The 71,806-nt window shown below is 47.4% G+C and overlaps 2 protein-coding genes and 1 non-coding gene across 3 annotated transcripts in view; 2 read left to right on the top strand and 1 right to left on the bottom strand.

The window, feature by feature from the left end:
* LOC122541252 (cytochrome P450 2K1-like) overlaps positions 1-12,517 on the bottom strand; it is a 28,535-nt gene extending 16,018 nt beyond the window's left edge. The window contains exons 1-4 of the mRNA XM_087979475.1: positions 12,273-12,517; positions 7,546-7,708; positions 5,401-5,550; positions 2,086-2,246 (exon numbers count right to left, since the gene is read on the bottom strand). Of these exons, the coding sequence (XP_087835601.1) occupies positions 2,086-2,246; positions 5,401-5,550; positions 7,546-7,708; positions 12,273-12,464 (666 nt within the window). The 5' untranslated portion in view covers positions 12,465-12,517. The remainder of the gene's footprint in view (positions 1-2,085; positions 2,247-5,400; positions 5,551-7,545; positions 7,709-12,272) is intronic.
* Positions 12,518-20,702: 8,185 nt separating this feature from the next.
* LOC148140618 (cytochrome P450 2K1-like) lies at positions 20,703-47,775 on the top strand. The gene is made up of 9 exons (XM_087979478.1): positions 20,703-21,342; positions 26,641-26,803; positions 28,943-29,092; positions 34,903-35,063; positions 35,827-36,000; positions 37,374-37,515; positions 40,405-40,592; positions 42,787-42,928; positions 47,313-47,775. The coding sequence occupies exons 1-9, from the start codon at positions 21,151-21,153 to the stop codon at positions 47,489-47,491; spliced, it is 1,491 nt and encodes a 496-aa protein (XP_087835604.1). The 5' UTR covers positions 20,703-21,150; the 3' UTR covers positions 47,492-47,775.
* Positions 47,776-60,450: 12,675 nt separating this feature from the next.
* LOC122545119 (U1 spliceosomal RNA) lies at positions 60,451-60,614 on the top strand. Its single transcript, XR_006310497.2, has one exon. It is a non-coding gene; the product is annotated as a U1 spliceosomal RNA (small nuclear RNA).
* Positions 60,615-71,806: the final 11,192 nt, after the last annotated feature.

Here is a 71,806-nt window from a genome sequence, read left to right as displayed (position 1 = left end):
CAATAAGTTCAGGCCTTGAGTTGATAAGTGACTGTCCGTCTGTAGTCGATGAGTTGGCCAAGTAACTTATGGTGACATAAAACAAAGAGCTGCTGGAAATCTGAAACAAAAGCAGGAATTGCTGGAGAAACTCAGTGCGTCTGGCTGCATCTGTGGGAAGAAAGCAGAGTTAACATTGTGAGTCTGGTGACTCTTCACTAGAACTGAAACTGACAGTGACTCTACATGGGAGACAGCAGACTGACCAGCCCCTCCCTCACTCTGTGTAATTCCTTTTCATTTGGGATGCTCTTAGATTTTAGCAATAATCTACAACGAATGATCCGATAAGGCCCAATTTTAAGCGAATATCAAACATCAGAAGGGTTGAAAGTGGGAATCAAACCCATGACATTGCCATCTGAACTCTTGGTATCAAGCGTTCGGAGTCTTCATACATTTTTCTCAGCTTCGCTTTTGACATCTTCCAAAGGCCTGTTCTGCTATCGAAGTCTTCCCTTTTTATGTTGTTGTGTCCCCAGCACCCTGTTCTCGCACCAGATCCTGTCTCTGGAGGCGTTATCCCTCACTGCCACCATGTATTTTAAACCAGCATCATGACCTGTACTTTGAGATACCCGTCAGAAGTACTTTTGGCTGCGAGAGGCCTGTATATAACACAATCCCTGAGGCTGCCCCCGACTTATTCTTTACGTATGGCTTAGAGTAGTGAACTCGGCCTGGGCAATCACAAAGGCCAACCTCCCATCTATCGGATCCATCTGCCAGGCCCGCTGTCAAGGAAAGGCCGCCGGCATTCTCAAAGGTCCATCCCACCCTGGCAATGCTTTTCTACAACCTCTACCATCGGGGAGAAGGTACAGAGGCCTGAACACACCCACCAGCCAGTTTTGCAACAGTTTCTACCCTCCTGTTGTTAGAATACTGAATGGACTCACTAACTCTGAGCATTCCCCTGTACCTGTGTTTTTGTTTTTGCCACTGTTTACCTGTTATTTACTTATCTATGCTACTTAACTCTGTGATCTGCCTGTACTGCTCACAAGATTAAGCTTTTTACTGTGCCTCGGTACACGTGACAATAAATTCAATTCAATGTACTGTAATAATCCATTGTGTACATCTGTACATAGGGTCTCAAATACAGCTAGTGTGGTGTCTAAGACCTCTCTATTCACATAGTCATTCTAGACTGGTGTCTTCTCTCTCATTGATGTCAGAGTCAAGTAATCGGTTACATGATCATGATTTACATAAATCTTATTTTTCCAGCTTTTCCACGTGAATTTACTCCATAATAGGGCTCCTCACATGTTAATATAAATTACTGAAACGTTAAAAACACTCTGAACATATGGTATGTCTGGTTTATCTCTTCATGTGGGTGTTCCTGGCTGGCGCAGCATTTATTGCCCGTCCCTAGTTGCCCCTTGACAAGGTGGGGTGAGCAGCCATCTTGAACCACTGCAGTCCTTGTGCTGTAGGTAGACCCACAATGCCCTTAAGAAGGGAACTCCAGGATTTTGACCCAGTGACAGTGAAGGAACGGGGATATATTTCCAAATCAGGATGGTGAGTGGCTTGAAGGGGAACTTTAAGGTGATGGTGTTCCCATGTATCTGCTGCCCTTGTCCTTCTAGATGGATTGGGTCATGGGTTTGGAAGGTGTTGTCTGAAGCTCTTTGGTGAATTTCTGCAGTGCATCTTGTAGATGGTGCACATTGCTGCTATTAAGTGTCAATGGTGGAGGGAGTGGAGTTTTGTGGATGTGGTGCGAGTCAAGTGGGTTGCTTTGTCCTGGACGGTGTCGAGCTTCTTAATTGTTGTTGGAGCTGCCCCCATCCAGGCAAGTGGGGACTATTCCACCAACCTCCTGACTTGTGATCAATGGTCACTCCGAGGATGTTGTTTATGAAGAATTCAGAGATGGTAACACCATTGAAAGTCAATGGGTGGTGGTTAGACTGTCTCTCATTGGAAATGGCCATTGCTTGGCACTTGTGTGATAAGGGAATCGTTACGCATGCCAAATTGCAAGTGATTTAAATAATCGTCCCAAATACAGTAATGCAGAAAGATAATTACTTGTATTGAAGCTGCTCCAGCCAATCTTGCGGTCTCGTTATTCATGCTTATGAGGGAGTTAAATATTTTGTCGTCATAATCAAAGCGATCTCCAAATAGAATGGAACAGATAATATTGCTCACGGCCGAATTCAAAATCCGTGCTGTTTCAAAAGGCTGACCTGTGAACAAACATAGTATTTCAGAGAAAAACTGAAGCTGGAAATACCACAAACACTTCCAGTATTGTTGTCTTTTAAAAAGCTCAAGTTAGATAAGATGCAGTTTGCTGATACAAGATTCTATCTGTGATGGAATCCCTCACGACATATTGTACACACTTTGTGCTGGGAGCCAGCATTTTATTTGAATCCAGGGTCAGGATTAGGGTGATTTCAAAGTGACAAATTGTGCGCGTGTGTGTGTGTTTTGTGAGACTGTGTGGGTCTGTCTGTGTGTATGTGTGTTTGTGTCTGTGTGTGTGTCTGTCTGTCTGTGTGTGTGCATTTTGTGAGACTGCGTGTCCGTGTGTGTTTGTCTCTGTGTCTCTGTGTGTCTGTGTGTGTTTTGTGAGACTGTGTGTGTGTCTGTGTGTATGTGTGTTTGTGTGTTTGTGTGTGTGTGTGTGTGTGTGTGTTCAGAGTGCCTACAGTTTCCTGGGAATGCAGATACATGACACAGGCTCTGTGTAAGTGAAAGCGAGGACTGCAGATGCTGGAGATCAGAGTCTAGACTAGAGTGGTGCTGGACATTCCGAATGCTGCCTGACCTGCTGTGCTTTTCCAGCACCACTCTAACCTAAACTCTGTACAGCTGACTCAGTGAGCAGTCAAAAACGATTGGCTGGTGCTGTGCAGTGAAAACTCCCAAGGAAGTTCTCAGCATTTGTAGCCAACCAAATGTTGGAGAGAGGACCCAAAAGAGGTCCTGGTGAATGGAGAAAGTGGCAAGGTCCCTGACTCTATTCTGGGGCATCAGTAGCCGTGTGCCACTCATACAGTTGAGAATGGCTGAGAGTGGACGGAGAAAAGTTCCCAAGCAGGATACAACGGTGCAAGCTCAGAGCACGGGACAGAGGTCAGGGACAGCTTTAGCTCAGGGAGGCTCGCAATTGGTGAACAGTGAGTGAGTCAGCACTGGAGAGCAGTTTTGGAGGTCAGGGGATTGTAGATCCAGAAAACGTATACAATTGACCAGAACAGGAGCAGTCATGGAGGTAATCCATGATGGAGTGACTCGAAAGAGGGAGAATCAAGACCAGATCAGCAAAGTGAAGATTAAGATGCCTAACGTGATTAGTTATCAATAATAGCTCAGGACAGTTGCTGAGAAATCTATGGGATCTGTTTTTGGGAGGGAGGGAGCAAGAGGGAACAAAAGATTGATGCAAAGGAGTTGGCATCAGTTGTGGAGATACCTAAGTGTTAAACCAGGTTTAAGTTCTCTAACATCTGCTAGGCATCAGTCCAAAAGTCTCTGACTCACGTTCAGAATTAGAGACCTTCCCTGAGGCCCCTGGGTATTGTATTGTTCTATAATTGAATTAAGCAGAACTGTTTAGGATCTTAAAGAGGACATTTGTATCTTCCTCAGTCTCCTGATAGTCTTTAGGCAGGTTTGGGAAGGTACAGCAAGAAAACTCATTGGGATTGGGGAGAGGAACCCTCAATGAGTCTTAGCAAAAACAACACTTGGCCGAATTCTGGTAACGTCAGCCTAACATCGATCTGACAAGTATAAATTGGAGCTGTTTGCCATCATTTAATAAACGACATCTTATCTAAGACATGAGTCTCTTCTCAATGGACAGTAAGTAATTTCCTTCTAGCTCACGAGACCATACAAGCCCCAACCTAAAAGGAAGAAGGTGATTGGAAATCTACCTGTTGTCTATTTCGCCAAGTGACCTGACTGAAAATCCATCAAATGGATCACTGGGGAAGTGGGACAATTGCTCACTGAAAGTTTAAACTTCCTCAGGTATCAGGAGTCGGCAGGGCCTGAAATGAACGTTCATTCCACACCGATTCTCCGACTATGTGGAGACCAGAGGAGTTAGCCCACAGTGAGTTTTCATCAGGATAGGAACCTGTGTGGGGGCGGCACGGTGATTCAGTGGTTAGCACTGCTGCCTCACAGCACCAGGGTCCCAGGTTCAATTCCAGTCTTGGACGACTATGTGGAGTTTGCACATTCGCCCCGGGTCTGCAAGGGTTTCCTCCGGTTGCTCCGGTTTCCTCCCACAGGACGTGTAGGTCAGGTGAATTTGCCGTGCTAAATTGCCCATGGTGCTAGGTGCATTAGTCAGATGGAAATGGGTCTGGGTGGGTTACTCTTCAGAGGGTCGGTGTGGACAAGTTGGGCTGAAGGGCCTGTTTCCACACTGTAGGGGATCTAATCTAATCTAAAATGTGATCTTGGAGCAGACACTGGTTTCAGACAATACCCATTCTTTGTTTGAATGATTCCAATTGGGAATTGAGAAGTGAAGTAGGAATCGAGCTGAGAGACAGAACGGTCCGGTGAGCTGATTCTGTTTGTCATACAGCAGGCGATAATCCTGAAAATCTTACCCTGATGGAATTTAATGGGATTGAAGGAGGTCACTTCTCCCACTGCACCTATTCCGACACTCCGAAAGAACTATTCACATCACTCTTGTTCTGATCTGTTTCCATTTGAGAGTCAGCTTCTCTATTTTCAACAGAATATTCAACGTCTTTAACATTCACTTTTCCGTCAAGTTCATAAATTGACACTCTTCTCACCAACTCATGAGTCATGTTATATTCCCAGTTCATTTTGCAGAAGAGCTTTTGGCCAGGAATTTAATGACCTCGACTCGTTCCCACCTTTAGATTAGATTACTTACAGTGTGAAAACGGGCCCTTTGGCCCAACAAGTCCACACCGACCCACCGAAGCGCAACCCACCCATTCTCCTACATTTCACGCATTCATCTAACGCTACGGGCATTTTAGCATGGTCAATTCGCCACCTACTTTGTTCAGCAAAGCAGACGACAGATGTTTCTAATCTCACCTTACTGAAAGGGTCCAAACTGGTCTTTGGCTTTGTGAATGCAAATCATTGTGCAGGGACTATTTACTCTTGGTGTGATGAAACTGATGATTCGGTTCAGAACTGCAAAAACATCTGTGGAATTAAAGTCTGTCAAAGGCCAGTGTCTCTGGTGAGCCGCTAACATTTGACTGCCCCAATAGTATTAATGCAACTGAAGGAATCTCACTTTTACTCAAGTGAAAATCTTTTCTGCAGGTGCCAATTTCAAGGGAACCATGAATCCCAGCATGTCATGACCCACCAAGCACTCACCCTTGTGACTCTCAAACACATTGACAAGAAAGCTGGCCTCTTCACTGATCCTGTCTTCAATGGATTTCTTGCCCATGCCAAAGCCTCGGAGAGCTGAGATCACAAACTTTCGGTTCTCCTGCCACAACTTCCCATCACTGAGCACAACACCTGAAAGTGACACACGAAAAGCTGATCAAATATTGTACACGGGTTCTGCTGTGAGTGCTAGGAGAAAGTGAGGACTGCAGATGTGAGAGAATCAGAGGGGTGACCTTACAGAGGTTTGTAAAATCATGAGGGTCATGGATAGGATGAATCACCAAGGTCTTTTTCCCAGGGTAGGCAGTCTAAAACCGGAAGGTTTAAGGTGAGAGGGGAAAGATTTAAAAGGGACCTGAGGATCAACTTGTTCAAGCAGAGGGTGGTGCGTGTATGGAGTGAGCTGCCAGAGGAAGTGGTGGAGGTTGGTACAATTACAGCATTTAAAAGGCATCTGGATGGGTACATGAATAGGAAGGGTTTAGAGGGATATGGGCCAAGTGCTGGCAAATGACTTATGCCCGAAACACCGACTCTTCTGCTCCTCAAATGCTGCCTGACCTGCTGTGGTTTTCCAGTGCCACACTTTTAGACTCTGCTGATCTCTAAGAAACGTTCCTTTCCTGAGGATTAGAACATCTTACAACCAAGAGTGCTCTTTTGAGCTGCCCAGTTGGGAGTTGACCTCAAGTCTCTGGAGCATTAGTGTGGGGGTCCAGGATTTACAAGTACAGGAATGTTGCCACTATGTTCCCAAGCTCTGAAGGTTATAAAAATCACAACAGGAAAATGCTGAGCAACCAATCCAGTATTACTCAGTGTTAACACGAAAATTGCCTCCTCAATCAACACAGTCCTCCCCATTTCCAAGTTAATTATGCTCTCCAATTTTATTTTCATGTGTTAAGGAAAGCTCACTAGTTAGTATGGAAAAGCACATGATTCATCTTCAGTCTGAAGTCAATGTCCCCAGACAGATGGATGAGAGGACATTGACCTCTCTAATTGTTTTCCAGAGATAATAGTCACAGGTTTGACCATTACCTTTGTAGCAGATTGGCTTAACAGATGGCACAAATATTTAATATCTGCATTGTTTAAACCTCTTTCTCAGGAGCAGTAGAGAGGAGAGTTGAGGGAATGGGTGGGTTATCTATTTCAACCTTTGCAACTGAAACTAATGTGTACAATTATTGAGAGGCAAGACCTATGAGGAGATCAATAACGTAACTGCATAATAGAGTCATCAAGATATACAGCATGGAAAGAGACCCTTCTGTCTAATTTTGCCCATGCTGGCAAGATATCCTAACTTAATCTGCCAGCACTTGGCCCATAACCCTCAAAACCCTTCCTATTTATGTCTCCTTCCAGATGACTTTTAAATGCTGTAATTGTACCAGCCTCAACCACTTCCTCTGGCAGCTCATTCTATGCACACACCACCCTCTGTGTGAAAAGATTGACCCTCAGGTCCCTTTTAAATCTTTCCCCTCTCACCGTTAACCTATGCCATGTGATTTCCGACTCCCTTCAAGGAAAAGACCTTGAATGTTCACCCAATCCATGTCCCTCATGATTTTATAAACCTCCATAAGGTCATTCCTCAGCCTCGGATGCTCCAGGGAAAACAGCTCCAGCCTATTTCTGAAGAGGAATTGAACAAGCACTTGAAGAGAGAAAGAATTTTCAGGGCTACAGTGAAAGGGCATGGGGAATGGGACTGACTAATTCATTGGCCAATGTTGACCTAACTCTGAATTATTGATGATGAGAAACTTGGGGAATAACAAATCGAGAGAGTATATACCAAAACTCGGTTCTGAAGTATTTTTTCCCATTTTTATTTTTTTTCTTTATTCATTCACAAGATGATGGCATCACTGGCCAGGCCAGTGTTTATTACCCATCCCTAATTGCCCAGAGGGTAGTTAATAGTCAACCACATTGTTGTGGGTCTGGAGTCACATGTACGCCAGACCAGGTAAGTAGGTAAGATTCCTTTGTTAAAGAACATTAGTGAACCAGATGGGTTTTTCCAACAATCGACAATCTATCCCTGTGATGCATCAAGTTGAGAGAAATGAGGAGGAGACCGAAGAAAACGACGAAGTGTCAACTTACCAGTTCGGAATGAAAACTCGTCAAATATCGGGATGGGTGGCCTCCCACTGAATTGATCAGCGTGATTCACAAGAGCGTCTTTCACTGCGTCATAACCAGTCAACACCACTGCCTTCAGCGGCCCAAGCTCCACTGAAAATACATTTCCATATTTCTCTGCGAGCTAAAAAAAGAGAGAATTGTTTCATTAAGGTTTCGTTCCTGGTCAGCTGTAAGAGGGAGAAAACAGATGAGAGAAAAATGGACAATTCCTTCAGCTTTAAATCCGAGCTCCCCAATCCGGTCCAGGGTCACGTCTGTTCTGTTGTCGATTCCAGCAAAGTGACCCACAATTTGCATTCCATCTGCTTGACCCTCTGAAAACCACAAATCCATTCCATTTTCCACTACAATCCATGTAAACGGATTGAAATTAGTCTTTTTTTAAAAAAATGCTTGATCAGTAAACAAGCGAACTTGACAATTTGTCTGGGATCCCTCGCCGATAGCAAATGTGAGCAGAGTTTATGAAAATCAAACACTCGCAACGTTGTGAAATAATTATAAGTGGCTTCGAGGAGGAAATGTGAGCAGATTGAGTGAACAGCAAGTTTTTAAAAACATACGTTATCCCCACGCTCAGTGGGACTAACCTACAGAAGCTGTTACTCTTTGGATGTTTCTGTTAAGAAACCCTTTTCCATCCTTGATGCATTTTGCTTTATCTCTTCAGAGCATGACCTTGGGAGCTCAGCCGACTGGAACCATTTGAGAACTTGTGTTCCATTCTTCCCTGGAATGTGGATGTCCATGGCGAGACCAGCTCTTCGCTGCTCATCCTCACTGACCTTGAGGAGGGGAGCTGCCTTCTTGAGCCATTGCAGTTTTCACAGTGCAATGAGACCAGTAACGCTATTAGAATGGGAAGTCAAGTCAATGGGTTCTTAGTTCATAGAGCATAGAACAGTACAGCACAGTACAGGCCTTTGGGCCTACAACGTTGTGCTGATGTTTTTATCCTACTCTAAGATCAAACTAACCTACATACCCTTCATTTTACTATCATCCATGTGCCTATCCAAGAGTCGCTTAAATGGCCCTATTGTCTCTGACTCAACCCCCATTGCTGGCAGTGCATTCCATGCACCACTCTCTGAGTAAAGAACCTGCCTCTGACATCTGCCCTGAACCTTTCTCCAATCACCTCAAAATTATGCCCCCTCATGATAGACATTTCTCCCCTGGGAAAAAGTCTCTGGCTATCCACTCTATCTATGCCTCTCAAAACCTATATAACTCTGTCAAGTCACGTCTCATCCTTCTTCACTCCAATAAGAAAAGCCCTAGCTCCCTCAGCCTTTCTTCATAAGACATGTCCTGCAGTCCAGGCAGCATCCTGGTAAATCTCCTCTGCACTCTCTCTAAAGCTTCCACATCCTTCCTATAATGAGGTGACCAGAACTGAACACAATATTCCAAGTGTGGTCTAACCAGGGATGAATAGAGCTGCAGCATAACCTCTCAACTCTTAAACTCAATCCCCTTGCAAATGAAAGCCAACGCACTTCTTAACAGCCCTATCAACTTGGGGGGCAACTTTGAGGGATCTATGGATGTGGCTCCCAAGATTCCTCTGTTCCTCCACATTGCCAAGAATCCTGCCTTTAACCCTATAATCTGCATTCAAATTCTATCTTTTAAAGTGAATCACATCACACTTTTCCAGGTTGAACTTGACCTGGCTCTGTATCCTGACAATGTCCTGTTGTAACCTACAGAAGTTTTAGGATTTTGAACTTGCAACAGTGAAAGAAGAGTGATATAGTTCCAGGGAAATGGGAAACCTCATGATGGGGATGTGGCTTTGTACATGCTCCCCTTACCTTTCCAGGTCAGAGATTTGGAAGGTCTTGTTGAAGAAGCCTTGGCGAGTTGCTGAAGTACACCTCGAGAAAGGTACCAATGCTGCTGCATTAGTGCTAAGCAGAGCAAGTGTTGAAGGTGGTGAATGGTTTGCAAGGCCAAGCTGCTTTATCCTGGATGCAGTTGAGACTCCTGAGTGGTGTTGGAGCTATATCCATCCAAGCAAGTGGGAAGTATTCCATCATACTCTGGCTTTGTGCCTCATAGTCGCTGGGCAGGCTTTGGGGGAGTCAGGAGGTAAGTTACCCCTTGCAGAATTCCTAACATCTAACCTGTTCTTGTAGCCACAGTCATTCTGTACATGTGACAAATTGCTGCCATTAAGTCATATTGAAACAAATCCTTTGGCACATTGCATCCAAATTTGTCTCTGATTGTTTCAGTGGGAGAAATATTGATGCTTGGAAGTTGAACACAAAACGTTCTCATTGCCCTGTTATAGGAAGGATATCAGTAAACTGGACAGGGTTCAGAAAAGATTTACCAGTGTGTTGCCAGGAATGGAGGGTTTGGTTGTGACTTTTTTCACGAGCGAGTAGAAGGTTGAGGGGTGACCTCATGGAGATTTATAAAATTATGGTCAGCATAGATAAGGTGAATGTCATTTATATAAGTGATTTAGATGAGAATATAGCAGGCATGGTTAGTGGGCGGCATGGTGGCACAGTGGTTAGCACTGCTGCCTCACAGCGCCAGAGACCCGGGTTCAATTCCCGCCTCAGGCGACTGACTGTGTGGAGTTTGCACGTTCTCCCCGTGTCTGCGTGGGTTTCCTCCGGGTGCTCCGGTTTCCTCCCACAGTCCAAAGATGTGCAGGTCAGGTGAATTGGCCATGCTAGATTGCCCGTAGTGTTAGGTAAGGGGTACATGTAGGGGTATGGGTGGGTTGCGCTTCGGCGGGTCGGTGTGGACTTGTTGGGCCGAAGGGCCTGTTTCCACACTGTAAGTAATCTAAGTAATCTAAATTTGTGGACGATATGAATGTTGGTGGTACAGCAGACAGTGGAGAAGGATATCTAAGATTACAAAGGGATCTGGACCAATTGGGTCACTAGCTGAGGAGTGGCAGGTGGAGTTTAATTTGGATAAATACGAGGTTTTATAATTTGGTAAAACAAACAAAGACAAGATTTATGCAATGAAAAGTAGGGCCTTGGGTAATGTTGGAGAACAGAGAGACCTAGGGATTCAGGACATAATTCTTTGAAGTTTACATCACATATGAGATAGGGTGGTTAAGAAGGTGTTTAGCCCGCTTGCCTTCACTGCTTTGACGTTGAGTATACGAGTTAGGACATCATGCTAAGGTTACACAGGACTTTGGTGAGGCCTCTTCTGGAGTACTGTGCCCAGTCTGGTCTCCCTGTTACAGGAAGGATATTATTAAGCTGGAGAATGTTCAGAGGAGATTCATTGGGATGTTGCTGGAAATGGAGAGATTGCGTTATAAGGAGAGGCTGGACATTCTGGGACCTTTTTCACTGGAGCATAGAAGGTTGAGGGGTGAACTTATAGAAGTTTGTAAAATAAAGAGAGGGATAGATAAGGTGAATGGCAGGTCGCCTTAAAACTAGGGGACAGTTTTAAGGCGAGAGGACAAAGATTTTAAAAAGATCTGAGGGGCAATTTTTTTACAGAGAGTGATTTGTGTGTGGATTGAGCTTTCAGACAAAATGGTTGGTGCAGATATCATTACAAAGTTTAAACAACATTTGAAAAGTATGTGAATAAGAAAGGAGGGATATGGGCCGGGAGCAGGTGGGTGGGACTAGTTTAGTTTGGGATTATGGTTAGCATGGCCTGATTGGGCCGAAACTCTGTGACTCGATGACAAAAACCTACATAACCTTCTCCAATCCTCCTCCATTCCCTCCTTGTCTTTCCCTGCTATCCACAAATATTTGATACCCAGTCATGATTTTAGATTCAGTTGTCCCTCATTACCATGAGATCATATTCACTCACACACATACAGACACTCTCTCACAGACACCCATAACGTCCCCCCAATACCCACACACCCACACACCCACGTACACATATAAGTTTGTCGGGTGAATCTGTATTTGCAGAATTACATTTTACTTTACTCAAAAACTGCATGAATCCATGTAAGATTCTGTAAACCCGTTTTTTAGATTAGAATCAGTCTGACCATTGTGGCACAGACAGTCTCACGGAAGGAAGCTCACACCTTTCATACATGATCTGGGCTAACGTGACACCAATTGTTAAGGTTCACTTGAGAGTGTAACTTTTAAAAATGTTTTGCGATTTACATATGAAAGAACTGAAACCAACATGGTAATTCTAACAGATGAGAGACTGAACAAACTATCCAGGTCTTTTTCAATATAAAATTTCAGTGACATCACACTGTATACCTTTGCTATAAATTCTGTGTGTCTTACAATCTTATACTCCACAACCACCTGATGAAGGAGCAGTGCTCCGAAAGCTAGTGCTTCCAAATAAACTTGTTGGACTATAACCTGGTGTTGTGTGATTTTTAACTTTGTCCACCCCAGTCCAACACCGGCGTCTCCAAATTAAAAATAGTCAACTAAATCAAATAGTTACTTTTCCTCTTAGGCTGCATGATTCGTTGTGAGGTGATAAAACTCTGCAATTTATTTTTTCTGTTTAATCAAAGTGTGAGCAAAGTTCAGCGATCGTAGGCCCAGGGCTAACAGATTCCTCGGTCAGGGATTACGGATCTGCTTCGGTTTGTGTCTCTCTCGGTCTCTGTGAGCTTCACCTTGGGAGCTGTTCCCTCACACCGCCCCATCCCTCAGACAGTCCCCCAGTGAAGGATTCTCACTTACCCCCATGAGAGACCAGTCCAGCTTCTTGAGGTCCAGTTGGTGCAGGTTTCCGATCAGAGGAAGCGGAGTCGGTCCAGGAGGGAAATTCCTGGGAACTCTCCGCCGGATTACAGACACGACCAGGAAGAGAAAGAGGGCCAGCAGCGATAGGGCCGTGGTGTAGTCTGTGGGGAAGAGCTTGAGGAGAGCCATTGTGCTCAAGTGCCCACACACTAAGTGGAGCCACTGGTGTCCTGATGTTATAATGTGGGCCGTCCGTCACTCCAACCCTCCACTTAATAGTTCCCAAAGAACCGCCTCATTTTGCTTCATCGCCTGTGTCTCTTTAACCCCTACCTTGCTGTATGCTGGGCTATTAAATTAAACAGGTCAATGTACATTCCCGGAGCTTCAGTTTGAAGTATAGGACAGCTTCTGATAAAGGGCACAGAAAATGGTGGTGCCCTCACCTGGAGTCCCTGGGGGGAGTGATGTTCAGGCACAGCAAGATTCCACTCAGAAGAAGTGCTGCAAACATTCACAGCTACTCTGGCTGAGCTTGTTAACAGGTTAACCTGACGTGATTTTATGGTAAGATTCTCATTCCCGGGATACGGGTTTTGATGAGAATTAAGGATATCTAGTCACCTCACACACATGTAGCAAAGCAGAGAGTTATATCTCTGCAGGTTTGCTGTTCCAAATCACACCTTAAAGATTATTGACATCCATGTGGTCAATCATTGCTTGGTAGAACAGGTCTTGAGTATTCCCAATAAAAGAGACATTCTACTGAGGACTTGCATCTGGTACAGGTCATAGAGTCATACAACATGGAAACAGACCCTTCGGTCCAACCAGTCCATGATGAACATAATCCCAAACTAAACTCATCCAACCTGCCTGCACTTGGCCCATATCTCTCTAAACATTTCTTTTTCATGTACTTATCTATACGTCTTTTAAACATTGTCTACTACTTCCCCGGAAGTCCATTCCACACACGAACCCACGGGCGGCACGGTGGCACTGTGGTGAGCACTACTGCCTCACAGCGCTAGAGACCCGGGTTCAATTCCCGCCTCAGGCGACTGACTGTGTGGAGTTTGCACGTTCTCCCCGTGTCTGCGTAGGTTTCCTCCGGGCGCTCTGGTTTCCTCCCACAGTCCAAAGATGTGCAGGTCAAGTGAATTGGCCGTGCTAAATTGCCCGTAGTGTTAGGTAAGGGGTAAATGTAGGGGTATGGGTGGGTTGCGCTTCGGCGGGTCGGTGTGGACTTGTTGGGCTGAAGGGCCTGTTTCCACACTGTAATGTAATGTAATGTAATCTAAAAACCCCTCTCTATGCAAAAAAGTTGGCCCACAGGTCTTTTTTAAAATCTTTCTCCTCTCACCTTAAAAACTATGCCCCCAGACTTAGGGAAGGGACACTGCCATTCACGATTTTATAAATCTCTACAAGTTCATCCCTCAACCTCCTGCACTCCAGTGAGAAACATCCCAGCTTATCCAGCCTCTCCTGATAACTCATACCCTCCATTCCAGGCAAAGTCCTGGTAAATCTCTTCTGAGCTCTCTCCAGTTAAATACTAACCTTGCTATAACGGGACGACCAGAACTGAACACGGGACCCCAGAAAAGGCCTCACCAACATCCTGTTCAACCTCAACATGAGGTTCCCAACTCCTTTTGTCCAAAGGTCTGAGTAATGAAGGCAAGCATGTTAAATGCTTTCTTCACCATCCTGTCTACATATGATACATGTCAAGCAATTATGTCTATGATCTCTTCTGTTGTCCGGTCTCAGGGAACAACAGGTTGTGCTACACGTGAAGAGGTTGCTCATTCATGGGAAAACAGGGTCTGACTGGTTGAGATGATTCCATCGATAATGCACCAGAGACGTATTTCTTGCCGAGCATTTGGTTAAATTCAGATCAGGCTGACTCTGACTGACCAGACATTGCCATGAGGAATACATGTTTTGCTGAGACAGCTCCACAGAGGTTTTTATCTTGTCACTGAGTCACCCTTTATTGACACATGAATGGCCCTTGACTTTAGATTAGATTACTTAGATTAGATTAGATTACTTACGGTGTGGAAACAGGCTCTTCGGCCCCACAAGTCCACACCGACCCGCCGAAGCGTAACCCACCCAGACCCATTCCCCTACATTTACCCCTTCACCTAACACTACGGACAATTTAGCATGGCCAATTCACCTAACCTGCATGTTTTTGGATTGTGGGAGAAAACCGGAGCACCCGGAGGAAACCCACGCAGACACGGGGAGAATGTGCAAACTCCACACAGAGAGTTGCCTGAGGCGGGAATTGAACCCGGGTCTCTGGCGCTGCGAGGCAGCAGTGCTAACCAGTGTGCCACCATGCCGCCCATGCCGCCTCAGTCAGAGACAGGTACTATAGTGTCAGCATCTCATTGTCATTCTCAGTGTCTGGCCTATTCTCTTTCAATGTTCCTATTGACCCTGCTTCCACAACCCCCTCAGGTACTGCATTATAGATGGGGATGAGAGGCACTAAATGAAATCTTACCCTCTCTTCTGATTTGCTGTTAACCAATGATCCTCCCAATTCCATTGTTTGTCCATTCATCCGGTTCACTAATGTCCTTTCAGGAAGGAAATCTACCATCCTTACCTGATCTGGCCATCATGCGACTCCAGAGCCACAGAAATGTAGTTGACTCTCAACTGCCCTCCGAACTGGCCTAGCGAGCCACTCAGTTGTATCGATCGCTAGAAAGTCACAACAGAGACCCACAGCCAGTGTACTGCAGTGATTCTAGAAGGCAGCTCACCACCACCTTCTCAATAGGGATGGGCTGTCCATGCTGGCCAAGTCCCACAAATGAATTTAAAAAAAAATTGAGATGGTCCCATGCTAAAACAAGTCAATCCAGTCAGGAGTTATGTTTGTTGACCAAACATTGACCAGCTCGAACATTTCATGCGAAGGTTAATGTTCTGGCGCTTGAGCAATGTTTATGGAGTTAGAATTGTTGACGCACGGGGAGGTTTGGTTGATAAAGCCCACAGAAAGTCTGGATGATTTCCAGGACTATTCCTTGTGCCAGGAATTCAATGATGAGAATTATCTAGAGCCACGTGGGAAAGGAGTGCAGTACCTTGAGTCAGCAGGACATTGGCAATCAGCCAATCTCAACAGCAAATAAAAAGTAGGAAGGTAACTGGGTTTGATTGTCAACCCAGCAGCTTAACCAAGGGAGGGATCAGCTCGGGATCCGATCACTGGAATTTAAATGACAAGAGGAAGCTCAATCACATTCGGGGTTTGGACAAGGTGGTGATACTTTTGTAGCACTTTAGCCTCTGGGTCACAAGGTTCTGGGTTCATTTTCACTCTCAGCCTGAGCACAAAAATCAGTGCTTGTGCTCCTGTAGATTACAGGTTGAGTATTGCATTGTTGAGCTGCTGTGTATTATTTGAGACAAAGTCCCAAACTGTCTGTTTGGGAGGATATAAACAATCATCACGACACGGTTTTGGGATGTTATTCCCAGTCACCATCCCAGAAATCAGATTGCATGGTCATTGTCACATTGCTGTCTGTTGGAGCTCGCGATGTGCAAATTGCCTGTCAGAAATAACGTGAGAAAATGTGAAATTGTCAATTTTGACAGGAAAAATAAAAGAAACCATATTTTTGAAATGCTGAAAGATTACACAGCCCTGTGGTGCAGAGGGATTGTGGGGCATGAAGCACAAAAGGTTAGTGTGCAGCTGCAGCAAGTAATTAGGAAAGCGAGTCGAATGTGGTCATTTATCACACGAATAACTGAACATGAAAATGTAGGCAGGTTATGCTTCAGTTATACATGGCACAACTGAGATCACATCTGAATTATTGCCGACAATGTTGTCACTTTATTTAAAGAAGGACGGAAAGACATTTGGAAGCAGTTCAGAGAAAGTTTCCCAGAATTATACCTCGAACATGTTAGTTTTCTGATAAGGGAAGGTTGGACAGGCTTGGCTTGTATTATAGAGGAGTGAAAGGGGATTTGATTTCACACATAAGGCCCTGACTGGTCAATGGCAGGTCATGAGATGAGATATTGTTAATCAATACAATTTTGCTGTTTCTGCTGACCCTGGATACCCAGGCGTGAGATGGCGTGTCTGAATGGAGTCTATCTTATTTAGCTCGTCGGTAATGGAACACGATATGATGGATGTTATCGTCAGCATGAAGACAGGGCTTTGTTTCTGATCGGCTGTGAGGTGGTCACATGTCCCAATGCTGTCATGGCCAGATGCATCGGCACAATGGACAGTGATGAAGATTAGGCTTATCGCTCATATTGGTTCCCTCAATCCGGCCTCAGCCACCTTGACTAGTATGGGATGCTGCCAATGCACTCATGGTGATCAACATTGAAGGTCACCATGCAAAGCACATCCTCTAGCCTTACCAACATTCCAAATGATGCCCAGCATGGAGGTGAACTGATACATTGGCTGACTATTGCTTTACCTGTCTGTGGAACAGCTTTCCCAATTTGGTCTAGCTCTCTAGGTATGGGTGCTGGGTCACTGCACAGAGAGTGCCTTTATTGTTTCCAGTAACTGCACTGGTACTGGGTGATCCATCCAGTTTGATTCATATTTCACTCCTGTGTTCAGCTGATGCAATGGGTTGGTGGTTCATTTCAGAGGGCATTTAAGTGTCAAGCATGTGGCTGTGGGTCCAGGGTCACATGTAGCCTATTACCTCACTGTATTTGATGTAAACATACCAATTGTACAACAAGTGTTGGTGAGATATTAATTCCTTATGTAGAGATAATTGAAGAGTTCACTGGGTGAAGCACATGGGACCTGGGCTGTATTCAGAGTAATGGGACTAACTACATCACAGCTCGATGGGAGGGATTGGCAGCAGTTTGAGAAAAACACCCTGACAGGTACATGCACGTCATAGACCAGACTGGGTGGAGAGAGCAGATTGCCTCTCCTGAAGAACATTAATGGGTTTTTACAATCATCTAACATTTTTGTGATGATCACTCGGCAGACGAGGTTTTTTTTGAGATTTATGAACTAATTTATTTCAAACTTTCCAAGCTGCCTCGTTGGGATTTGAACTCACATCTCTGGAGCATTAGTGTAGATTTATGAGCACAAGAATATGGCCACTATATTCCCATGCTCTGACATGACAAAGTACGATGAACAACTGACCCGATATCACTCAGCATTAACACTAAAATTACCTCCTCGATCAACACAGTCCTCCCCATTTCCTAGTTAATTCCTCACCAATTTTCTTTTAAGGAAAATACATGATTTATCTTCAGGCTGAAGTCAATGCCCCCAAACTGATAGATGAGAGAACACTGACCTCTCCCGTTGTTTTCCAGAAATAATACTCACAGGCTTGACCATGACCTTTGCAGGAGGTTAGCTTACCAGATTGTCTGAATATTTAATATTTGCACTGCTTAAACCTCTTCTCTCAGAAGCAGTAGAGAGGAGAGTTGAGGGAATGGGTGGGTTATCCATTTCAACTTTCATGAAGGAAACGACGGTGGATGATCAGTGAGAGGTTAGACCATTGCAGAGCTCAACAATGCAACTGCCTAATGTACAAAATCACAGTCAAATTCATCAGAGGGCAAACACCGGTCAAACGGCAGTGACTTATTACTGATTCAGGCCAATGTGGGAGGGACGAAGGTCCCAGGAGTATCCCAGAAACAGCAAATGGATCATTGCTATTCAGAAACCGAGCCGAGCTTTCTGATATCAGATATTTGTCGCAGATATATATTTCATAAAGATACCGAGGAGCATCTTAGTTCAACACCATCCGAGCAAACGGGCAAATGGGTTCACCATCTTATCTCAGACACCCTCTTCAAGAATGTGGCACACCTATCCAATCATCTAAGACAGTCTCTTCAAGAATGTGGCACACCTATCCAATCATGTCACACAATAAACGGGGCAAATCTGGCAAGAGTCAGGTTAATAAGAGCAATGAGGTGAGGTGAGGTGAGGCTCTTTTCGGTCATGGCTGACTATGAATTGCATCCTTGTTGTTGTCGCTGCCTGCTTCCCTGAAGCAACGTCGCTTGTGACTGAAGAGACCGATACTGGAGTGACAATCCCGGTCACAGAGGTCACATCTATATGTGGTCATTGATCTGCTAGAGCTGCTGCACTCCTTCCTGCGTGCCCACTTGTCTGCTGCAGCGCTCACATCAATAGGGACCAATAGCAGTGAGAGGCAGACGGAACATGGAACATTTTACACAGGAGGGCTGATTGTGATAATGCAATTGATGTGGATCCAGGGACTTCCAAAAGACATTGGACAAATTGCCACATAACAGGCTTGTTGCCAGAGGAAACGTCCCATGGAGTAAAGGAGACAATGACAATGTGGAGTTTGACTGTGTGGGAAATTAGATACTGCTGCAAAATGATGTTTTGATTTTGATTGCAGGAAGGTTTCTAGTGGGAGTTGTTCACGGGTTGGTACTGGGAGCAATGCTTTTCTTGATGTAATTGAATGACTTATACTTAAAGGAGAGGACACAACTTAAATATATGAAGATGAATCCAAAGTTGGGAAGTATCCCGAACAGCGATGATGATAACACCAACTTCAAGAGGAGATGTAAAATGAATGAAAGGATGCAATTCTGAGGGGAGTGCAAGTACAGAGAGACTGGGAGAACTGGGGTTAGGAACTGAAAACAACAAATGCTGGAGATCACAGCGGGTCAGATGGCATCCATGTGGAGAGAGCAAAGTAATGTTTCAAGTCTAGATGACTCTTCATCAGAGCTGACATGAAGTGGGGGGGGGGGGGGAGGGGGCAGCATTTATGCTATAGTTAGGTTGGGGGAGAGGGTGTGGGGCTGGTGGGGTGTAGAGTGCTGGTGGAGAAAAGATGTTGATTAATGTTCGGAAGGAGAGAATGGCAGAACAATGGTGTGTCTAACTACCAGATGGGAAAGGACAGGCTGTCCCACTGGGGTGGGGGGAGGGAACGAGAGGACATGGTGACAGAGGATGCAACAAATAAAGCTATAAAGGAATAACTTGGAGAAGGTAACAAATAAAGATAAAAGAAAAGGAAGAAATAGGAGGTGGTTCACAATTTCAAGATGTTGAACTCAAAAAGGAGTTGTGGGCCGGGGCCAGTGTGGGACTGGAACAAGGATTGTTCCACATCCCCCAAAAAGAGGCAGGTATAACTGGAACCCATGCAGGTGCCCATGGCCACTCCTTTGACTTGGCAGAAGTGAGATGAATTAAAGGAGAAATTGGTCAGTGAGAGAACAAGTTCAGTCAGGGGGAGGAGGGTGGCGCTTAAACTAACAGGCATTTTTTCACAGTTACATCAGTAATCCCACACACCAGTCAGTCTCTCATCATCTCATTAAGGGTCATAGGATCATAGGGATGTACAGCATGGAAACAGACCCTTTGGTCCAACTCGCCCATGCTGATCAGATATCCAAAATGAATCTAGTCCCATTTGTCAGCACTTGGCCCATATCCCTCTAAACCCTTCTTATTCACAGACCCATCCAGATGCCTTTTAAATGCTGTAATTGTACCAGCCTCCACCACTTCCTCTGGCAGCTTATTCCATGCACGTACAGCCATCTGTGTGAAAACAATTGCCCCTGAGGGCCCTTTTGAATTTTTCCCCTCTCACCCGAAACCTATGCCCTCTAGTTCTGGACTCCCCCACCCCAGGGAAAATACTTTGTCTATTTATCTTATCCATGCCCCTCATGATTTTATAAATCTCTATAAGGTCACCCTGCATCCTCTGACGCTCCAGGAAAAACAGCCCCAGCCTGTTCAGCCTCTCCCTATAGCTCAAATCCTCCGACCCCAGCAACGTCCTTGTAAATCTTTTCTGAACCCTTTCAAGTTTCACAACATCCTTCTGATGGGAGGGAGACCAGAACTGCACATAACATTCCAAAAGTGGCCTGGCCAATGTCCTGCTGTACAGCAGCAACATGACCTCCCAACTCCGATACTCAATGATCTGACCAATAAAGGAAAACATACCAAATGCGTTAAAATAGATTCACATGCTCCTGTCAGTCAGCTTAACCGAGTCAAATTCCTGTTATCATTCCCTAGGAATTGCTGAGTAATAGTCACAGCACCACAGAGTGAGAGGACGCTTGGTGCTGTAATAATCCTCAACCATACCAATCAATTCTTGAAAAGTTTGAAACATCCAATATGGCCACTGCAGCTAATTTACACTCCCCCAAGTTCCCACACACAGCAACGTGGGAAAGATAAGATTATTTGTATTTTTTGCTTGCAATTTGGGTTGTGAAATAAATATTGGCTGTGACACTGGGCAGGTTTCCTGTGTGTTTTTTTTTTTCGCTATTGCTAACTCTGGGCTGTACCGGGTCCAGACCCACTGGGTGGTGTTCTATCAGGCGTTTGATACCATAAAGGGGAGAATGAGCTCAGGAACTGAGTGACCCTGGCATGACCCAAACTGGGCAGCATCAGTGAGCAGCCGATTATGAACGGCGTGTGACTTGTTAGCATTGTTGGTGGCACTTTCCACCTCTTTGCAGTTATCCTGGGATCCCGACCGAAGCCAAGAAACCACCTCAGGCACATCCACCTCATGAGACAAGACAAAACAAGCTGGAAAGGGGTGTGGGAATTGGCACAGCTTCCATGTAGAACTACAAGAGAGGGCAGCACCACTTCTGTGTCAAGAGGCTGTCCTATACTGAAGCTTAAAAGCACTCAGTGAGACAAATCAGGAAAAGGAGGCTGTTGTTTGCCAGTGGGGGACTGGACTGAAGGACATAACACACTCTAACATCACTGGTGTCTGAGCACTCTGACACAATGGCTCTCCTCAAGCTCTTCCCCACAGACTACACCACGGCCCTATCGCTGCTGGCCCTCTTTCTCTTCCTGGTCGTGTCTGTAATCCGGCGGAGAGTTCCCAGGAATTTCCCTCCTGGACCGACCCCGCTTCCTCTGATCGGAAACCTGCACCAACTGGACCTCAAGAGGCTGGACTGGTCTCTCATGGGGGTAAGTGAGAATCCTTCACTGGGGGAACTGTCTGAGGGATGGGGCGGTGTGAGGGAACAGCTCCCAAGGAGAAGCTCACAGAGACCGAGAGAGACACAAACCGAAGCAGATCCCTAATCCCTGACCGAGGAATCTGTTAGCCCTGGGGGCTGTGTTCTGAGAGTCTCTGATCTCTGGTCGGACTTTAATTCTAAACACAACGGGAGGCAGAAAAAAAACAAAGCAATTGCAAAGTTATGGCACCTCAGAGAGTGACCAATCTGGGAACTGTTCAGTTTAATTAACATGTGACAGTAAAGCGAGAGCGACGCCGGACGATGGACCGAATGGCCTCTGACTGTGCCGGATTTGGTCTGAATCCTGAAGCCTATTTGAGAGCTTATCAGATCCTTACAACCAGATATTTAAAGCAGAGAGGGGATCGATATAAAACGATGGAAGAAGATTTGGGAGTCTCGAAAATCCCTGGATGTTTTATTTCAGGCCATTATAACCAGATATTGACATTGTGAAAGTTCAGGAAAACACCTGAATTCATGTCCTGATCAAAACCCGAAGTGAGGTCAGTGCAAAGGGAAGGGACTGATCTGTGAGGGGGGGGGGGGGGTCCTTTGAGGAATATCCCAGAGCCAAGTGCCCATCAAATACGTGTCACAAGGGAAAGAAAAAACATCTTAAAATTCAGTCCGTTCATCGTGAACAAAATGAGGACTGATTTTTCACTTTTTATCAAATAAAATTACCACTTCCCAACGCAATTTCAATTCCATCGGTCCATACCACCAGAGGGGGGGCCCCAAGGTTGGGAGTGGGGTGGAGCAGGGTTACAGGGGGAGGGTTGGGACAGCAACAGCTCTATGGAATTTGGGACTTGGGAGATAAGGCATGATTTGGAGGAGCCGGTGTTGGATTGGGGTGGACAAAGTTAAAACTCACACAACACCAGCCAATAGGGCTGCTTCTGCATCAGGTGGTTGTGGAGCAGATTCATAAAACACAGGATTTATAGCAACAGGATTGCAGTGTCTTGGAGTGTCAAATTAAACAAATAAAGATCCAGTCTTTCATCTTTTTTCAGTTCTTCATATGTAAATGCCAGAACTTTTCAAAATTTACATTCTCAAGATATCTTTAACAATAGGTGCCATCTCAGCTCAGATAATGCATTGAAGGTGTGAGGTTAAAATCTGTCGGTGTCCCAGTGTACAGAACCTGACATGGATTCAATCAATTTTTGACCAAAATAAAATGTAACTCTCCAAGTACAAATTCACCCCACAAACGTATATGTGTGTGTATGCAGGGGAGACTGTGTGTGTGTGTGCATGTGGGGGTGTGAATATCTGTGAGAGAGTGTAATGGGTGTTTGAAACAAAGCTCATTCACTTCAATAATTTCAGTCCGAGACAAGATCTGAATCAGTAGTGTCATTTATTTCACTCTTGCAGGAGGGTGTGGTGTCCACTGTCCACAAGGCAGGGACACACACACACACTGAATTCAACTAGTACACAACACTTATGTAATTTGGTTCCTATTCTCTCCTCCCATTGCTCCTCCCCTGTTTACATCTCCCACTTCTCTAAGACCGGCACCCATTACTCTTGTTCATTTCTTGCCTTATCCGGCCTTGTCTGTGACAAAATGCTTATTCTGGCCTCACAAGGCTGTTTGACCACATCCTGCTGTGGTCCATTGTTAGGTCTATCCTCCTTCACTACCATCTATTTCCCTCACTTGTCATGATCTTATGAGCTCATGACTTCTTTATTGTGGTTTGTCCTTGTTTTTGCAGAAGCGGGAAACAGATGCTTATAACTACTGTTTGCACAGGCATATCGAGCTTAAGCCCCTCCCCTCACAGCACCTTAACTATTTGTCTGTAACATCTACCATTGTTTGCAGGCACATTTTAACCAATACAAAAACAATTATGTATTTCCTTCATATAGTTTTCATTCTCGTTGACTCAGCTCTTGGCTGAAACAATTATACACTGGTGTGAGTTCATTTACCTTGCATAAGTAATTATGATTGCAGAAGTAACACTACTTATATCCCACATGGGGTATAAGTCTGTGAGTGGGTGTGAGTGTAGGGGTTGTATGTGTGAACATATGAGATAGAGCTTGTGTATGAGAGAGGGTCTGTGTGAATGTGTGGATCTGTAGGAGGGACTGATCCTATTTTTAAAGTGGCACTTACAGAATCTTACATGGATTTTGCCATGTATGAGCAAAATAAAATGGAACACTGCAAGTACAAACTCACCCCACAAACTTATATGTGTGTGCATGCAGGTGAGACCGAGAGTGCGTGTGCATGTGGGGGTGTGAGTATCTGGGAGAGAGTGTAATGGGGTATAAGTCTGTGAGAGGATGCGTATATGTGTGAGCGTATGCTCTTGCCTCACCATGCTCACTTTGTCCTACCTCGACTCCAGCCTCTCCCCCTTGGTTCAGACATTTCCCACCGACATCTGCGACACTAACCACACCCTCCATCTCTTCAGCAACGTCCAGTTCCCTGGCCGCCAGCACTTGATCTTCTCTCTGAATGTGCTGTCCTTATTTACATCCATACTCCACAAGGATGGTCTCCAGGCCCTCCTCCTCTTCCTGTCCAACAGACCCCATCCAGTCCCCCCTCCACCAATACCCTCCTCCACCTTGCTGAACTGGTCCTCACCCTCAAAAACTTTTCCTTTAACTCCTCCCATTTCCTCCAAATCAAGGAGGCGTCCATGGGCACCCGGATGGGCCACAGCTACACCTGTCTCTTTGTCGGCTATATCGAACAGTCCCTCTTCAGTACTTATACAGGCACTGTGCCATAACTCTTCCGCCATTACATCGATGACTGCATCGGCGCAGCGTCCTGCTTTCAGGCTGAACTGGAGCTGTTTGTTGACTTAACCCACAACTTCAACCCCGCCCTCAAATTCATTTGGCCCATCTTGGACAGATCCCTCCCCTTTCTTGACCTCAACATTTCTATCTCCAGCGACAGTCTCCAGACGGATGTTTACTACAAACTCACAGACTCCCATAAATACCTGGACTATACCTCCTCCCACCCAGTATCCTGCCAGAACTCCATCCCATTCTCCCAATTCCTCTGCCTCTGCCGCATTTGCTCGGACAAGGAGACATTCCTCTCCCAAGCATTCCAGATGTCCAACTATTTTGAATAACGAGCTATTCCTCCCTCCATCATCCAGAGAGCCCTCTGCTGCACCACCTCCATTCCCCACTCCACTGCTCTAAACCCCCAATCTGAGTCTCCCTTGTCCTCACCTACCATCCCACCAGTCTCTGTATCCAATGCATCATTCATAAACACTTCCGCCAACTCCAACTAGACCCCACCACCCAGAATATCTCCCCCTGCCCACCCCTCTCTGCCTTCTGCAAGGACAGTTCCCTTCGACAGTCCTTTGTTTGCACCACTCTCCCCACCAACACCCCCGAACCCCCAGGTATCTTCCCCTGCAACCAGAAATGATTCAAAACTTGCCAGTCCACCACCTCCCTCACCTCCATCCAGGGTCCCAAACAGTCCTTCCGGGTGAGACAGAGATTCACCTGCCTCTCCTCCAACCTAGTTTACTGCATCAGATGCTCCCGGTGTGGTCTTCTCTATATCAGGAAAACAGAACGTAAATGTAGGGAAGGGTTCACCGAGCATCTCAGCCGGGCCCGCAGGGCCTGACCGGACCTCCCAGTCACCAGGTGTTTTAATTCCCCTACCCACCCCTTTTCGACATGACCATCCTTGGCCTCCTATATTGCCACAGGAACCCAACCACAAATTGGAGGAACAGCACCTCATCTTCCGCCTGGGCAACCTACAGCCCGGAGTACTCAACATTGAGTTCTCCAATTTCAAATAACCTCTCTCCCCATCCCGTGACCCCCCTCCCAGCCCGTTCCCCCATCCCTTCCAATGCTCCCTGCCACAAACGGGATCCATTCCTCCCAATGACCAACCGGGTCGTACCCTCTACCTGTCTTTACCTATCCCCACTTCACCACCCTGCCCCAGCCTCCCATTTTACCTACAGCTCCCCCGATACCTACCCCAGTCCTGAAAAAGGATTTCACCCGAAACGTCAACCTCTCCACTGCCTGGCTTAATGTGTTCTTCCAGCCACCTCCTGCTTGTTCATGGTAGAAACTCAAAGACAGCAATTTCCAGATTACCCACAGTGCCACACACTGGTCAGGAAACAAAATGGAGGATATGGTGCTTGGGGGGGAAGAGTTGCGGGGGTGCGGATGGGGGAATTAGACTCCTCAGAGGTCAGTAACAATTCTGGAGCAGGTGAGACTTGGTTTACGCCCGAATAGGCGAGACCAGCATCCTGATGGGACAGTATATTAATGTTATTGAGGAGGGTTCAGATTAATTTTTGGGGTGGGGGGGTGGGGAAATGGGAATGAGGAGATAACACTAGAGAGGAAAAGCCAGGAATTGGAAGAGGCAGCTAGCAAGAGAGTGAAAAAGGTTACTTACATTCTGAGTAAGAGGAACGGCAGTAAGGTCTAAATGATCCTCACTGGGCCTGCCTGTGAATGCATGGAGTGTGGTCAATGATACTGGTGAGTCGCCGATGCAGATAGCCAGCCACATGGGAACATGACCACATGGAAATAAGTTAGACCTGAATCTACAAGGGGAAAGTATTGCTTTCGGTTGGACCAAAGGATCTGTTTCCATGCTGTACAGCTCTGTGACTCTATGATTGTATTATTAACAGGAAAAGAGTGGATAAAGATAAACTACTTGCAATGTTTGGAGATTCTCAAACCAAGGGACACAGTCTGGGCCAGACCGTTCGGGAGGGGGATGTTAGAAAGGGTGGTAGAGGTTTTGAACTCTCTTCCACAAATGGCAGTGGGTGTGGGATCAGTTATTAGTTTTAAACCTGAGGTAGATACATTTTTATGAAGCAAAGCCATGAGGGGATATGGGCCAAAGGCAGGAACATGGAGTTCAGCCAAAGATCATTCATGATGTCATTGAGTTGTGGAGGGAGCTTGAGGGGCTGAATGGCCTCCTTCTGTTTCTATGTTCAACATTCTGGAATTCCTTTCCCAACACCATTGAAGGTTTACCCACCTGCGCTGCAGTGGGTCAGGAAGGCAGCTCACCACCACCTTCTGAAGGGAAAATACAGATGGGCATCAAATTCTTAGGAATTGGGGAATAATATTCTTTCCTTCATTTTTTAGCCCCTTTCTTGTGCTACAGCTGACTAGAAATGAAACCTTAATGAAATAAATCTCTCTTTGTTAGCTTGCAGAGAAATATGGAAGTGTATTTTCAGTGGAGCTTGGCCCACTGAAGACAGTGGTGTTGACTGGTTACGATGCAGTGAAAGACGCTCTTGTGAATCACGCTGATCAATTCACTGGGAGGCCACACTTACCGATATATGACGCAGTTTCATTCCGAAGTGGTAATTTCCCTCTTTCATCTCTGGGTTACTCTTTGGTCATTTCCATCTTCAACTCAGCTCACCCGATCATGCTGGTTAAAGTGACACAAAATGTTCTGGAATTAAACTGTAGCCTTTAGCCACTATTTCCCTCAATTTATAAATACCTAAGCTTCTCATTCCCAATACTCCTGGGTTAGGCCAATGTTTATCAGCGATTACAACTGAACTGGTCCTGCTCCCCTACCTTTTCCCTGCACCCCTGAAAAGTCTTTCCCTCGTCAGGCACTTATTCAAATCTTTTTTGAAAACTTCCATTGAATTTCCATTGATCAGGCACTTCAGATCATCACCATTGAATATGTCTTTCCAAAAACCCTCTTTGTTTCTTTTGCCAATGCTATGAGCTCTGTGCCATCTGATTCTCAGTCCTCTAGCCAATGGGAAACAGTGTCACTTCATCTACTCTGACTAGATCCCTTATGATCTTGGATATCTCCATCCAAAACCTCACACAACCTTGTCTTTTCCAAGGTGAACCACACCACCTTTGACAAGCGATCATCTATTATTCATCTGATGGCGACCCTCGCTCAAGTATTTACCAACAATGTGGCGCTCAGAATTGAATAAAATGCTCCACTTGAAGCCAAACAGGCATTTTATTAAATTTCAACATAACCTCTTTAGTTTTGCTGAAGACATACACATTCTGTCAATCTGTTACCTTGCATTTTGCAAGAAAATACCAAAGTATTGTCAACCAAAATTTGTGCTGCATGAGAGGAGGCCTCCTGTCAATTAAAATCATTGCATTTTTACATACACATAAATACATTGTGCAACTTTGACATCTCATCCAAAACCCCAATTCGCTCGAGCTTCCTGCTGTCATATTAAATGGCAGCGATCAGATCCCGAGCTGCTAACAGACCTCACACCCCTCCCTTGGTTAAGCTGCTGGGTTGGCAGTCAGACCCTGTTACCTTCCTACTTTTTATTTCCTGCCAATTGGCCACTTGCCAATACCCTGCTGTCTCAAGGTACTGCATTTCTTCCTCACCTCCCTCAATATAATGGGAGTCATTGAATACCTGGGACAATCCCCTTCATCAACAATTTGTCTCACTCCATAAATGTTGCTCAAGCTACAGAACATTAATCTTCACGTGATATATTCGAGTTGTTCAATATTAATTCAACAAATAAAAAGGGCACATTTTACTGTGGGACAACCTTAAATATGAACTAAGAAACACTGAAATTGGGAGTCATAGATCATAGAGTCATAAAACACTGAAACAGACCCTTCGGCCTAACCAGTCCATGCTGAACCCAATCCCAAACTAAACTTATCCCACTTGGCTGCGCTTGGTCCACATTCCTCCAAACATTTCTTATTCATGTACTTATCCAAATGTCTTTTAAACATTATAACTATATCCACTTCTACCACTTCCACTGGAAGTTCATTCCACACACAAACCGCACTCTGTATAAAACAACTGCCCCCATGTCTTTTTTAAAACCTTTCTACTCACATCTAAAGAATATGCCCCTTGACTTGAAATTTTCCATCTGGGGGAAAAGACACCTACCATTCACCTTATCCATGTCCCTCATGATTTTGTAAACCTCTACAAGGTCACCCCTCAACCCCCCACACTCCAGTGAGAAACGTTGCAGCTTAGATAGCCTCTCCCCATACCTCAAACTCTTTAATCCTGGTAACATCCTGGTGAATCTCTTCTTAACCCCGTCCACTTTAATAATCTCCTCCCTGCAACAGGGAGACCAAAATTGGACAGACGACACCAAAAGAGGCCGCTTGGTTACAAAAACCAATCAGAGGGAAGATGGGATTTGGTTTTGCGGCTCTCATTATCATCTGGGATGCAGTACCTGGGATGGTTCAAGAAGCAGGGTCAACAGGAACATCCAAAGGGGAATTGAGAATGACAACATCAAGAGGAATCTTTTGAAGTCAGACCAATGGGCTCACTCCCCCAAAGAGCACTCATGGATACAATGACCTTCCTCTTGGTTGTAGAATGGTGTAATTCTCAGGAAAGGAAAGGGTGTTAGAAACCTGGGGTTTGGCAGCACTCACAGCAGAACCCATGTACAATATTTGATCAGCTTTTCGTGTGTCACTTTCAGGTGTGATATTCAGTGACGGGAATTTGTGGCGGGAGAACCGAAAGTTTGTGATCTCAGCTCTCCGAGGCTTTGGCATGGGCAAGAAATCCATTGAAGACAGGATCAGTGAAGAGGCCAGCTTTCTTGTCAATGTGTTTGAGAGTCATAAGGGTGAGTGCTTGGTGGGTCATGACATGCTGGGATTCATGGTTCCCTCGAAATTGACATCTACAGAAAAGATTTTCACTTGAATAAAAGATTCCAACGCCAACTTCAAGAGAATGTTCCAGGGCAGCATCCACATACCAATGCTGCTGCTGATGTGAAGATTCAGGACTATGCTTCCCCTCAGTTTAACTCGGTCCTGCCTGATCAGCAGAGACTCTGCCACTTTGGCCCTTTGGCCATCGTCTCCACGTGTTGGTGACAAAGACTCTCGTGTATACGGCAGAGATGTGGGTGTCGAGGTACCTAGACTTGCTGAGCTATGGCGGTGGTGAGACTCCCAGGTCAGTCACTGTTGGGGTGGCCCATTGGGGGCCCTCAGGTTCCAGGTCCCAATACAACTTGGAGACAATACAAAGCCTCCTTGTGGGATTTCTTATTATAAAATGTGGGCTGGTCCGTGCACACCGATTCCCACAGGACACAACACGGTGTGACACTGGTGCAGTGGTAAGGGAGTTTGAAGGTAATTTGAGTCCAGACTCTGGTGTGTAAGCACGGACACAACATGGTCTGTGTCTGGTTGTCTGCTCCTGCACAAAGCTTACTGAATTACTTCCATTCCTTCAGTGCGGATGGTGGTTGCTAAAAGTTAGGTGCGATGGTGCATTAACAGCCTTTCTCATGCTCTTCCCAACTCTCGGGTCAATTTAGGCATTTGTTTGTTCAAGCCATTGGTCCATTTCACCCCTAAGATCTGTTTGTTCCTCCTCGACTTGGTCTGACATAATTGACAGGTGAAATCACCGTCCCTCTCTCTCACTGAGTAGACATGACTGGTACTGAGTTTAACCTTAAACATGTCTCAAGTGAGGGGTGAGACTGAAAAGGTGGGACCTTTATAGCAATCACAGCCAGTGTGAGAATTGAGACGATGCTATATGTTCAAAACTTTACGCATGGCATGCACTGCTGACTGCCAGCAACATTTTGCCCGTGTCTAGTTGCCTCTTGAGAAGGAGATGGTGAGCTGTCTACCTGAACAATTCCAGTTCACATGCTGTAGGTTGACCCACAATGTCCTAATGGAGGGAATTCCAGGAGTTTGATTCAGTGATGTTAAATAATGATACATTTCTTCCTCCCACACTCCAGTCTCTTCAGAGATGTAGGTTTGAGTCCCACCGCTGCCAAGTCATTTTAAGCTGAAGGATTCTGTGTAACCTGAGGTGGAGGACGGGAAAAAATTGTGGCTGTAACAGCTGCTCAATATTGGAGATATTTCAGTGTTGGAGATGATTTCCTCGAATCTTTGGAACAGTAATTACTATTTTATAAGCTGTTGCTTTGTTTGTTTTGAAAAGAAATCAAAACAACAATGGTTTAAAAAACTGATGAAGCGAGACAAAGCAGATACCACATGGGAGGTTAGAAATGGAGACATCAAACCGAAACAGTTAAGCAACCCAGGAATGACCCTGGACAGCTGTGTGACCCAGAAGTGACCCTGTACAGCTGTGACCCAGCAGTGACCCTGTACAGCTGTGTGACCCAGCAATGACCCTGTACAGCTGCGTGACCCAGCAATGACCCTGTACAGCTGTGTGACCCAGCAGTGACCCTGTACAGCTGTGTGACCCAGCAATGACCCTGTACAGCTGTGTGAGACAGCAATGACCCTGTCCAGCTGTGTAACCCAGCAATGACCCTGTACAGCTGAGTGACCCAGCAATGATCCTGTACAGCTGTGTGACCCAGCAATGACACTGTACAGCTGCATGACCCAGCAATGACCCTGTACAGCTGCATGACCCAGCAATGATCCTGTACAGCTGTGTGACCCAGCAATGACACTGTACAGCTGCATGACCCAGCAATGACCCTGTACAGCTGTGTGACCCAGGAATGACCCTGGACAGCTGTGTGACCCAGCAGTGACCCTGTACAGCTGTGTGACCCAGCAATGATCCTGTACAGCTGTGTGACCCAGCAGTGACCCTGTACAGCTATGTGACCCAGCAATGACCCTGTACAGCTGTGTGACCCAGCAATGACCCTGTACAGCTGTGTGAGACAGCAATGACCCTGTCCAGCTGTGTAACCCCGCAATGACCCTGTACAGCTGTGTGACCCAGCAATGACCCTGTACAGCTGTGTGACCCAGGAATGACCCTGGACAGCTGTGTGACCCAGCAATGACCCTGTACAGCTGTGTGACCCAGCAATGACACTGTACAGCTGCACGACCCAGCAATGACCCTGTACAGCTGCATGACCCAGCAATGATCCTGTACAGCTGTGTGACCCAGCAATGACACTGTACAGCTGCATGACCCAGCAATGACCCTGTACAGCTGTGTGACCCAGGAATGACCCTGGACAGCTGTGTGACCCAGCAGTGACCCTGTACAGCTGTGTGACCCAGCAATGATCCTGTACAGCTGTGTGACCCAGCAATGACCCTGTACAGCTGTGTGACCCAGCAATGACACTGTACAGATGCATGACCCAGCAATGACCCTGTACAGCTGTGTGACCCAGCAATGACCCTGTCCAGCTGCGTGACCCAGCATGAATGTGCGCAACTGAGTTACACAGCAATGACCCTGCACAGCTGAACAACCCAGGAATGACCCGGTACAGCTGTGTGACCCAGCAATGACCCTGTATAGCTTTGTGACCCAGCAGTGACCCTGTGCAGCTGTGTGACTCAGCAGTGACCCTGTACAGCTGTGTGACCCAGCAATGACCCTGTACAGCTGTGTGACCCAGCAATGACACTGTACAGCTGTGTGACCCAGCAGTGACCCTGGACAGCTGTGTGACCCAGCAGTGACCCTGTTCAGCTGTGTGACCCAGCAATGACACTGTGCAGCTGTGTGACCCAGCAGTGACCCTGTACAGCTGTGTGACCCAGCAATGACCCTGTTCAGCTGTGTGACCCAGCAGTGACCCTGGACAGCTGTGTGACCCAGCAATGACCCTGTTCAGCTGTGTGACCCAGCAGTGACCCTGTACAGCTGTGTGACCCAGCAGTGACCCTGGACAGCTGTGTGACCCTGCAATGACCCTGTACAGCTGTGTGACCCAGCAATGACCCTGCATAGCTGTCTGACCCAGCAGTGACCCTGCAGAGCTGTATGGTTTTGCTGTTTAGTAACAAATGTATCTGGACATTGGAGTTCATTCTGAAAAAAATGCACAAACCGTAAAATTCGAAGCTGACCTTTGAGAAACCATGTGGGGATCTCACCACAGGGGAGCAGTGAAGTGGCTAGCTTTAAAGTGTAACCTTACTGTGGTTTTTGGTAAATCTACAACAGTGAGTACAATGGGTACTTTTTGATTATATATTTTTATTGAGATCTCTCGCTTCATTAAACCTTAAAGATATAAAACATAGCTACTGAATTATCTTTTTTGAGCGGTAGGACTGGGCTATTTTCTGTATCTATCAATTATTAAGGTGTAAAGATAGCCTTTAGTAGAGTGATGGGCTCTTCCTGTTGGATGTGGGAGATTGGGGAGAGTTTCCAAGTTACAGATGATTATGTCTGCAGGAAGTGTGTTTGTGAATTCTATCAGATTGCATGGATTGGTGAGAGTTGAAAAATTTGGTGCTGGAAAAACACAGCAGGCCAGGCTGCATCCGAGGAGCAGGAGAATCGACGTTTCGGGCATAGGTCCTTCAGGACGTCGATTCTCCTGCTCCTCAGATGCTGCCTGGCCTGCTGTGTTTTTCCAGCACCACATTTTTCAACTCTGGTACTCCAGTATCTGCAGTCCTCACTTTCTCCTGGATTGGTGAGAGTGGCAGGTTGAGGAAATGAGGAACTTACAGGAGCGAGGGGTGCGGTGGATGGCAGTTTCAGGAAGGGAGAAAAACTGCAGAGACAGTCCGGTAGATGGGTTAACTCCAGGAAAGATAGGCAGGTAGTGCAGGAGTCTCCTGTGGCTATTCCCATTTCAAACAAGTATGTTGTTTTGGAAAATGTAGGAGGTGGTGGGCTCTCAGGGAAATGTAGCCCCAAGTTTTTAGTAGCGAGATTGGCTCTAATGTAACAAGGCAGTATGTCTCCTTCAAAGTGATTGCTTGTAACTAAGAGGATTGATGTGGGCAGAGTGGTGGATGTGATCCAAATGGACTTCAGTAAGGCATTCAACAAGGTTCCGCATTGTAGACTGGTTTGCAAGGTTAGATCACATGGAATACAGAGAGAACTAGCCATTTGGATATAGAACTGGCTCAAAGGTAGAAGACAGAAGGTGGTGGTGGAGGGTTGCTTTTCAGACTGGAGGCCTGTGACCAGTGGAGTGCCACAAGGATCAGTGCCTGGGTTCATTGATTTTTATCATTTATATAAATGGTTTGGATGTGAACACAGGAAGTATTGTTGGCATGTTTGCAGATGACATCAAAATTGTAGGTGTTGCAGACAGCAAAGAAGGTTATCTCAGAGTACTACAGGATCTTGGCGAGATGGGCCAGTGGACGAAGAGTGGCAAATAGAGGTTAATTTAAATAATGCGAGGTGCTGTATTTTAGAAAGGCAAATCAGGCAGGAATTATGCACTTAATAGTAAGGTCTAGGGAGTGTTGCTGAACAAAGAGACCTTGGAGTGCAGGTTCACAGTTCCTTGAAAGTGGAGTTGCAGGCAGTTAGGAGAGTGAAGAAGGCATTTAATATGCTTTTCTTTATTGGTAAGAGCATTGAGTATAGGAGTTGGGAAGTCATGTTGGACAGGACATTGGCTAGGCCACGTTTGGAAGATTTTGTGCAATTCACGTATCCCTCCTTGAGGAAGGATGTTGTGAAATGTGAAATGGTGTAGAAAAGATTCACAAGGATGTTGCCAGGGTTGGAGGGTTTGAGTTATAGGGAGAGGCTGAATAGGCTAGGGCTGTTTTCCCTGGAGTATCGGATGCTGAGGGGTGACCTCATAGAGGTTTATAAAATCATGAGAGGCATGGATTAAGGTAAATAGACCAGGTCTTTTCCCTGGGGTGGGGGAGCCCACAACTAGAGAGCATAAATTTAAGTTGAGTGGGGAAAGATATAATAGATACCTAAAGGGGCAACATTTTCATGCAAAGGGTGGTACATGTATGGAATGTGCTGCCAGAGGAAGAGGTGGCAGTTGGTATGGTTCAATATTTAAAATTAATCTGGATATGTATATGAATAGGAAGGGTTTAAAGGGATACGGGCCAAGTGCTGGCAAAAGGCACTAGATTAATTTAGAATATCTGGTTGCCATAGATGAATTGGATCGAATGGTCTATTTCCATGCTGTTCACCTCTATGACGATGACTCATCTAAAAGCTGCAATTTTGACTTCCTGCTTCCTGATTAATCTTAAGTCTTCCCAATTCTGAGAAAACCCAGCAGGTCGGGCCGTATCTGTGGGAGAGAAAACAGCGTTAACCTTTTGAGTCCCCTTCTTCAGAACAGGAACATTGAATAGGGAACTGGTCAGATTCCTGAAGAGGCAGGGAATAGAGGGATATGGAGCGTGTGGAGACAGAAGGGTTTTAGTTCAGAAAGGTTTCATGCATCGGTACGGGCTCGATGGGCCGAAGGGTCTGTTCCAGTAATATACTGTTGTTTGTTAAAACACTAACTCTGCTTTCTCTCCAGGAATGCTGCCAGATGTGCTGAGTTTCTCCAGCAATTTCTGTTGTCGCTTCAGATTTGCAGCCTCCGCGGTTCTTTGTTTTATACGAGTAACTTGTGCTTTGTAAAAGAGGACAATGACTGAAGTATTATTACTGTTTAGAGGCCTTTTTGTAATGGAATTCTGTGTTTATTCACAGGTCAGCCTTTTGAAACTGCACAGATTATGTATTTGGCTGTGAGCAATATCATCTGTTCCATCATATTTGGAGACCGTTTTGATTATAACAATGAAGTATTTCTCCATCTAACAAACATGGTTAATGAGAACACGAGACTGTTGGGAACAGCCCCAATACATGTAATTGTCGTTTTGTGGTATTGTACTCAGGCTGAGTGTTGAGATCATTTGCAATTTGGTGTGTGTGACTATTTCCGCACCTGACTTGTTACAGGTTGAAGACTCTTGCTAACATTGTGTCTCAGTCATAAATGCTGATATGTGCGACAGGCTTACGTGGGCTAAACTGGAAAACTTTTGGTGAGAAAATAAACGTGGAAAACTATTTTAAAATAAAGCAAAGAACAGTGGGGGTGCTGGCAATCAGAAAATGGTTGGGAAGTTGCTGGAAAGACCCAGGAGATCTGGTAGCCTCTGTGGAGAGAAAGTTTCAGGTCCAATGGCCATCCTTCAGCACTGACAAAATTAACCTGGCCTGGCACTGAACATGATCCTACTGTTTCAATTCGATTTAACAATACAAATTTGGATTTAAAAGTATAATGATGAATATAATTGGCAAGAAAAGCCCAGCTGGTCTACTAATTTGGAGGATATCTGCTGGCCTGACCTGCATCTGATTTTTGGAATCCATGTATAGTAGGTGATTGCGGATAGGCCACCCTGGACGATAACCAAAGCACTCAAATAAAAACATAAAATTTGGAGGGTTTGTGGGTTGGGGTGGGGGCACTGAGGAGAGGAGAGGAAATGTGGTGTTGCCATGACAATCTCCTATCTCCCATGGAGCATCACTGAAGGCAAGTAGTTGCTGCACTGACCATGGAGGAGCAATCACTGGATCCTACAAAGGCCTGATCCTTATGTTCTTGTTCCAATCCAGCTGTACAACGCTTACCCATCTCTGGGATTTCTGATTCCGAGCCGCAGGAAGATTATTCAAAATCAAGTGAAGATGCATGAAATCTTTGAAGGTTTCTTCAAAGCTGCCAAAGAGACGTTGAGTGAGAACAGCATCCAGACACTCAGCGAGGCCTTAATTCTGAGGCATCAGCAGGTACAGAGACACACCTCTTCAGCAGTAAGGGGAATCTCCCCAGATTTCAGACTCCATACCAGGACTTTGTGGGTTGTGATGGAGGAAGATTCTGTGTTAAACATCTGTTAATATGTCGCTCAGTGCTGCCCCTAGTCTCTGGATGGAACTACAAATGTGTAGCTTCAAGCGCTCACTGTATCTGATTATTTATCTTATCGTCGTGCTCATGACATCATGTGGATGCTCAATGTGTCCAGAATATAGCATTGATGGTGTGTGAGCTTCAATCTTGCAAAAGTCATCAGGGAAAGTTTCATGAGTAATATAACTGAGGAGAGGTCTTTCCTTATTTTACACATTATTTTCCCCAAACACTGCTCTTGAAATTACACCTGGATCTGTTGTTCAGTGCTTTGGAGCTGCACTCTTCTCATTTTGACTGGAAAATCAATCTCTTTAATGAATTTAAACCCCACATTCATTAAGTCCTGCCCCTTCATCTCTGCTGTGCTGCCAGAGTGGATTGAAGCCTGATGGTGAACTCAGACAGGAGAGGCAACTTTCCTTCAGAGAATTGTAGGGTGATACAGCAGAGGGGAAGGTCGCTCGGCCCATCATATCGATGGCTGCTTCCTGGTAGAGCTATCCCACTCCCCTATTCTTTCTCCACTGCCCTGTCACTTATTTCCCTTCAAGTATATCCCCGACTCTCGTGTGAACGTGGCTTTGTGTCTGTGTCAGGAATTCCAGTCACTCAGCATCACATTGCACTAGAGTGTTCCTTGTTGCCTGTCTGACTGCACTTGTCCCTGACCCACCCTGCTCCTGCAATCAGTCTCTCCTTACTTATCCAGTCAAACCCATTCATGATTTCCAACGGCTCTATCGAATCTCCCCTTGATCTTCTCCCCTTCAGTAAATCTGTCCTGCACCCACGTGTTCCCCCCCCCCCCTAGCATTGACATTTTCCCGAAAGTGTGACACCACAACTGGATGCAATATTCCAGCTGAGGCCTCACCAGATTTTTGTATATATTTGTGTATAAAACAGAACGGTGTGGGTTAACTTCCTGATGTATGTACTCTGACCTACAAAAGCTATAAAGTTACTTTAAAGGACTTCTCGACCTGTCCCTCCACCTTCAAATTCGTGAAGTCTATTGCCTCCCCAAAGCCTGACCATGAGTGAGTGTATTTCTCCTCCCTCCACTTCCCATTTCCCTGCATTGTATTCCATCTGCCAAGTCTGTCATTGTCATCGTGACGTTCATGACCAGAGGCTGGAAGGATCACTATCCTCGGGAACACAGACCCCTGTCCAGACATTGACGGAGCTGGATATTTTCCTGAAGGAGGCGACACACTCTCCTTTGTTTCATTTTATCTTGAAGGAGCTGGGAGGTGAAGATTTAGAGAGTAAGAAAAAGGATATCGTGGTTACAATCACTGACCTGTTTGGTGCTGGCACAGGAACCACCTCCACTACCATCTGCTGGGGACTTCTTCTGATGGTAAACTACCCAGAAATCCAGAGTAAGGAATCCTTCACTCTGTGTTTGTTAGTTTGGTGGTTGTGTCTCAGTTGGCATCTGATTCTAATCTAATATTATTACTTGTATAGTTGTATATTGTTGCTTGTAATGTATATAAATGGTTGGGAGGGGAATTCAGACATGGCCTGATGGATAGGTTTGTGGATGACACAAAGTTCAGGGGAGCTGTGGATAGCGAGGAGGATTGTCAGAGGATTCAGCAGGATAGAGATTGGCTGGAGAGATGGGTGGAGAAATGGCAGATGGAATTTAATCCAGACAAATGGAAGGTGATGCATTTCGGGAGATCTAATGCCGGAGGGAAGTACTGCACACAGTAAATGGCAGAAACCTTCGTAGCACCAACAGACCGAGGCATTTGGTGTGCAGGGCCACAGTTCCCTGAAAGTGACAACACAAGTTGATACGGAGGTCAAGAAGACATCTGGGCGTGCTTGCCTTCATTGGGCAGGGATGGAGGATGAAAAATTAGCAACTCATGTGGCAGTGGTGTGGTACTTTAGTGAGGCCACATTTAAAATATTGTGTACAATTCTGGTCGCCACACTAACAGAAGGACGGGGAGGCTTTGGAGAGGGTTCAGAAGTGGTTTATAAGGATGTTGCCTGGTGTAGAGGACACTAGCCATGAGGAGACAGTGGAAAAACTCAGTTTGTTTTCACTATAATTTCAAAGGATGAGGGGTGACCTGATCGATGTTTACAAATTATGAAAGGCATGGATAGATGGAGTCCTTAATGACAGTTCCTGGGTGACATCAATTTAAGGTAAAAGCGGGTAAGTTTAACAAAAATATGAGAGCCAAGTCTTTTTTACCCAGAGGGTGGTAAGTGCCTGGAGGAAGTGGTGGAGGCGGAGACAATAGTAGCATTTAAGAGGCATCTCGACAATAGAGGAACACACAGGGAATAGAGGGATACTGACCACGTAGAGGCAAAAGGGTTTTAGTTAGAAAGGCATCACGTGTCAGCACAGTCTTGGTGGGCCGAAGGGCCTGTTCCTGGGCTCTACTCTCCTTTGTTTTGTTTTTGTCAGTCCTTTATGTTCCCTGAGGGAGGTTTGTTCCTGTCATGAGTGTCTTGGCACATGGCATTTCATATCTACATCTGGTGCTCAAACCCACCCTCCCCTCGGGGTAAAATACTGACCCCTGTAACAATCTGATTGAGAATAAAACAAGACATTGTCAGCCAGGAACCCAGTGACCATCAAGAGCAATACTGAAACAGCTCTGGGCTCAGCATTATATTGGCCATCTCAATCAGAAACCTCTCCAATGGTTGTGATCAGAAAGAGTTGATCATTAGTGAGCCAGCACGTGGAGTCTTCCTGAGCTTGAGCCCAAGGTGACACCTCTGGGCACAGAGGAGACAACTTTCATTGCAGGTTCTGGGATGATACCCAGGGTGACGTACATAAAGACGCAAAATCAATATTGACACATCTCACCAATCCACATTTTAAATTCTGTATTTGATTTCTGCCCTGGAGTTGGAGCACAAAAACTTTATTAAGCACCAGAGAAAATGCTAGACCTGGGAGTGCAGGTTTGAAGGAGAGCAGAGCTATAACCTGTACACAGTGTGGCACAGTCATACTCCTGCATCTACACACCAATCCCTCTAGGTGGAGCCTTGCAGTCCAGCACTGAGCTCCATACCTGGATCGATGTTCAGAGAATTATCCAATTTATCACAATTTACCTTAGTTTAAGCCCAGGTGAACACCCCAGTAGCTGCACAGTGAACACTCCAATCTTGTGGATCGTTGTGGTCAAGGGGAACCAACAGCATGGAATGTGGAGACAGAACATTGATAAGCCTCGAACAAGTTGTATCCAAGACCAAACGCTGTATATCAGAAATGGTGGGCGGCACGGTGGCACAGTGGTTAGCACTGTTGCCTCGCAGCGCCAGAGACCCGGGTTCAATTCCCGCCTCAGGCGACTGACTGTGTGGAGTTTGCACGTTCTCCCCGTGTCTGCGTGGGTTTCCTCCGGGTGCTCCGGTTTCCTCCCACAGTCCAAAGATGTGCAGGTCAGGTGAATTGGCCATACTAAATTGCCCGTAGTGTTAGGTAAGGGGTAAATGTAGGGGTATGGGTGGGTTACGCTTCGGCGGGTCGGTGTGGACTTGTTGGGCCGAAGGGCCTGTTTCCACACTGTAAAGTAATTAACCTCTCTCGCTCTCTGACAGAGAGACAAAGCCTCCCTCAGGGACATCGGGAATCCAACAGAATTGGCAGATGCTCTGTCAGTCTGATTCACTTGGGTAAATAATTACCTCACTGTCTGATTCCCAATTGGACTGAAGGCAAGAAGGCTTTATGTAGGTTGAGGTGAACAGTTATCCCAATAAACAGGTCACTGCAGAGGGGATGGGCCTCTTGGATGGATTTGTTATACTTTCGATCTAGGTTGAGGGGGGATACTCTGGGGGTGGCCCTAAAATGTCCCTCCTGGGATCATCCTGACCCTGCCGAGTTTCCTGCCCAACGCTTATTTTGTGGAAATTTCGGCTCGACAAATAAGCACTTTCAATCGCATCCTTCTCAAGGGTAATAAATATGAATAGTGGCATGGAATTATTTTAAATAGATTGTCAAATTGTCCTCAGTAGTGAACAATAAAAATTGACCTTGGAGGTTAGCACACAGTGGGTGGTATCACATCAGCTGTGTGTTTGGGGCAGTTTGATGTTTGTGCCTGTCAGAGTTGATGAAGCAAAGTATTGAGAGGGGAATGTACTGGCAACGGAACTGATAGAGCCCGTTCCATGTCACTCAACAACACAAAGTTCTCCACTTCAGTTCATCCTGCTGTAAACTGTTTCCCTCCATCCAAAGAGCTTTACCTTTTTGTCTATTTCAGGGAAAGTTCAAGATGAAATTGACCGGGTGATAGGAGCTGGTCGATTCCCGAGAACAGAAGACCAGAGACACATGCCCTACACTGAGGCTGTGATTCACGAAATCCAGAGATTTGCCAACATTGTCCCCATGAACCTTCCTCATTCGACAACCGAGGACACGCATTTCAGAGGGTATTTCCTTCCAAAGGTATCAGAGATACAAGGCTTACTTTTCACAATTTGTGCCACTTGGAGCATTGTTAGAGACAAAAGAAACTGCAGATGCTGGAAACCAAAGTAAACAAACAGGAGGCTGGAAGGACACAGCAAGTCAGGCAGCACCAGGAGGTGGGGAAGTGGGCATTTCGGGTGTAACCCTGCTTTGGGACTAGGGGTGGGAATGAGGGGGTGGGGTGGGAGATGGGGGTCAGAGTGGTGAGGTAGGAATAGGTGAACACAGGGAGAGGGCACAATCTGGTTGGTCGATGGGAGGAATGTATCCAGTTGGTAGGCGGAAGGAAGGGTCGATCCTAGGAATGGAAGGGAGGGGGAGGGGCTGGGAAGTGAGCTGGATGGGGAGGGAGGTTAAATGAAATTGGAGAACTCAATGTTGAGTCTTCCCGGCTGTAGGCTGCCCAGGTGGAAGATGAGGTGCTGTTCCTCCAACTTGTGGTCTGGCAATGGAGGAGGCTGAGGATGATCATATTGGAGAGGGAGTGGGAAGGGGAATTAAAATGGGCGGTGACTGGGAGGTCAGGTCGGCCCCTGCGGCTGAGATGTTCAGTGAACAGTTCCTTAAGGTTACGTTTGGTCTCCCCGATGTAGAGAAGACCACATTGGGAGGCCCTGATGCAGTAAACTGGGTTGGAGGAGAGGCAGGTGAACCTCTGTCTGACCTGAAAGGACTGTTTGGGGCCCTGGAGGGAGGTGAGGAAAGTGGTGTACCAGCAGGTTTTGCACCTTTTCCGCCTGCAGGGGATGTACCGTGGGTTGGATGTGGGGTGGCGGTGAGCTGTTGGTGGGGAGAATGGCACAAACCAAGGACTGCCGAAGGGAACGGTTTTTTCCGGAGGGCAGAGAGGGGTGAGGAGGGGGAGATGTTCTTGGGATTGGGTCTAGTTGGAGTTGGCCAACCTGACCTCCCAACCACCGCCTATTTCAATTCCCCTTCCCATACCCTCTACGACATGTCCATCATCCTTCGCCTCAACATTGAGCTCTCCAATTTCAAACAACCTCCCTTCCCAGACCCTCCCCCTCCCTTCCACTGCTCCCTGCTACCCGGCCCACTTCCCACCCAAAACCCTCCTCCACACCCCCCCCACCTTTATCTGCAGCTCCCCTCACCCCCACCCCCGGTCCTGAAGAAGAGTTCTACTTGGAACATTGTTGCCATGGTAATAATATTATGGTGCTTTCTGAATAAATACAGGAACTGAGTTAGAAAGGAAACAAATTAAAAGGGGGAATTTCAATGTTGAGAATTGCTCATAAAAAGTCACATCGAAGGTTCCCATCACACAACCTCAACGGTGAAAAATGAGGCCATTTCTCCCATCTCATCTGTACTAGCTCTCTTTAGTGTTTTGACAGAACCAAACGCCTGCCTTTCCCCCATAAGCCATTGGTCCTATTGAAATAATCATCAAGTGCTCTCCTGAATGCCTCATGTGACCCTGCCTTGACCGTACTTCATTCCAAACCCAGTCACTAACTGTGGGAAGAGGTTTGATTTTAAATCTCACCTCACACTTGTGTTTTTTAAAATGCGTCAAATCTCACCTCACACATGCTTTTTTCAAAATGTGGTTAAACTGTGCTGTCTGATTTTCAATCCTGTTACAAACACTTTGCACTCATCAGGATGATGTCAATGTAAAGGGTGACATTATTGTTAATGAATGAGAGGAGAGTGCTGATTGGTTGGCCAGTAGACTCTGATTATCAGAGGTCAAAGCAAATGCACCAGTTAATGATGACTGGCGTTTAACTGCCAAGCTCTGTTTAAGTTTTAAACTGGGCAGGTTGACTATGATTGCCCTGAAGGGTGAACTGGAGAGAGGCAGTCACCTATTTTATTGAGTTGAACGGCACAATCTGTATACGTGTTCCTTCTGTCAGCAAGCAGCAGGGCCCTGTGCACTAATCTCCCCAGCCTCCACTGCAGGTAAATATGTCCCACTGCAGGCCAAACAGCAATTTGGATTTTAGGAATTGAGTTTCTTTAATCGTGGGGATGAGCCGTTACATTTCACAATAAGGTGGAGCCCGTTATAACCTGAGGTGTCTAGTGAAACTAACAGGATCAGGGAGAAAACTGGGTTTTCCACATCCTGCATGACTCACTCTCCATTAAACGCAGGCACAGTAACACATTCAGAATGGCTTTCCGTGTTTTTCAGGGAACGTACATTATTCCTTTACTGACCTCGGTGCTGTACGATAAAACCCAATGGGAAAAGCCCCACCAGTTTAACCCAGCTCACTTCCTGGATACTGATGGGAATTTTGTGAAGAGAGACGCCTTCATGCCTTTCTCTGCAGGTAACCGGTTGTAAAAGGGGCCGTGTGTTCCGTTACTAAAATATTCCCATTTCTGAAGTGAGGCAACTGACTGTGGAGAGCCAGCTCTGATTTGAACTGGGAGCGAGCTCCAAACTTTCACAATAGATTGAGCTCCCCCATTTGGCTCTTACTTCATCCACGGTATGTGGGTGTCACTGGCTGGGCCCAGTATTTATTGCCCGTTCCCGAGTCACCCCTTGAGAAGGTGGTGGTGAGCTGGTGTCTTGACCCGCTGCAGTCCATGCGCTGTAGAGAAATGCTGTTACAGAGGGAACGCCACGATTCTGAGCCAGCGACGCTGAAGGGAATGTGGAGATGGAAAGAGCAGGCCAGTGGATGTGAAGAATGTGGGATGAGCCATAATCCCATTGAATGGCAGAACAGTCTCGAGGGGCCGAATGGTCTGCTCCACTTCTTATTTCTCGTGGTCTTACGGTCAGGATGGTGAGTGGCTCGGAGGGACTGTAGAGTTTCAAGAAGCCAGCTCACCACCACCTTCCCAACGGGACAAATCGGGAATGGGCAATAAGTGCTGGGCCCAGCCAGTGACGTTCATGTTCCATGAGTGAATAAAGAAAAGGGAAGTTAAATACGAAGGCTATGACCAGTAATGTCAATTAATTCAGCTCAGGAGGTGGCACAGGTCCTGCGATCCCATAGGGGTTTGGTGGGACCACACTCAGTCACAGTTTTGGTCTCTCCACCCAAGGAAGGGTAAAGTTACCTTAGAGAGAGTCACTGAGCTGTCTCCTGGAACAGGGTCTCAGTGCTCTATTCCTTAAAGACATTGAAATATGGATAATTCTTCAGGCCCTGGAGAGGGGATGTGTCATAGAGTCATAGAGATGTACAGCATGGAAACTGACCCTTTGGTCCAACCCGTCCATGCCAACTAGATATCCCAACCCAATCTAGTCACACCTGCCAGTACCCGGCCCATATCCCTCCAAAGCCTTCCTATTCATATACTCATCCAAATGCTTCTTAAATGTTGCAATTGTATCAGCCCCCACCACATCCTCTGGCAGCTCACTCCATACACGCACCACCCTCTGGGTGAAAAGGTTGCCCCTTAGGTCCCTTTTATATCTTTCTCCTCTCACCCTAAACCTATGTCCTCTAGTTCTGAACTCCCCAACCCCAGGGAAAAGACTTTGCCTATTTTACCCTATCCATGCCCCTCAGAATTTTTAAACCTCTATACGGTCACCTCTCAGCCTCCGACGTTCCAGGGAAATCAGCCCCAGCCAGTTCAGCCTCTCCCTATAGCTCAAATCCTCCAACTCTGGCAACATCCTTGTAAATCCTTTCTGAACCCTTTCAAGTTCCACAGCATCTTTCCGATAGGAAGGAGACCAGAATTGCGCGCGATATTCCAACAGTGGCCTCACCAATGTCCTGTACAGCTGCAACATGACCTCCCAACTCCTGTACTCAATACTCTGATCAATAAAGGAAAGCATACCAAACGCCTTCTTCACTATCCTATCTACCTGCGACTCCACTTTCAAGGAGCGATGAACCTGCACTCCAAGGTCTCTTTGTTCAGCAACATTCCCTAGGACCTTACCATTAAGTGTATAAGTCCTGCTAAGATTTGCTTTCCCAAAACGCAGCACCTCGCCTTTGTCTGAATTAAACTCCATCATTTCTGTTCAATGGACAGCCTCACAGTAAAGGAGTGTCCATTTAGGATGGGGAGAAGGACAATGTTCTCTCACTCAGAGTGGGGTGTGGCTTTGGAATTCCCTGCCCTGAGGGTCTGTGGATGTTCAGTCATTGAGTAGATTCAGGACCAAGTTATTGGATCTGAGTTAAATGGATAGGAATGGGGAAGGTTTGGGAAGGTGGGGTGAATGAGCAAAGAGCTTGAAGGGCCGAATGTACTCCCAGCTGTTCGGGTTCTGTCTGTACAGGGATGGAGAGACACACTGTGGGAATGGAATTGCTTGCAGTTGGTGACCATTGGGATGGTTTCAGTGATGGGGGTTTGGAAGATGGTGGTCTATGAACGGACCATGTGTGTGTGTGTGTGTGTGTGTGTGTGTGTCTGTGCGTGTGTATGTGTGTGTGTCTGTTTGTGTGTGTGTGTGTGTGGGGGGGGGGGGTTCAGTGTGGATCTGAGTGTGTTGGTGTGTGTGTCTGTGTGAGTGTACGTTTGTGAGTGTGTGTATGTGTGTGTCTGTGTGTGTGAGTGTGTGTGTATGTGTGTGTCTGTGTGTGAGTGTGTGTGTGTGTGTGTGTCTGTTTGTGTGTGTGTGTGAGTGGGTGGGTGTGTGTCTGTGTGTGTATGTGTGTGTCTGTGAGTGTGTGTGTGTCTGTGTGTGTGTGTCTGTGTGTGTATGTGTGTGTGTCTGTGTGTGTGTGTCTCTGTGTGTGTGTGTCTGTGTGTGTGTCTGTGTGGGTGTGTGTCTGTGTGTGTGTGTGTGTGGGTCGATGTGTATGAGTGGGTGTGTGTGTTTGGGGGGTTCAGTGTGGGTCTGTGTGTGCGTTTGTGTGTGTTGGTGTGTCTGTGTTTGTTGGTGTGTGTGTCTGTGTCTGTGCGTGTTTGTGCGTGTGTGTCTGTGTGTGTTGGTGTGTGTGTTGTGTTGGTGTGTGTGTGTCTGTGTGTGTTGGTGTGTGTGTGTTGTGTTGGTGTGTGTGTCTGTGTGTGTTGGTGTGTGTGTGTCTCTGTGTGTTGGTGTGTGTGTATGTCAGTGTGTGTGTGGGTCTGTGTATGTGAATGGGTCTGTATGTGTGTGGGTCTATATGTGTGTGTTGGTGTGTGTGTGTGGGTCTGTGTGTGTGTTGGTGTGTGTGTCTGTGTGCGTGTGTCTGTGTGTGTTGGTGTGTGTGTGTGTGTCTGTGAGTGTGTGTGTCTGCGTGTGTGTGTCTGTGTGTATGTGTCTGTGTGTATGTGTGAGTGTCTGTGTCTGTGTGTGTGTGCCTGTGTGTGTATGTGCGTGTGTCTGTGTGTGTCTGTGTGTGTTGGTGTGTGAGTGTCTGCATTGGTGTGTGTGTCAGTTGGTGTGTATGTGTTGGTGTGTGTGTGTCTGTGTGTATATCTGTTTTGGTGTGCGTGTGTTGGTGTGTGTGTGTCTGTGTTGTGTGTGTGTCTGTGTTGCTCTGTGTGTGTATGTTGGTTTGTGTGTGCGTCTGTGTGTTGATGTGTGTGTGTGCCTGTGTGTGCCTGTGTTGGTGTTGGTGTGTGTGAGTGTCTGTGTGTGTGTCTGTGTGTGTCTGTGTGTGTGTCTGTGTGAGTGTCTGTGTGTGTGTGTCTGTGAGTGTCTGTGTGTGTGTGTCTGTGAGTGTGTGTGAGTGTCTGTGTGTTTGTGTGCGTGTTGGTGTGTGTGTGTTGGTGTGTATGCCTATGTGTGTTGGTGTGTGTGTGTCTGTGTGTGAGTGTATGATGTGTGTGTCTGTGTGTGAGTTTGTGTGTGTGTGTTGGTGAGTCTGTTGGTGAGTCTATGAACGGACCGTGTGTGTGTGTGTGTCTGTGCGTGTGTATGTGTGTGTGTCTGTTTGTGTGTGTGTGTGGGGGGGGGGGTTCAGTGTGGATCTGAGTGTGTTGGTGTGTGTGTCTGTGTGAGTGTACGTTTGTGAGTGTGTGTATGTGTGTGTCTGTGTGTGTGAGTGTGTGTGTGTATGTGTGTGTCTGTGTGTGTGTGTCTGTGTGTGTGAATGTGAGTGTGTGTGTGTCTCTGTGTGTGAGTGTATGTGTGTGAGTGTATGTGTGTGAGTGTGTGTGTGTGAGAGTGTGTGTGTGTATGTGTGTGTCTGTGAGTGTGTATGCGTGAGTGTGTGTGTGTGTCTGTGTGTGTTTGTGTGTGTGTCTATGTGTGTGTGTGTGTGTGTCTGTGCGTGTGTCTCTGTGTCGGTGTGTGTCTGTGTGTGTGTCTGTGTGTGTGTGCCTGTGTGTATGTGTGTGTGAGTGTCTGTGTGTGTGTGAGTGTCTGTGTGTGTGTTTGTCTGTGTGTGTGTGTGTGTCTGTGTGTATGTGTGAGTGTCTGTGTCTGTGTGTGTGTGTCTGTGTGTGTATGTGTGTGTGTCTGTGTGTGTGTGTCTGTGTGTGTGTGTGTGTGTGTGTGTGTGTGTCTGTGTGGGTGTGTGTCTGTGTGGGTGTGTCTGTGTGTGTCTGTGTGTCTGTGTGTGTGTCTGTGTGTGTGTGTGTCTGTGTATGTCTGTGTGTCTGTGTGTGTATGTGTGTGTGTGTCTGTATCTGTGTGTCTGTGTGTGTGTGTGTCTGTGTGTGTCTGTGTGTGTATGGGTGTGTGAGTGTGTGTGTCTGTGTGTGTGTGTGTGTCTGTGTGTGTCTCTGTGTGTGTTGGTGTGTGTGTGTCTGTGTGTGTGGGTGAGGTACTGACTGTCCCCTGTTCTTTTTCAGGTCGGAGGGTGTGTGCTGGTGAGGCACTGGCTAAAGTGGAGCTTTTCCTGTTCTTCACCACCCTGCTGCAGAAGTTCCACTTCCAGGCCCCACCAGGGGTGACCGACCTGGACACCAGCCCGAGAACTGGCTTAGTGTCCAACCCGAAACCCCACCGGGTTTGTGCTGTGTCTCGCTGATGGGACCCAGCGACAGGCCCAGTCGGTCTTTCACTGCTGGGTTTATAAAGGTGGGAGCTGCAGCACAAAGTGTGAGGCAGCACCAGAACCAGATTACTCTGTCTCTATGTGACGTGGCACACAATCATTTACTCTTCGTACAAATCTATATCGTCCCACCTTCACTTCTGTAACAATAATGTTTCCAGGGAATCAACTGAGAATGTTCTCCCATTACAAAAGGAGGCAGACATTTCATTGAGGGTTTGAATGCTCTTTGCAAATTAACTCAGACCCCATTCCAATCCTGTCTGACTGATTCATTTTGAGGAGAATCCTTGCTTTTTGGAGCATTACTTTCATTGAGGTATTTGAACTGATGCATTGCAATGACTGAATGATTAAACCATGTTCCCGAATCTTGCAATAATTCGCATTTCTCTATGAATTGTTTGTTTGGCAGGTTTCACACAGCCTAGTCAGACTGGTCGGTCTAGTTCCAAAGAAACCTAATTGTGCAAAAACTGTCAGATTAATATGAATAACTGAATGGTTTAACCATGTTCGCTATTAGAGTCGTACAGTCATAGAGATGTATAGCACAGAAACAGGCCCTTCAGTCCATCTTGTCCATGCTGACCAGATATCCCAACCTAATCTAGTACCTTTTGCCAGCACTTGGCCCTTATCCCTCCAAACCCTTCCTATTCATATACCCATCTAGATGCCTTTTAAATGTTGTAATTGTACCAGCCTCCACCACTTCCTCTGGCAGCTCAACGCTCAACACTTAACATACACTCAACAGTCTCTATGTGTAAAAATTGTCCCTGAAGTCCCTTTTAAATCTTGCCCCTCTCACATTAAACCTAAACCCCTCGCGTTTTAGACTCCCTACCTTGCGGAAACAACATTCTCTGTTCACCCTCTCCATATCCTTCACGGTTTTTGTAAACCTCTATAAGGTCAACCCTCAGCCTCCGACACTCCAGGGAAAACAGCCCCAGCCTGTTCAGCCTCTCCCTGTAGCTCAAATCCTCCAATCCTGGCAACATCCTTGTAAATCTTTTCTGAACCCTTTCAAGTTTCACAACATCCTTCCTATAGCAGGGAGACCAGAACTGAACACAGTGTTCCAAAAGGGCCCTAACCAAGGTCCTGTACAACCACAACATGACCTCCAACCCCTGCACTGAAGTGAATTGTTAGTCTGCGACAGCCCATTTTGCTCTCTGTAATAATTGAGGAGTCACAGCTGGAAAGGAAAATTGTTTCTTATTGGACACCAAAATAGAGCCACTGCTTGTTTTGTGTGTGGGCTAGTCCCAGCCTGGGGCAGACAGTTCTGTAGACCCACCCCTGAGTCTGCAGCACGATGGTCCTGTGGTTAGCACTGCTGCCTCACAGCACCAGGGACCCGGGTTCGATCCCAGCCTCGGGCGATTGGCTTTGTGGAATTTGCACAGTCTCCCCGTGTCTGTATGGGTTTCCTCCCACTATCCAAAGATGTGCAGGTTAGGCTGGATTGGCTGTGCTAAATTACCCCACAGTGTTCAGGGATGTGGTTAGGTGTATGAGTCAGGGATAAATGTAGAGTAATAGGGTGGGTTACTCTTCAGAGGGTCAGTGTGGACTTGTTGGGCTGAATGGCCTGTTTCCGTCCTGTGAGGATTCTACTCTATGAATAGTGCCCAGAGTATGGGGCCTGGACTGGTGGCTGGTTGCTTGCTGTTTTGAGTCAGAGCATGGAGATGAGCGGGTTTGTACTTGCCCTCTGTTACACAGGCTCATGTATACAACACTGAGAGGCCACATGATAGAGAATTCATGGTGCCTTTTTGAACACCTCTGTATCCCTGGGTCTGTCGCTTAAACAGATCTCTGCTCGCAACTCACAGCGTCCCCGGGAATGGGGCAGACCAAGATTAATTTTTGTGTATTTAGGGAAGAGATAGAATCCCCACAGTGCGGGAACAGGCCATTCGGCCCAACAGGTCCACACCAACCCTCCAAAGAGCATCCTACCCACACCCATCCTCAACCCTAACCCTGCCCTCCTCGTGGCTAATGCACCATCCTGCACACCCCTGGATACTGTGGACTATTTAACACAGGCCAATCCACCCTAACCCACAGCCCTGAACACTCTGGGCAATTTACTGTGCCAATCCACCGAAACCAGCACATCCCTGGACACAATTGGCAAGCCACCTAAGCTGCACATCTTTGGACTGTGGGAGGAAACTGGAGCACCTGGAGGAAACCCACTCAGACACGGGGAGAATGTGCAAACTCCACACAGACAGTCACCCGAGGGTGGGATTGAACCCGGGTCCCTGCCGTTGTGAGGCAGCTGTGCTAACCACTGAGCCACCGTGCTGCCCCTAGATCTCCACTGTCTTTCTCTCCCTTCCATGTCACCTTCTCCTGCTATTACTGAAGGCATCTCACTTACATAACAATGTAGGAACACAAGAAGTGGGAATGGGACTGACCAATTGAACCCCTTGATTTAATATGACCAAGGCTGGACTCATCTTGGCTTCAACTGCACTTTCCTGCCCACTCTCCATATCCCTTCAACCCATCCCTCATTAAACATCTGTCTATCTCCTCCTTAACGTGAATCAATGTCCTGACATCCACCACACTCTGGGCTAATGAATTCACAGCACTTTGATGGAAGCACTTTCCCCTCATTACTTTTTTAAATTGGATACCTCTTAGTCTCAATTTTATTTCACTCTCTCATGGGATGTGGGCATTGCTGGCTGGGCCCAGCATTCACTGCCCGTCCCATACCCTCTGCGACTCCCTTGTTAGGTCCATGACCCCAACACCAACCCACCCTCCACACCCAGCACCCTCCCTTGCCACCGCACAAAGTGCAAAATCTGCGCCGACACCTCCCCCTCACTTCTGTCCAAGGGCCCAAAGGATCCTTCCACATTCAGCAGAGATTTGCCTGCACTTCCACACACACATCATCTGTTGTATCCGTTGCTCCCGAAGCGGTCTCCTCTTCATTGGGGAGACAGAATGCCAATTTGTGGAACGTTTCAGGGAATATCTCTGGGACACCTGCACCAAACAACCCCACCGCCCTGTGCTCGACCACTTCAACTCCCCCTCCCACTCCCACAAGGACTTGCAAGTCCTGGGCCTCCTCCACCACCAAATTCTGGCCACCCGACGCCTGGAGGCAGAATGCCTCATCTTCTGCCTTGGGACCCTCCAGCCACACAGAATCAATGTCGATTTCACCAGTTTCCATATTTCCCTCCAATTCCAGATCCAACTTTCCAACTCGGAACCTCCATCTTGAACTGTCATAGACTCATAGAGTCATAGAGATGTACAGCATGGAAATAGACCCTTCGGTCCAACCCGTCCATGCCGACCTGATATCCCAACCCAATCTAGTCCCACCTGCCAGCGCCCAGCCCATTTCCCTCCAAACCTTTCCTATTCATATACCCACCCAAATGCCTCTTAAGTGTTGCAATTGTACCAGCCTCCACCACTTCCTCTGGCAGCTCTTTCCACACACATACCACCCTCTGCATGAAAAAGTTGCCCCTTAGGTCTCTTTTATATCTTTCCCCTCTCACCCTAAACTTATGCCCTCTAGTTCTGGACTCCCCAACCCCAGGGAAAAGACTTTGTCTATTTATCCTATCCATGCCCCTCATAATTTTGTAAACCTCTATAAGGTCACCCCTCAGCCTCCGACGCTCCAGGGAAAACAGCCCCAGCCTGTTCAGCCTCTTCCTATAGTTCAGATCCTCCAACCCTGGCAACATCCTTGTAAATCTTTTCTGAACCCTTTCAGGTTTCACAACATCTTTCCGATAGGAAGGAGACCAGAATTGCACGCAATATTCCAACAGTGGCCTAACCAATGTCCTGTACAGCCGCAACATGACCTCCCAACCCTTGTACTCAATACTCTGATCAATAAAGGAAAGCATACCAAATGCCTTCTTCACTATCCTATCTACATGCGACTCCAATGTCAAGGAGCTATGAACCTGCACTCCAAGGTCTCTTTGTTCAGCAACACTCCCTAGGCTCTTACCATTAAGTGAATAAATCCTGCTAAAATTTGCTTTCCCAAAATGGAGTTTATTTGAATTAAACTCCGTCTGCCACTTCTCAGCCCAGTGGCCTATCTGGTCCAGATCCTGTTGTAATCTGAGGTAACCCTCTTCATTGTCCACTACACCTCCAATTTTGTCATCTGCAAACTTACTAACTGTACCTCTTATGCTCACATCCAAATCCTTTATGTAAATGACAAAAAGTAGAGGACCCAGCACCGATCCTTGTGGCACTCCACTGGTCACAGGCCTCCAGTCTAAAAAACAACCCTCAACCACCACCCTCTGTCTTCTACCTTTGAACCAGTTCTGTATCCAAATGGCTAGTTCTCCTTGTATTCCGTGAGACCTAACCTTGCCAATCAGTCTCCCATGGGGAACCTTGTCGAATGCCTTACTGAAGTCCATATAAATCACATCTACCGCTCTGCCCTCATCAATCATCTTTGTTACTTCTTCAAAAAACTCAATCAAGTGTGTGAGCCATGATTTCCCACACACAAAGCCATGTTGACTATCCGTAGTCAGTCCTTGCCTTTCCAAATACATGTACATCCTGTCCCTCAGGATTCCCTCCAACAACTTGCCCACCACCGAGGTCAAACTCACCGGGTCTATAGTTCCCTGGCTTGTCTTTACCGCCCTTCTTAAACAGTGTCGCACCTGTCCATCTTCCTTTCCACCTACTGCTCCACCCTCCACTCTGTCACCGTCACCCTCCCCCTTCATCGACCTATCGCATTCCCAGCTGCCTCCCCCCCCCCCCCCCAAGCCTCACCCACTCTCCCATTTATCTCTCAGACCCCTTGGGCACCCCCTCTCGTTCCTGATGAAGATCTTATGCTCGAAACGTTGACTCTCCTGCTCCTTGGATGCTGCCTGACCGGCTGTGCTTTTCCAGCACCACACACTCGATTCTGATCTCCAGCATCTGCCAGATCTGCTGAGTTTCTCCACCCAGACCCCGATGTTTGCAGCAGATTTCCTGCACACACTGTATTTGACGTTACTTTACCCAGGTCTCGGACCTCAGTGGTATTTCGAAACAGGGGCTCGGAAAAACTGCTTGAGTGAAGGGAAATGCAGAAGGGGTATTCATGGGGAGGTCGTAAATGGCAGAGAGAAAATCGTACGTGTGGAGAGAATTGCAGGTCAGTGTAGGAATTATGTAGGATAGGGACAATCACGTGGCAGTTACTGCGGTATGGAACAATGTGAAAGGGGGGAAGTGATGATTGAAAGGGGTATCTGTGGGGTGAGTGAACGAAAGCTCAAGAAACATGGGACTGGCCAGAGCAAAATGGCAGAAGTGCACTCACACCATCGAGGATGCTCCCTCTGCTGGACAAATACAGAATAGTCTTCTGTATGGATTGTAAACCAGGGGAGGGGGTGGAGAGTTGGGGGGTTGGTGGGATAGAGAGAAAGAAAGAGAGACAGGATTCACCAATTTTAGCGTCATCAGCAAACTTACTAACCATGTCTCCTGTATTCACATCCACATCATTGATATAAATGATGAAAAACCATGACCTAAATGAGCAGTGGGGCAGCATCTACAGGCTGAATGGTCTACTCCTGTTGCTACCTTGTGAGGGGACCATTGTAACTGTGCAGGCAGCTGGGGTGAATATCTTCCTTAATGCTGGAAAACGGTCAGCTCCACAGACCCCAGCAGATGGATCACTGCCTCCCTCTGCTGGAGTAGCCCCTGCACTGCACATTAGGGCCGGTTGACGGTCCAGCCCAAAAACAAGCGAAAAGCCCTTCCTCATGAGGGGCTTATGCCTGAAACGTCGACTCTCCTGCCCCTCGGATGCTGCCTGACTGGCTGTACTTTTCCAGCACCGCACTCTTCAACTCTGACTCTCCAGCATCTGCAGTCCTCACGTTCTCCTCCGTTATTGTCAGTACACCTCACAAATCTGCTCCTGTTTTGATCACCACCTCTCATCCCCAGGGACACAGGGACAGCAGACCATTTATCCTGCCATTTAATGTAGCCATGGCTGATTGAACAGTTACCATTTACTCGCACTATCCCCATAGTCCCTTTCACCAATGATACCTAAAACTCTAAACTTTAAAGACAGGGAATTCCTGATTTCTTAGGATTCAAATTCCAGCATCTGTCGCAATGGGATTGGAACCTGCACCTCAGAACATCTCCTGAGCTGTGGTTAGTCCCAATATCCCATCGCCTCCCCAACAAGCCACGCTCTTTTTCCCTTTTATGTCACGAATGGATCAAACTTGCTGTCAAAGGGATGGATGGAGACTGCTTCAAACGTTCCATTCTGTGGGGAATTCCCTACCTGCAACACGACATGGAAACCAATCCTCCAAAGTTCCATGCTCATTCCCATCCAACAATTGTAAGTGTTTCCTCTGGAAAACAGGAATGGTTTCTGCATGCCCACTTCTTCAAATTCCTTCCCAAATTTAAAGATGTCCATTTGTTGTCCCCAACACTCCACAGTATAAAGTCCGAGATTGACATCATTTCCTGGCTGTGGCAGCTCCTTAACCTGAATCAATGATATGGAAACACGGGTGGTACGGTGGCTCAGTGGTTAGCACTGCAGCCTCACGGCACCAGGAATCTAGTTTCGGTTCCACCCTCGGGCACCTGTCTGTGTGGAGCTTGCACATTCTCCCCGTGTCCAATGGTGTGCAGGTTAGGGTGGATTGGCCATGGGAAATGCAGGGTTATAGGGTAGGGGGTGGGTCTGGTTGGGATGCTCCCTGGAGGGTCAGTATGGACTCGATGGGCCTAATGACCTGCTTCCACACTGTAGGGACTCTATGGTTTCTGTGCAATATTTCCCACATTTTCTCCAATGATGTCTATTTAATATGAAGACTGGGGATCCCCACTGGCAAAACACGCAATGCTGACACGAGAAACAGCACATGTGGTTCGGATCTGGAATACATTGCCTGAGATCACACAGGAGGCTTGATCAGTTGTGGCTTTCTGAGGAGAATTGGTTAATTATCTGATGTAGAAATAGGGCAATCCTGTCTTACAGAGGGGTCTTCCTGGGGCGTAAGCACATTGGCACACATTGACCTGGCTACAGAATTGGCTATTGGGCAAGAAACACCGAGTTGAGATAAGGGCTTCTTTTTCAGGTGGGTGACCTGTAACCAATGGGGTTCTCCAGAGGTCAGTGCTGGGACCACAAGTGTTTCTATTAACAACTTGGAGGAAGGAAGGGAATGTACCATCACCAAACTTACAGACAACATAAAAATGGGTGGAAAGGCAGACAGTTTATGGAGGGAACTGAAAGAACTTTGGATGCTGTAAATCATAAACAAAACACCAATTGCTGGTTTCATCCCACCATCAGACTGACCATGGACTGCTCCTTAGTAGCTGTCTCATTCTTCGACACATGTATCTCCATCAAGGATGTGGACCTCAGTATCCCACTCTCCCCAAACCCATAGATAATCTCGTCATGCTACAATTCTCCAGCTTCCACCCACAACATATTAAAACAGCCATCCCCTATGGACAAGCCCTACACATTCACAGGATCTGTTCAGATGAGGAGGAACATGACGGACACCTGAAGGTGCTCAAGGATGTTCGTAAAAGAACAGGGTTCGATGATCAACTCATCGACTGCCAGTTCCGATGTGCCACAGCGAGAAACTGTAATGACCTCCTCAGGAGACAGATACCAGCTGCAACCAACAGGGTACCCTTCGTTGTTCAGTACTTCCTGGGAGCTGAAAAATGACACCGTGTTCTTCACAGCTTGCAACATGTTATCGATGAGGATGAGCATCTCGCCAAGACCTTCCCTATGCCTCCAGTTCTCACCATTAAACAACCACCAGACCTTAAACAGACTGCCCAGCCTTCAGGACAACATCGACCACAACACTGTACATCCCTATCATGGGAACCCTGCAGGACATGTCAGAGTGTGGACACGGATACCACCATTACACGTGGGGACACCACCCACCGTGTACGTAGCAGGTCTGGCTGTATCCCAATCTTTGTCTCGGCCAGCGTTGTCTATCTCATACGCTGCAGGCAAGGATGCCCCGAGGCATGGTACATTGGTGAGACCAAGCAGACGCTACAACAACAGATGACACCGCACAGCAATCACCAGGCAGGGGTGTTCCCTCCCAGTTGGGGAACACTTCAGCAGTCAGGGAAATGTGGCCTCAGACCATCGGGTGACCATCCTCCAGTGTGAACTTTGGGATATACAACAACTCAGAGTGGCCGAGCAGAGGCTGATAACCAAGTTCGGTACCCATGGGGATGGCCTCAACTGGGACCTTGGGTTCATGTCACACTACAGGTGACCCCACTACACTACACACTCTCCCTCACACACAAGCACACATACACACACACTCTTACATACTCACACAGTCACTCAGACCCTCTCTCATACACACTCTCTCTCTCATACACAGAAACATACACCTCCCACACTCACACACACTTTCACCAAGCTTTCACACATGCCAACACTCACCCACTCACATGCACATACCAACTCCCTCCCTCCCTCTCTCTCTCTCACACACACACACACATATTAGTCTACGGGGTGAAGTTATATTGGTAGAATTATATTTGCAGATACATTCTATTTTGCTCAAAAAATGCACAATCTGCAGGCAGTCAATACATGTATGTTTTGTAAATTCCATGTTGGAAATAGAATCAAAGCCCTTCTTCAGGAAAGTTTGGGATACAGACAGACACTAACCTCACACCTTTAATGCATTGTCTGAGCTGAGTTATCACCATTTGTTATGAAACCTTAAGTTATCTTGAAAAGGTGACTTGAAAGAAGTTCTGCGATTTACATATTAATGAATTGAAATATTCTAATGATGAAAGACTTAACAACAATCCAGGTTTGTTCAATATATCATTACAGTTGCATGACACTGTAAACCTTTGCTATAAATTCTGGGTCTTATGGTCCTATTCTCCACAGCACTCTGAAAGCACCGTGTGCTGAACACGAGCATCAGAACCTCATTTTATTTTATTTCAAAAATATACTTTATTCATAAAATACTTTAATGGTCTGTACGGTTGGACATGGGCCCCCTGTTCTTCTTTAGGCAGGCAGACTTTACACAGTGGTCTTTCCCCACCGCGCCTTGGCGGCAGCTGCCCCAAGCTTCAGCGCGTCCCTCAACACGTAGTCCTGGACCATGGAATGTGCCAGTCTGCAACACTCAGTCCGGGTCAACTCCTTCAGCTGGAAGATCAGCAGGTTTCGGACCGCCCAGAGAGCGTCCTTCACCGAGTTGATGATCCTCCAGGCACAGTTGATGTTCGTCTCGGTGTGCGTCCCGGGGAACAGACCGTAGAGCACGGAGTCCCGCGTCACGGCGCTGCTCGGGACGAACCTCGACAGACACCACTGCATTCCTCTCCAGACTTCCTCTGCGTAGGCACATTCCAGAAGGAGGTGTGTGACAGTCTCGTCCCCCCCCCCGCAGCCGCTTCGAGGGCAGCGTGCGGTGCGGCTGAGAGTCCGGGCGTGCATAAAGGATCTCACAGGCAGAGCCCTTCTCACCACCAGCCAAGCCATGTCTTGGTGCTTGTTGGAAAGTTCTGGCGATGAGGCATTCTGCCAAATGGCTTTGACAGTCTGCTCAGGGAACCGCTCGATAGGATCCACCCTCTCCTTCTCCCGAAGCGTCTCAAGGACACTACGTGCTGACCTCTTCCTGATGGACTTGTGGTCAAAGGTGTTTTTCTTCATAAACTTCTCCACGAAGGACAGGTGATACGGAACGGTCCAACTACTCAGAGCGTTCCGCGGCAGCGAGGCCAGGCCCATCCTTCGCAATACCGGGGACAGGTAGAACCTCAGTACGTAGTGACACTTGGTGTTTGTGTACCGGGGATCCACGCACAGCTTGATGCAGCCACACACAAAGGTGGCCATCAGGGTGAGGGTGGCATTGGGTGTATTTTTTCCCCCATTGCCTAGATCTTTGTACAGTGAGTCCCTTCGGACCCGGTCCATCTTTGACCTCCATATAAACTGGAAGATGGCCCGGGTGACTGCAGCGGCACAGGTTCTGGGAATAGGCCAGACCTGTGCCACGTATAACAGCAATGACAGTGCCTCACACCTGATGACCAGGTTTTTTCCCGCGATGGAGAGCGACCGTATCTTCCATCTGCCCAGTTTCTGCCTCACTTTGCTGATACACTCCTCCCAAGACTTGGCGCACGCCCCAGCCCCTCCGAACCAAATACCCAGCACCTTCATGCAGTCGGTCCTGACGGTGAAGGGGATCGAGGATTGGTCGGCCCAGTTCCCGAAGAGCATGGCCTCGCTCTTGCCTCGGTTTACTTGGCCCCTGAGGCCCGTTCAAACTGGTCACAAATGCACATGAGTCTGCGCACGGACAGCGGATCCGAGCAGAAAACGGCGACGTCATCCATGTACAGGGAGGCCTTAACCTGCAGGCCCCTGCTGCCAGGAATCGTCACCCCTCTCAGGCTCGCATCCTTCCTGATGGACTCGGCAAATGGCTCTATGCAGCACACAAATAAGGCTTATTTTTTAATTTCAAAAATATACTTTATTCATAAAATACTTTGATGGTCTGTACAACTGGACATGCCATACATGTGTCAACATTCCATTTGTTTGCATACCGAAAACAGAGTAATCATTCCTATTTATAGGTCGGTACGGTTACATTTTTAGCTGAGGCGTCAGCAGAGCCCAAATGACTGTGTGGGCCCCCTGTTCTTCGTTAAGGCAGGCAGACTTTACACAGTGGTCTTTCCCCACCGCGTCTTGGCGGCAGCTGCCCCAAGCTTCAGCGCGTCCCACAACACGTAGTCCTGGACCTTGGAATGTGCCAGTCTGCAGCACTCAGTCGGGGTCAACTCCTTCAGCTGGAAGATCAACAGGGCAGCTTCGGCCTAATGCCAATTCAGGTACCAGCCAACCTCAGAGCTATGGCCTCAGCAGCCGCTCGCAGGCCTGGCCAGGGCATTCGCAACACAGTCAGGGCGACTGTGAAGAAGGTGGAGGAGCACACACCGGTCGATCGGACGGTGTTTGTGAAGAAGATTTTGCTGGAGTGCTGTGGGTTCGAAGCAGCGGATGTGTACTGCCTGCAGGATTTCCCTATTTCGATGTGACCTTCAGGAGCGTGAAGAATTGCGAGCAGCTCCTGAAGGTCTTCAAGGAGAAGGAAGGGGAACCTCTGTTCTCCATCTTGTCGGCGGTCCCATTGTGTGTGCTTCCTGCGCAGAGGAGTTGGGTTGTAACAATCCAGATGTACAACCCTCACGTCCCAGCAGCAGATGTCCTGATCTTCTTGAGGAGATACGTCCAGGTCGAGGGAGAGAGTACTGATGTGGTCGATCCTTTCGGGATCTGGACCAGCAAACGACAGGTCAGGGTAACCCTGAGGGTCGATGCCAGTGGGAACATCCTCCACCCACCCTCCAGCTTTGCCATCGGAGGAAGCAGAGGTTACCTGACGTACGCAGGGCAGCCAAAAGTGTGCCGAACCTGCGGGAGGTCAGGCCACATGGCGGCAGATTGCAAGGTGACCGTCTGCCGAAACTGCAAGCAGGAAGGCCACCCGACCAAGGAATGTAAGGAGGCCAAGAACTGTAATCTGTGCGGAGAGGCGGGCCTCATGTACAAGGCCTGCCCAAGACGAGGGGCTGCCACCTACGCACAGATGGCCGGAGGTGGCAACGCGAGCCGTGGACCGCCCAAGACCAGCAAGGTACCACAAAACAGCACGGGAACGGTGTCTGGAGGCACCCAGAAGGAAGGGCAGGCTGTAGCGGAGCAGACGGCAGACAGCGGGGAGATGCAGCAGCCGATCCAAGCTCCTTCAGGACAGACGGAGGAAATGGAAGAGAAGGGATCAAAGGAAGCAGAGGATTGGATTACCGTGAAAAGCAGGAAGAGGAAACCTCCCAAAGCCACCCAGCGAGGGGGGAAGCGACACCTACACGGCGAGGATACAGGCAGCTCTTCAGACGGTGAGGACGGGCGCAAGGAGGGTCGTCACCAGAGGAAGGGACAGAGCGCGGTGGGGAAAAAGGAGGGCAGCACCGCCCAAGCAGAGAAAGACGATCCCTCTGAGGAATGCAGTGGTGTTTGTCGAGGTTCGTCCCGAGCAGCGCCGTGACGTGGGACTCCGTGATCTACGGCCTGTTCCCCGGGACGCACACCGAGATGCAACTGTGCCTGGAGGATCATCAACTCGGTGAAGGACGCTCTCTGGGTGGTCCGAAACCTGCTGATCTTCCAGCTGAAGGAGTTGACCCCGACTGAGTGTTGCAGACTGGCACATTCCATGGTCCAGGACTGCGTGTTGAGGGACGCACTGAAGCTTGGGGCAGCTGCCGCCAAGGCGCGGTGGGGAAAGACCACTGTGTAAAGTCTGCCTGCCTAACGAAGAACAGGGGGCCCATGTGGTCATTTGGGCTCTGCTGACGCCTCAGCTAATTATATGGGCATATGATTGAGAAATGTACAGAAATGTATAAAAATGATAAGTTTTGATCTCTGTATGCACATGTTTACATATGTATGGCATGATCAATTGTACAGACCATCAAATTATTTTATGAATAAAGTATATTTTTGAAATTAAAAAAAATTCCGTTTCAGGAAGAAATGCAAATTAGCGCAGCTTCTCAGGGCGCCCAGTGAGTGCAGTATTCAGTGAAACATGAGCCTTTCCGGGTGTTCTTTGATCCAGGTGAGAAATTGAGCTATTGTGCAGACAGGGAACCTCAGGCAGGTGAATTTTCGATTTTGGAAAATGCAGTCAGTGTGAGTGTAAGAGATGTGGGCTGTTGTTGGGTTTGAGCGAGTGAGAGTATAAAGCATACTTACCTGGCAGGGGAGATACCATGATCACTAAGGTGGTTCTTCCAGGACGAGGCTATCCCATTGCACTTCGGGTGTGCTGACGCCTGCGATGTCCCCAAATGCGGGATACTCGACTGCAAAATTTGTGGTAGTGGGGGACTGCGTTCGCGCTCTCCCCTGATTTACAAACTAAAAGCAGATCTTTCAACAGAGGGCGCTCACTCTCTGCTTCATACAGCTTCCTATATACCGAGCATCTACCTTCAATTCAGTTTCACCTCAGTCGACAGATAATGCTGCACGTCTTACACCATCCTCTCTTATATTCAGCTCTGTGCACTTATTCTTCTAATTATACAAGTTTACAGTTTTGGAGGCAGGCTGTTCGGCCCAAACAATTTATCGGAGAGATTATAAAAATTGCCAGCATCAATGTGTGCAGCATCAAATCGGCTACGCCGAGATATATCGGAGGATGGCGGGTTAGGCCGGGGGGGGGAGGTAGCTGGGAAGGCAATAGGTGGATGCAGGTTGGGGGAGATGGTGATAAGTCAGACGGGAGAGTGCAGCGGATAGATGGGAAGGAAGATGGACAGGTCGGACAGTTCAAGAGGCGGTGCTGAGTAAAGGGTACAGTCTGGGTTTAAGAGTCTGAATGACAAATGTGATGATAGTTATTCACATTTTCCCTCAATTGCACAGCTTCCAAAGATTGGCTAACTGAGAAGTGGTACTTCATTGGGATATAAAAGCTTTGTTTCTAGGTTAGAATTTGCAATTTGGCGTAACTATCAGTCTGCAGTGCCCCCTCCTGGACAATGGTGACTTATTGTCGATGACAGAGACTTTCTGTCTGCCAACAACTATCTGATTGGCTCTCAGACAGCTGAATGGCTGATGGGTGGGAATGATTGGGCAGAAGTTACCAGACCTTGGGTAAGGAAAGAGCAGTATAATAAAACCACCAGCCTGAGGAAAACCAGTTTACTAATCCTGATCAGTTGCTGGAAACTGTGCACTTAAACAATAAGGCAGAGACTTTAAATCGTAGGGTGGCTTGATGGTTAGCGCTACTGTTTCACAGCACCAGGGACACGGGTTTCATTCCAGCATCGGGCGACTGCCTGTGTAGAGTTGCCACATTCTCCCCGTGTCTGTGTGGGTTTCCCCCGGGTGCTCCGGTTTCCTCTCTCAGTCCAAAGATGTGCAGGTTAATGTAAAGCAATGGGGAAATGGATTTGAGTGGGATAGTCTTCAGCGGGTCGATGTGGACTTGTTGGGCCAAATGGTCTGCTTCCACACTGCAGAGATTCGATGATTCTTCAATGTGGATGGGAAGCTCGGGAAGAAATTGTGGGGCCATTAGCTGGGATATTTGTATCGTCTACAGCCACGGGTGAGGTACTGGAGGGTGGCTAATGTTGTGCCGTTATTTAAGAAACGCTATTAAGGAGAATCCTGGGAACTATAGATCCGTGAGTTTGCCATCAGTGGAGGGTAAGTTGTTGGAGGGAATCCTGAGGGATAGGATTTATGTGCATTTGGAAAGGCAAGGAATGATTCGTGATAGTCAGCATGGCTTTGCACATCAGAAATTGTGACTCATAAACTTGATTGAGATTTTTGAGAATATGATCAAGAATATAGATGAGGGTAGAGCAGTCGAGTCTACGTCGACATTAGCAAGGCCTCTGACAAGGGTTCCGTATGGTGGACTAATTAGTAAAGTTCGATCACATGGGATTCAGGGAGAGCTTATCAATTGGATGCCAAATTGGCTTGGGAGTAGGAGACAGAGGGTGGTGTTGGAAGGTTGTTTTTCAGACTGGAGGCCTTTGACCAGTGGTGCTCTGCAGGGCTCGATGGAGGGGCCACTCTTGTTTGTCCTTTATAGAGACCATTTGGATGAGAATTTAGGAAGCATGGTTAGTAAGTTTGCGGATGACACCAGGAGTGGCAGATGGAGTTTCATTTGGATAAAGGTGAGGTGTTGTATTTCGGTAAAACAAACAAGGACTGATGATGCAGTTAATGGTGGAGCCCTGGGTAGTGTTGTTGAACAGAGTGACCTAGGGGTTCAGGTACATAGTTCTTTGAAAGTTATGTCACAAAAAGCTAAGGTGGTTGAGAAGGAATTCAGCGTGTTTGCCTTCAATGCTCAGGCCACTGAGGAAAGGAGTGATGTCATGTTACAGTTGTACAGGATGTTGGTGAGGCCACTTTTGGAATACTGTGTCTGATTCTGGCACCTTATATCGGAAGCTTGTTATTAAATTGGACAGGGTTTAGAAAATATTTACAAGGATGTTACTGAGACTGGCGGTTTGAGTTATAAGGAGAGGCTGGATCAGCTGGGACTTTCTTCACTGGAGTGTACGGGTTAAGGGTGACCTTACAGAGATTTATAAAAGCATGAAGGGTATAAATAAGGTGAATAGCGAAGGTCTTTTCCCTCGGGTGGGGGAGTTCAAAACTAGGGGGCATATTTTTAAGGTGAGAGGAGAAAGATTTAAAAGAGAGTTGAGGGGTAACTTTTTAACACTGAGGATGGTTGGTGTGTGGAGTGAACTACCAGAGGCAGCAGTACAATTACAAACTTTCAAAGACATTTGGACAGACACATGAATAGGGAAGGTTTAAAGGGATATGGGCCAAAGACTGACAAATGGGACTAGTGCAATGTGGAGAAACTTGGTCAGCATGGACGAGTTGGGCTGAAGAGTCTGTTTCTGTGCTGTCTGACTCTATGAAGTAAAAGGGGGTGTGAGAGACAATGGTGTTAAGTGCCTGGAATGTGCTGCTAAAGGAAATGGAAGAGGCTGACACTGTTGCAATATTTAAGAGGCATCTTGATGGATATACAATCAGGCAGGGAATACAGGGTTATGGACCACCTTGAGGCAAAGATGGTTCATTTAGAAATGTGTCCTGTGTCGCCTGAACTTGGTGGGGCTGAGGGCCTGTTCCTGTACTGTTCTTTGTTGAGCATAGTATTTATTGCAGGGTGGAACAAAATAAAAGGTGGACTAAGCATCCATGGAGTGGGGGGTAGAATTTAAGCGACGCACAGAGAGCAGCTGCTGGTCATGAAATGCAGTCATATGCACGTTGTGATAACAGGCACCACCTGCTGGATATGTGCAAATACAATCTGTTATTAGTTTGTAAACCAGGGGAGAGCGCGAACGCAGTCCCCCATTATCACAAATTTCACAGGCAAGTATCTCACATTCTGAGACATCTGAGTAGGAATCCGTACACCTGAGGTGCAATGGGATAGCCTCATCCTGGGAGAACCACTGTTTTTTAAATTGTAAAAAATATACTTTATTCACAAAAATTACCCGAATCTACATAAACAGGTACTAAAGCAGTTCTGTACAGGCTTTGCATATCAAATCTTCAATCTGACATTCCCTGCGGTTGTAAGGCCGAAGGTATTTCTTACCTACGCAGGAGACTATTTACACACATTTGCCGCAAAAGTGAACAGATCCCGTTTGTACTTCAGTAGGAAGACCCCAGACGGTGGTCTTTCCCCACCGCAGCTGCCCCAAGCTTCAGTGTGTCCCTCAGCACGTAGGCCTGGACCTTGGGATGTGCCAGTCTGCAACACTCGGTCAGGGTCAACTCCTTGCCCTGGAAGACCGACACGTTTCGGGCAGAACAAAGAGCGTCTTTCACCGAGGTGACGGTCCTCCAGGCACAGGCGACGTTTGTCTCGGTGTGTGTCCCGGGGAACAGCCCGGAGAGCATGGAGCTGCTCGGGACAAACCTCGACATAAACCACTACATCTCCCTCCAGACTCCCTTTACAAAGGCACACTCCACAGGGAGATGTGTGACAGCCATAGCAGCACATCCTCAAACGGATTCACGTGGACAGCAGCTTCCAAACCCATACCCTCTGCCATCTCGAAGGACAAGAGCAGCAGATACATGGGAACATCACCACCTTCAAGTTCCCTTCCAAGCCACTCAACCATCCCGACTTGGAAAAATACCGCTGTCCATCAAGTGTCACCATGCCCCGCCCTAACCGCACAAAAGGATCCTGGGTAATCCAAGATGGAGGACGGGAAAAATTTGTGGCTGTAAGACCTGCTCCTTTTTTTGAGGCATTTTAGGTGTTGAAGGTGATTTCCTCGAATTCCATGAGCAGCAATTACTGTTTTATAAACTGTTACATCGTTTTGGAACTTTGGGGAGAAAAGATCAAAACAATGGCACTTTTAAAAGGAGGAAGACAGACAAAGGCAGTGACCATGTGTTCAGTGAGGGAGAGAGAGAAAGAAACCTACACTGCTGCCTGACCCAGCAGTGAATCTGCACAGTTACTGTCTTTGCTGGCTGAATTCATGTATCTCTGGACATCAGAGTGCATCTAGGAATAATTAACGTACAGTGAGATTCACAGTTGATCTTGGAGGAACCGGTGTTGGAGAGGTCACAGCACAGGAACAGATAAGTGTGTGGTTTTTACATGTAACCTGGCTGTAGATCTAGAGTAATGACCAGAGTGGGTTATTTCTTGATTATATGTTTTACTGAGTTCTGTCTCTTGATTAAATTTTAAAAATATCAACCATAAGTACAAAATTAGCCTGGAGGTGTTACTTTCAGGGTCTGTGAATTGTGAAGGAGCAAAGATGGACAAAAGTAGCGTGACGTGCTCTTCCTGTTGGATGTGGGTGTTTAGGGGGAGTTTCCATGTTACTGATGATTATGTCTGCAGGAAGTGTCTTTGGTTGCGAATCCTATCAGATTGCATGGATCAGTTAGGGTTTAGTGGGAGGCAATGAGGAATTTACAAGACCAAGGGGGTGTGATGGATGGCAGCTATAGGAAGGGAGGAAAGCTGCAGATGTAGTTATATAGATGGGTTAAAACCAGGAAAGGTAGGAGGGATAGGCAAGTAGTTCAGGACTCTCCTGTGACTATCCCCATCTCAACCAAGTATGATGTTTTGGAAAATGTAGGGGGTGATGGACTGTCAAGGGTATGTAGCACGAACAGCCAAGTTTCTGGTACTGAGAACAGCTCGAATATAATGTGGGGTATGTCAGGTTCCAAGTGATCGATTGTGGTAGGGGACTCTCTCGCTAGAAACACAGGCAGACGTTTGTGCTGCCAGCAGTGAAAACCAGAAGGGTATCTTGCCTCCCCGGTGCCAGGATCAAGGATGTCTCAGAGAGGTTGCAGAATGATCTGAAAGGAGAGAGGGACCAGCAGGGAGTGATTGCACATATTGGAACTGGTTAGCACTGCTCCCGCAAAGCACCAGGGTCCCAGGTTCGATTCCAACCTTGGGCGACTGTCTGTGTGAAACTTGCACATTCTCCCCGTGTCAGTGTGGGTTTCCTCCGGGTGCTCCGGTTTCCTCCCACAGTCCAAAGATGCGCAGGTCGGTGAATTGCCCGTAGTGTGAGGTGCATTAGTCAGAGGGAAATGGGTTTGGGTGGGTTGCTCTTCGGAGGGTCAGTGTGGACTGGTTGGGCTGAAGGGCCTGTTTCCACACTGTAGGGAATCTCATCTAATCTAAAACTAACGACACAGGAAGGGAAAAGGATATGATTCTGAAGGGAGAATACAGACGGTTCGGCAGGAATTGAAAAAGTATGTCCTTGAGGATAGTAATATCTAGTTTACTCCCGGTGCTATGAACTAGTGAGGATAGGATTAGGAGGATAGAGCAGATGAATGATGGGCTGAGGAGCTGGTGCAGGGGTGAAGAGTTCACATTTTTGGATCATTGCAATCTCTTCTGGGTTGATGTGAGCTGGACAAGAAGGACGGATTGCACCTAAACTGGAAGGGGACTAATATACTGACAGGGAGATTTGCGAGAGCTGCTCGGGGGGATTTAAACTAGTAAGGTGGGGGAGGGGGGGTGGTGAATGGAACCCAGGGAGATAGTGAGGAAAGAGATCAATCTGAGACTGGTACAGTTGAGAGAAGAAGCAAGTCAAACAGTAAGGGCAGGCAGGGATAAAGTCGAGAACAAGGTAGGACTGATAAACTAAACTGCATTCATTTCAATGCAAGGGGCCTAACAGGGAAGGCAGATGGACTCAGGGAATGGTTAGGAACATGGGACTGGGATATCATAGCAATTACAGAGACATGGCTCAGGGATGGGACTGGCAGCTTAATGTTCTCGGATACAAATGCTACAGGAAGGACAGAAAGGGAGGCAAGAGAGGAGGGGGAGTGGTGTTTTTAATAAGGGATCCCATGACTACTGGACTAAGGGAGGATATTCCTGGGAATACATCAAAGGAAGTTATTTGGGTGGAACGGAGGAATAAGAAAGGGATGGTCACCTTATTGGGATTGCATTATAGATCCCATCATCGTCAGAGGGAAATTGCGAAACAAATCTGTAAGGAGATCTCAGTTATCTATAAAAATAAGAGGGTGGTTATAGTAGGAGATTTTAAATTTGCAAACATAGACTGGGACTGCCATAGTGTTAAGGGTTTAGATGGAGAGGAATTTTTAAAATAGTGATGGAAAAGGATAGACCACATCTAAAAGTTGAATTTCTACATTGGAGGAAGGCCACGTTTGATGGTATTCGGCAAAAACTTTCAAAAGCTGATTGGGAATAGATGTTCGCAGGTAAAAGGGACAGCTGGAAAATGGGAAGCCTTCAAAAATGAGGAAATGAAAGTCCAGAGAAAGTATACTGCATTCCTGTTCAGATGAAAGGGAAGGCTGATAGCTGTAGGGAATGCTGGATGATGAGAGAAATTGAGGTTTTAGTAAAGGGAAAAAAAAGGAAGCATATGCCAGGTATAGACAGCAGAGATCGAGTGAATCCTTGGAAGAGTATAAAGGCAGTAGGAGTATACTTGAGAGAGAAATCAGGAGGGCAAAAAGGGGACATGAGATAGTGTTAGCAAGTAAGGTTAAGAAGAATCCAAAGGGAGTTTATAAATACATTAATAACAAAGGGGTAACTAGGGAGAGAATAGGGCCCCTCAAAGATCAGCAAGACGGTCTATGTATGGAGCCGCAGGAGACTGGGGAGATACTGAACAAGTAGTTTGCATGATGTTTCTCATGAAGGAGGAAATGGAAGACACAGAAAGTAAGGAAATAGATGGTGACATTTTAAAAAATGGCCACATTACAGAGGAAGAGGTTTTAGATGTCTCGAAACACATAAAAGTGGATAAATCCCCAGGACCTTATCAGGTGTACCCTAGAACGCTGTGGCAAGCTAAGCAAGTGATTGCTGGGCCTTTTCCTGAGATATCTGTATCATCGATAGCCACAGGTGAGGTGCTGGAAGACTGGAGGTTGGCTATCGTGGTGCTACTGTTGAAGAATGGTGGTAAGGAGAAGCCAGGGAACTACAGACCAGTGAGCCTGATGTTGGTGGTGGGCAAGTTGTTGGAGGGAGTCCTGAGGGACAGGCTGTTCCTGAATTTGGAAAGGCAAGGACTGATTAAGGACAGTCAGCGTGGCTTTGTGCGTGGGAAATCATGTCTCGTGACTTGATTGAGTTTTTTGAAGAAGTAACATTGATGAGGGATTGATGAGGGCAGAGCGGTGGACGTGATCTATGTGGACTTCAGTAAGGCGTTCGACAATGTTCCTCATGGTAGACCTGCTAGCAAGGTTAGATCTCATGCAATACAGGGAGAGCTAGCCATTTGGATACAGAGCTGGCTCGAAGGTAGGAGATAGAAGGTGGTGGTGCAGGGTTGCTTTTCAGACTGGAGGCCTGTGACCAGTGGAGTGCCACAAGGATCGGTGCTGGGTCCACTGTTTATCGTCATTTATATAAATGATTTGGATGTGAGCATAGGAGGTATTGTTAGTAAGTTTGTAGATAACATCAAAATTGGAGTAAACAGCGAAGATGAGAGGGGAAAGATTTAAAAGGGACCTAAGGGGCAACATTTTCACACAGAGGGTGGTACGTGGAGGGAAGGAGCTGCCAGAGGGAGCAGTTTGCTGCTGCCTAGTCTCCTGAACGGGGAGCGGACTTAACAGAAAACTCTGAGTCCCAGAGGAAAGGCATTGAATCAATTAACCGAATAATCAATTATCTGAACGAAATAGTGCCTGCCCCTCTGTACTGTATGTGAAATCCCAGCATCAAACAGAGTCCCGAGCAGCGTCTACAATCACGAGAGCATTTGCCGGTTTCCAAGAACACGAGAGAGAGAGACAGTTGCCTCGCCTCGGGCATGCGTTTATTTTCCCTGCCATTTTTTTCATGAACGGCCCGATAAAGTGATAGGAATAAAGCACTAGCATTTGCAAAGGGCTGTGTAACTAACCCTTACGTAAAAACCATCCAGTCACTGATGCTGGAGCTGCTTATGCTTCTCTGGTCTTGCCAGCGTTTTCACACGTCCTTCAGTACAGGTAATCCGAACTCTTGGATATAACGTTTCTGCAGGACCTTGAGATCTTCTTCGGATAATTCAAACTTCGGATAATTGATATCTGGATAATCGAAGTTCCTCTGTATTCTTTAAGGACTTTAAAAAGTTAAACATTACTTTCACAGAATAAGTTGAAAAATAAAGGCTCACAAGCATATCCTCCATCTCTCACACACACTCACACGCACACACACACACTCACACGCACACACTCACACACTCACACGCACACTCACACACTCACACACTCACACACACACACACACACTCACATGCACACAGTCACACACACATACATTTTCTCTCTCTCTCTCTCACACACACACACTCAAATGCACACACTCACATATATAAGTCTCTCTGAGGTGAAATTGCATTTGCAGAATTATATTTGCAGATTCATTCTATTTTATTCAAAAAGAACACAATCAGCAGGCAGTCAATCCAGGAGACATTTTATAAATTCCTACTTTGAAAATAGAACCAGTCTGACTCAAGATGGGAATAGATACAGTTTCTAACCCCACATCTTTAATGCATTGTCTGAGCTGTCACCGTTTTTTATAAAACCTTAAGTTACCTCAAGAATGTGACTTGAAAGAAGTTCTGGGATTTGCATATCAGTGAATCGGAACCTGCAACCCATTCTAAAAGATGAATGACTGAACAGCAATCTAGACTTGTTCAATACATCGTTTCAGTTGTTTGACACTGTGATTTTTTGCGATAAATTCTGTGTCACATGATCCTGCTCCACAGGTACCAGATGAAGGGGCAGTGCTCCAAAAGCTGGCACTCCCAAATAAACCTGATGGACTATAACCTGGTGTTGTGGGATTTTTTTTAATTTTGAAAAATAAAGAAATGAGGTAATGGTTAAAATTAAAGCACTTCGGAAAACAAAGGCATTCAGTTAAAGGTTCATCAGTCTTTGATGAAACCCCCGCTTACCTCGCTCTGTGCGAGACCTCAGCTGCCTCAGATCCCACTGCTGCAGTTACCGGGGACCTCCCTCATCGCTCGCTCTCCATCGTTGTTGGTAATGCTGAAGCTGCCACCTCTGTGATCTCCTTCTGGTCCCTCTGGGACATGGCCCAGCAGGACCCACTCACACACCGAGACACTGCCACACTGGGCTGAGGGACCAGGCCGAGACACTGCCACACTGGGCTGAGGGACCAGGCCGAGACACTGCCACACTGGGCTGAGAGAGCAGGCCGAGACACTGCTGCACTGGGCTGAGGGAGCAGGCCGAGACACTGCCACACTGGGCTGAGGGACCAGGTCGAGACAGTGCCACACTGGGCTGAGGGAGCAGGCCGAGACACTGCCACACTGGGCTGAGGGAGCAGGCCGAGACACTGCCACACTGGGCTGAGGGAGCAGGCCGAGACACTGCCACACTGGGCTGAGGGAGCAGGCCGAGACACTGCCACACTGGGCTGAGGGACCAGGCCGAGACACTGCCACATTGGGCTGAGGGACCAGGCCGAGATACTGCCACACTGGGCTGAGGGACCAGGCCGAGACACTGCCACACTGGGCGGAGGGAGCAGGCCGAGACACTGCCACACTGGGCTGAAGGAGCAGGCCGAGACACTGCCACACTGGGCTGAGGGAGCAGGCCGAGACACTGCCACACTGGGCTGAGGGAGCAGGCCGAGACACTGCCACAGTGGGCTGAGGGAGCAGGCCGAGACACTGCCACACTGGGCTGAGGGACCAGGCCGAGACGCTGCCACACTGGGCTGAGGGACCAGGCCGAGACACTGCCACACTGGGCTGAGTAACCAGGCCAAGACACTGCCACACTGGGCTGAGTAACCAGGCCAAGATACTGCCACACTGGGCTGAGGGAGCAGGCCGAGACACTGCCACACTGGGCTGAGGGACCAGGCCGAGACGACGCCACAGTGGGCTGAGGGACCAGGCCGAGACACTGCCACACTGGGCTGAGGGAGCAGGCCGAGACACTGCGTCACTGGGCTGAGGGACCAGGCCGAGACACTGCCACACTGGGCTGAGGGACCAGGCCGAGACACTGCCACACCGGTCTGAGGGAACAGGCCGAGACACTGCCACACTGGGCTGAGGGAGCAGGCTGATACACTGCCACACTGGGCTGAGAGAGCAGGCCGAGACACTGCCACACTGGGCTGAGGGAGCAGGCCGAGACACTGCCACAGTGGGCTGAGGGAGCAGGCTGAGACAATGCCACACTGGGCTGAGGGAGCAGGCCGAGACACTGCCACACTGGGCTGAGGGAGCAGGCCGAGACACTGCCACACTGGGCCGGGGGAGCAGGCCGAGACACCTCCACACTGGGCTGAGGGACCAGGCTGAGACAATGCCACACTGGGCTGAGGGAGCAGCCGAGACGCTGCCACACTGGGCTGAGGGAGCAGCCGAGACACTGCCACACTGGGCTGAGGGACCAGGCCAAGACACTGCCACACTGGGCTGAGGGACCAGGCCGAGACGCTGCCACACTGGGCTGAGGGAGCAGGCCGAGACACTGCCACAGTGGGCTGAGGGACCAGGCCGAGACACTGCCACACTGGGCCGGGGGATCAGGCCGAGACACTGCCACACTGGGCTGAGGGAGCAGGCCGAGACACTGCCACACTGGGCTGAGGGACCAGGCTGAGACACTGCCACACTGGGCTGAGGGACCAGGCTGAGACACTGCCACACTGGGCTGAGGGAGCAGGCCGAGACACTGCCACACTGGGCTGAGGGACCAGGCCGAGACACTGCCACACTGGGCCGAGGGATCAGGCCGAGACACTGCCACACTGGGCTGAGGGACCAGGCCGAGACACTGCCACACTGGGCTGAGAGAGCAGGCCGAGACACTGCCACACTGGGCTGAGGGAGCAGGCCGAGACACTGCCACAGTGGGCTGAGGGAGCAGGCTGAGACAATGCCACACTGGGCTGAGGGAGCAGGCCGAGACACTGCCACACTGGG

The sequence above is a fragment of the Chiloscyllium plagiosum genome, unplaced genomic scaffold (assembly GCF_037043375.1).
Source record: "Chiloscyllium plagiosum isolate Xiang-an unplaced genomic scaffold, Cpla_swu_hap1 HiC_scaffold_35, whole genome shotgun sequence".
NCBI lineage: Eukaryota > Metazoa > Chordata > Chondrichthyes > Orectolobiformes > Hemiscylliidae > Chiloscyllium > Chiloscyllium plagiosum.
Note: the sequence above shows the minus strand (reverse complement) of the source record. Positions and strands in the feature narration are given on the sequence as shown.

Bases quoted from the DNA above. Each gene is read 5' to 3' on its own strand.
- LOC148140618 (XM_087979478.1), top strand. From the start codon at position 21,151: ATGGCTCTCCTCAAGCTCTTCCCCACAGACTACACCACGGCCCTATCG. The intron at 26,804-28,942 runs GTAATTTCCCTC...TGTCACTTTCAG, and splicing joins CGCAGTTTCATTCCGAAGTG to GTGTGATATTCAGTGACGGG. The intron at 36,001-37,373 runs GTACAGAGACAC...TTTATCTTGAAG, and splicing joins TAATTCTGAGGCATCAGCAG to GAGCTGGGAGGTGAAGATTT.